Genomic DNA, 72,089 nt, shown 5'->3' on the forward strand with positions numbered 1-72,089 from the left:
AGAGATTACTAAAAATAAATAAATAAACTTGAAAAAAAAAAAGAACCTAGGAACACAAGGGCTTTGGTATGTGCAGAGAAAGAGAAGCCAGTGAAATTAAGAAGAAGGAATAATCACAATGGTCAGGAGAATATTTGGCATCGTTCAGATGAGAAGGGGAGGTGACCAAGAGGGTGAAGCTGCAGCAAAGTCCATTAAGATAAAGATCGTTAGGGGCACCTGACCGGCTCAGTCTGTGGAGCGGGGCCTCTTAATCTTTGGGTTGCGAATTTAAGCCTCACGTCGGGTGAAGAGATTACTTAAAAATAAAAACTGAAATCTTTAAAACCGAAAAGATCAAGATGGAGTACCGTTTGCACGTTCATGCACTCACTCAAGCCTTCGTCCAGAGATTACTTTATGCCAGACAGTGGGAGAGGTGTGGGCTGTGGACAAGACAGGCATTATCCCTGCTCCCAGGGAAGTCACGATCCAGGTGGGGAGATGGACAGTAGAGACAGTGACAAGTGCTCCAAGAGAACGAACAGGGCGCCATGAGTGAAACCATAGGGAACAAAATATACAAGCGGAATCTTCCTAAAAAGCAGAGCAGAGTATAGCCTCAGAGGTCCCATTGAAGAAATCACTTTTTTTAAAAAAGGTTTTTTTTTTAATGCTTATTTATTTTTGAGAGTGCGTGCACAAGAGAGACAGAGAGAGAGAGAGAGAGAGCATGAGTGGGGGAGGAGCAGAGAGAAACAGAGACACAGATCGGAATTAGGCTGCAGGCTCTGAGCTCTCAGCACAGAGCCCCGACCTGGGGCTCGAACTCACGAGCCGTGAGATATGACCTGAGCCGAAGTCAGACGCTTCACCGACTGAGCCACCCAGGGGCCCCTAGAAATCTCTCGACCATACTAGGCAGGAAGGCTGGTGCACAGAGCCCAGCAGCAGTCCTGAGTGGCTTTTGCACACCAGCTTGCTGTTTCTCTCCACGGGACAGGAGGGGATATATCAGTTTCCGAGGGCTGTCTTACGAAGCGCCACAAATTGGGTGGCTTAAAACAACAGAGACTCATTCTCTCACAGTTCTGGACGCCAGAAATCTGAAATGAAGTTGTCAGCAAGGCCACCCTCCCGCTGAAACCTGTAGAGGAGAATCCTTCCTTGCCTTTTCTCACCTGGCAATCCTTGCTTTCCGTGGTTTCTAGAAGCATGCGTTACTCGATCTCTGTCTCTACGATGACATAGCCTCCTCCTTGTGTGCCGAGGTCTTCACCATGGTCTTTTCCTCTTCGTGTAAGAACACCGTTCAGGGGCGCCTGGGTGGCTCAGTTGGTGAGGCGTCCGACTTTGACTCAGGTCATGATCTCGTGGTTCTTGGGTTCGTGCTCCCTCTCTCTCTGCTCCTCCCTACTCTTACTCTGTCTCAAAAATAAATAAACATTAAAAAAAAAAAGAATACTGGTCATATTGGGTGCGGGCCCATCCTAACGACCTCATCCTATCTTGATCACGTCTATAAAGACCCTATTTCCAAAACAGGTTGCAATCATACTGGGAGTTAGGACTTCACCATAGCCGCAGGACACAATTCAACCCACAGCAAGAGGTATGAAGGATAATTGGTAAACTTCAAGGAGGCGGTTTGAATGGACTTATGGATTGCAGTGTTATCACGTGATCGGCCCGAGATGGGATCCATAAAGACTTTTGATGAGATACACAGCAGCCATTGCCTTTCTCATCATTTGTGGTGTCTTGCTAGGTTCCATCAGAGAAAACTGTTTGGGAGGAGAACTCACCACTAGGAGAGAAGGAAGAATACGGACCATCCCCTGCTCGTGAGCTCTCCCTCTCTCTCTCAATGATAAATAGCACTGAGAAAAAAAAAAAAAGAAGGTTATTTTTTTCTGCGGAGGGCATCCATTGTTTTGTCAAGAGAGCCTATGACTCAGTAATATTTATGAACCATTGGACTGCTTTGGTGGTGGTTCTAACATTTAGCTGCAGGGAGACTTCCTGCGGAGATTTAAAATGCCTGGTCCCCTCCCCGCCTCCCGGGGTGGGGGACAGAGACTCTGATTCAATTGGCCAGAGGTGGGACCTGAGCATCTGTAGTTTCCAAGGTCCTCAGAGGATTGCAGGGTGCAGCTGGGCTGGGAACCACTGAACCAGAAGGCCCCCACGCCCCCCACCTCCTTTTGTACTTACATTCAGATTCTGACCCCCTCTGCTCTTTAAATAAGCAAGAGGGCATATCGGTCAACGCCATCCGTGCTATGGGGGAGGGCGTGTTGGGGCCCATGAGGAACATGATTTAAGGTACTTCTGGTGTACGTTTCAAGAACTTCCTTGAAGCTCTGGGTGGATGCCGCAGCTGCAGGGAGTGGGTGCAGGCAGCTGGCTTCTGAGGCCTCTGGCCCACTTCCTATACTATTAGCTTCCAGGAAGAATCAGGGCCACAGACAGGGATGCCGCATAGCTTCTAAGGGGGGGTGTGGTGAGAGGGGCAGGCCGGCTCGGGGTGCCTGCGTGGCTCAGCCGGCTCAGGTCACGATCTCGCAGTTCGTGGGTTCGAGCCCCGCGTCGGGCACTGTGCTGACCTGAAGCCTGCTTCGGATTCGGTGTGTGTGTCTCTCTCTGCCCCTCCCCTGCTTGCACTCTTTTACTCTTTCTCAAAAATAAACACACACACAAAAAAAAAAAAGAAAGAAAAGGAAAGAAAAGAAAAGAAAAGAAAAGAAAAGAAAAAAAGCCCCAGTTACGTGGGGGGCTGCCTACAGAATAGGAGGTGGGTGGGGGGTGATGAGAACAGGGCCTCTAACGGGAGCCTGAAAAGTGAGCTAGCTCACAGACCCGTTGATGCTGAAAAGGGCCACAGTTGCCTTTGTGGGGTGACTCAGCAGCTAATTTTCAGGAAGTGTTTTTTCTTGCTTGCTTGCTTTAACGAGCCGGTGAAGGAGAACCAGCGAACAGGTAAGTTCATAGGACTGAAAAAGAGTTCGGCCTCTTATGTCAGGTAGGGAAATAGCTTTAATTGTTTAATTAGTTACTCACAAAAATAATCCAATGCCTCTCCACTTTTCTCTGCAAACTGGGGCGGTGTGAGCCAGGGGTCTCTGCCTTCCGCCCACAAATCAAGGCTGGGTACTCCCATAAGACACTGGTCCCCCGTTGATTGCCCAGACACCCAGGAGCACATAGAGCCTCCCCCGTGTCATTTATCTCTCTGCAGACAGGAAAGCTGGGCGTGGGGTATTGTGGCTCTGCTCAGGGACATGGCCCCATGGGACTTAAAATTGCCCTGCCAGCAGCTGGGATGACTCAGACCACGTTCTTCAGCCAACACAACGGGGCCCGGCAGGGTGGGGCTCAGTACAGTTGGACACAAGAGACTTTCCCAGTTGTTTTATTTTAAGCTACAGTGTCTTGTAACAGGTTTGGTAGGAAGTTGGCTGGAGAGCAAGGAGGGATTAAATACTGTCTCTAGGTCCTTGTTTTAATACTAGTCTACCCTTCTGATTGAATAATGTGTGCCAGCTCTGGCTTTAAGTGCTTTGTAAGCATAATTTCATTTAATTCTTTTTTTTTTTAATTAAAAAAAATTTAATGTTGGGGCGCCTGAGTGGCTCAGTTGGTTGAGCGTGCAACTTCGGCTCAGGTCACCATCTCACGGTTCGTGGGTTCGAGCCCTACGTCGGGCTCTGGGCTGACAGCTCAGAGCCTGGAGCCTGTTTCAGATTCTGTGTCTCCCTCTCTCTCTCTCTGCCCCTTTCCCACTCGTGCTCTGTCTCTCTCTCTGTCTCTCAAAAATAAATAAAAATGTTAAAAAAAATTTAATGTTTATTTTTTGAGAGAGAGAGAGAGAGAGAGAGAGAGAGCATGAGTGGGGTCGGGGCAGAGAGAGAGAGGGAGACAGAGAATCCAAAGCAGGCTCCAGGCTCTGAGCTGTCAGCACAGAGCCCGACGTAGGGCATGAACTCACGAACTGTGAGATCATGACCTGAGCCAAAGTCAGAGGCTTAACCGACTGAGACACCCAGGCGCCCCTAATTTCATTTAATTCTTACAGCAATGCTCAGGACGAAGTATGGTTATCGCTTTTTTTCTTTTTTTTTTTTTTAACAAGGGGAGAAACTGAAGGTTAGGAGATTTGGAGGCCTGCTCAAAGTCAGAAGACTAAATGCGGAGGTCGAGACAGAACTTAGATCTGTCTGATTCCAGAGGCCGTGTCCTTGGTCTTCGTGATGAAGCTGACTGTCCCTCTCCCTGTGGGAACTAATTCCAGGAGCACTGCTGAGAGCCTGCGATGCGCAAGGCACTTTGGAGAATGTCAGTGCTCAAGCCCACGGCTCTGGCTCTCTAGGCATCGCTAGCTTCTAGGTACACTGGAAAATGTTCATTTTAGTCTCGGGTCTTGCCCCCACCAGTGGTGCGACGCTGGCTGCTGTTTTTAGTCCAGGATTTCTTTTTGTTCTGTTATAAAGTGGGGCTAGCAAGACTTCTGTGCATCCAGACGAGAGAAGGTACTGGGGCCGCGTATTGAAAAGTAAAGTGTTCAGAAAAGTGAAGCTTTGCTCACCTTTCACAGGACAGCTGGGCTTCGTAAGACCATCGGCCGGGCTGGTTCTGAACAATTTCACGGCTTTACTATAACCTTAAGAGTATTTAAGAGTATTTTAATTGCAAAGAATAAGCAGCTCTCTTTTTATCACATTTTGTTCTTTTTTTGTTTTTAAAGTTTCCTGATAATGCGGGTTTATTTATTTATTGGTTTTTAAGCGATCTCCATGGCCAAGGTGGGGCTTGAACTCATGACCCCAAGATTAAGAGTCGCACGCTCTACTGACTGAGCCAGCCAGGCTCCCGTTATCCCCTATGTTCCTCGTTTTGATGTTTGACTTAAAGCGTCAGAACGCTAGAGTGACCCGAATTTGGGGTGTATGCTTGGCGCCATTAATAAGTTTAGCATTATCGGCTAAACTTTAGCCACGTATTTCGAGAATGTTAGACCTAAGAAGCCCACGATACATTTGGGCTGTTCAGCATGTGTATAATGTCTTGACAACGCACCATGCTTTATTTACACAGTTATTCATTAATTCCTTAATAAACAACTTACTCAGCACCCGCCGTGTGCTGTGTGTACGGTTCCTTGTCTCAGTTAGAACCTTGCACCGACGTGGCACCGTCCTTCACGCGAGTTTCCCTCGTGCGGACAGAGTGGAGCCATCGTGCCGAAGTCACAGTCGTGGTAGAAGATGCTCGAAGACGCTTGAAGAAGTCGCGAGGGGAGATGCTTGGTTCACAGCCACCGGGTGGCTTTTCTGACAGCAGGTGATGACCAACGAGGCGATACGTTAAAGTGGAGAAAGCTCTGGACTCGGAGATAGAAGCGAAGTGTGTGTGTGTATGTGTGTGTGTGTGTGTGTGTGTGTGTGTGTGTGTGGAGGGGTGGTAATTCCATAAGTCCCATTGAAGATTCATGATCTTGGCTAATTTTCTTGTGATTTGCTGCCCGTTCTGGAAGTAGGGTGTAAGAATAAACCAGACCAAACCGCCCTCTAACCCAAATGACCAAACCACCAAAAACTCATGGCGGCAACGTTCACCCTCTCCTGCTCAGATTCCTGGAACAGGCCAAGCAGTGGAAAACAGGTCCTAGTGCTGTTTTGTGCGTGTGTATGCCGATCTCTTTGGCCGTTTCTGAGTCCAAAGAAGCCTCCGGTCTTTTTCAGAGCTTCCCATGGCCAGAGAAGGGCAAAAAACATCAAGGCTACAATCCACCCCGAATAATAGTCTGAGCGAGGGGCAACCTACTGACAGTCACCTGTGGCTTCTTGCTACTCTCAAATGCAAAGTGTCTCACAAAGATAACACCATGGTAGAATACTCTGGTCTGGAAGCCTGAGTGGTGACTGCCACTTGTATATCATTTCAAGTTTTTAATGCTGTCAACATACCATGAGGTTGACTTTTATCTGGTTCACTCTGGTGTGAAACAGAGGGAAATCAGCCATCCTGAGTGGCTAATGTAGTATATCTAAACTGTGTTCACTATTGCCTTGTAATCTAAACAGGAGGCTCATTTCCATGGTTGTAGCTCTGACCGGAACACCCCAGATGACATGTGTCTTTGGAATGCCACCAAACAGGGCCAGGATTCATCCGCAAGAGGACACCAGTGCCTGGCAACCCACATGCCTCCTGTCGTCTGGGAGGAGCGTTTCCTCTCACCCCATAGCCAGCAACTTCCCTGTCAAGTCCAGTGTGACCGCATCATCCTATCAGACTCCTTGCCAGGGATTCCCACCAGAGGTCACATGGCCTTTGGCTGTAAATGCTTCCCTAGATAACTTGCAGCTTTCTTTGATTGTTTTCTCCCCCTGCCGGCCAAACATAAGGCAAGGGTGACATTTTCCCGGCTCTTTATTTCTATAGCACGGCAGGAAGATGCTTTGATATATTCACCGAGTTTTAGGTGGGTGACTCCACGAACCTCCTGCTGCCGGGCAGACGGAAACCGAGCCCCGTTTTCTTAGCGAAGAATTGTCACAGCAGAATCAGAACCAAACTCCTGGCTTCTAGTTTCCAGGTAGAGGATGAAAAAAGATTTGGAGGAAGAGAGTGTCAAGCAGAGGCAGTTCTCCCACGAGTGAAGTCTAGGTAACGTTGTCTAAGACAGAAAGGACCAAAAGGACTGGAAGAGCAGGAGAGTCCAGTGAGGCTCGGGACAACGGGACCACAGGTGGACAGCAGCGGGGTCCGCTGGAGCAGTCTCCAGCACCAGGAAGTTGTGAGGAAGCACCCTTCACCTCCTTCGGTGTCCTGTCCTTCAGGGAAGACCGCCCTCCAAGCAACACTCGCCTGGATCCCGGATCTGTGCATAGGTATCTCCTTACTGCTCATGGCAGGGGCGGGTGGGGGATGCCCAGCTCAGCAACCCAGGATGTGGGAACTGTCAGGAAGGTTCCTGTCTAGGTCTTTTTGTTTTTCTCTTAACACTCTGATGTGCTGCCTCTGAACAGAAGGTTACTGGGTGTGGGCAGACCCTCTACTTCCCATCTTCGCACTTCGACACATCGAGCGGAGACTGAAAAGCTGTCAGAATGTGCGGATTGATCAATTTACCCAACAATTGCAAATCAACCGATTCCGGATGTGTTGATTCTGTAATCCTGTTAGGCACGCTTACGAACGAGAACTCTTCACCGCACCTACAAAAGTTTAGTTCAAATTATTCACACGCTTGAGCGTCAGCTGAAGCACTGATTCTCTCAGGAGCCGATGTACGTGGTCCATGTCACCAAATCAGTTTGGGAGGCTACGACCTGACAATCGTTCCCCTTTACCTGTGCCGTTTTCTCGTCACTTGAAGCTAGTATGTTAATGCCTGATTTAATTAGCCAAACTCAGTAGGGGATGGTTGAGTTTTCCTTCACTGGAGTGTTGTTCAGTGTATGCTCACTGCTATGAACAATCCTCAAATATAAGCGAGTTAGCAAAACAGAAATTTCATTTGTGGTCACATAAAGTCTCCTGCTAATGCTCCTGGTTGAGAGGTGCTCTAGGCTTCTCTCTTCCCAGGAGTGATTTGAGGACCCAGGATCCTTCCGTCTTGTGGCTTTACCATCTTTGGCCCCAAGGCCACTGGTATAAGTTGAATTGTGTCAACCCCCTTCCCCCAAATTCATATGTTAAAACCTTAAGCTTCAGTACCTCAGATTGGGGTTCTCTTCGGAGGTGGGGACTTTAAAGAGGTGATTAAGTTAAAATGAGGCAGTGAGGGTGGGCCCGAATCCCATCTGACTGGTGCTCATATGAGGAGAGGAAATCTGGGCAGAGAGAATACCAAGTGAGGACACAACGGGAAGCCAAGAAAGCCAAGGAGAGAGGCCTCAGGAGAAACCAACCCTGCTGACAACTTGATCTTGGACTTCTAGTCTGCAGAATTGCAAGAAAACACATTTCTGCTGTGTAAGCCATCTGGTCTGTGGTATTTGTTATGGCGGCCCTCAGAAACCAGCACACCTTGTCGTCATCCTGAGGACAGAAGAGGGGAGAGAGATGAAAGTCCCCTCTGGGGGCTCTCTTGGGCTGTGTTTGCGGTGAGGAGGATGGCACGTACGTCTTCCATCTGTATCCCCGGCCCCGGATTTAGTCAGAGTGGTGGTGGCTTCATACATGTCCCCTGACGGTTCTTCTTCAAGCTGTGCGTTATGTTTTCAACACTCTGGAATACATGTGGGGTGTACCACAGTGCAAATATTAAAAAGCAAAAAACCCAAAACTAAAAACCCTATCCTGCCACCTCAAAAGCAGTGCCCGTTTGCTGGGAAGTTGAGCTATCTCCTTTTCCGTGGATGGGAAGGATCCTGGATTAGACAGCAGTGAGGGAAAAACCAATCTTCCGATCTTCGTGTAGATAAATCTCGTGGTTTGAAATTTGTGTAGTTTTGTTTGTTTGCTTGCTTGCTTTTTGTTGTTGTTCTATGTTTGCATGTGAAATCAAACAATGAGAATCATTTTCGGGGCCCCTGGGTGGCTCAGTCGGTTGAACATTCGACTCTTGATTTTGGCTCAGGTCATGATCCCAGGGTCGTGGAATCCTGCGGTGAGCATGGAACCTGTTTTAGATTGCCTCTCTCTCTCTCTCTCCCTCTGTTTTTCTCCCCTGCTCACACACTGTCTCTCAAATAAAAGAAAGAGAGAGAGAGAAAGAATCACTTTCATAAAAATGAGATTATTATTTTCTGTTATTAGAGGAATTAGATATTTTTAGAAGAAATTTAAGTTGTTTTGATTCTCTATAAGGCTGTTCTGAAAATAGCCAAATGTGTTTCTTTAACAAAATAACATTCCGGGGACGCCTGGCTGGCTCAGTCAGTGGAGTGTGTGACTCTTGATCTCGGGGTTGTGAGTTCGAACCCCACGTTGGGTATAGAGATTACTCACCAAAAAAAAAAAAATACGCTTTTCCCAATTGTGTTTCAAAATTCGTGTTTTACTGCACACATGCATGCTCATTTCCTTCATCCAGCAGGAAGGATGCTCAGAAATGAGTAGTTGACTCACAGCCTTTCTCCTATTTTTGTGTTTGTATTTGGGGCCTGTCATATCTGTTGGAGAATGCATGCCTCCTGAGGTCCCAATTAGGGTTTCCATTGATTGAGATTGTCGCTCTTACTGAGTCCCATTCAGAAATATATCATATGTGAAGCGGAATTGAGCGGTAGCCAAGGGCATTGAGTCTGGTGTTGAACCCATCACTCTACAGTTGTGAGACAGTGGGCAAGTCACTTAGCCACTCTGTGGCTCGGTTTTCCCACCTGTAATCTAGGGATAATACCAGAACCCACCGCATAGGGTTGCTGTGTCGATAAAATGAGTTATTATACAGAAAGAACTTAACACGGTGTTGGGCATAAGTAAGCGCTACGTAACTATTGTTATTTTAGACCTAGAAAAGTATTGTCATTCCTGGCCATAAAGCTGCCACTGTTGTTTATGTCTTCCAGGAAGAACAGGAACCATCAACGTGAAGAAAGTGAATATGTTAATTTACAGAATGAGGGACAATTGCACAAGGGGCTGACGAGAGAACGTGGGCCCTTCTGTTGGAGATCCACAAGTCTCAGCCTGCTTCCTCACGGACGCCATACAAGTCCACTGCTTCGGGAAAGACAGCTCTTCAAACCACAGTCACAACCCCAACCCAGGTCTCCAGACCGGCCCAACGGGAAAAACTGGGCTTGGTGGCCAAATTCCATTCTGAGTGAGAGTGTTGTTATTTTAACCAGAGGAAGGACCTGAACTGGATAACTGGTGAGAAAGACCACTCTTAATCGCCAAGCAGTTAGGCAAGTCTGGTGGTCTGAAAGGATAGAGGATCTAGGCCAAGGCTTGCCAAGTATGTGTGGGAGTGTCCGTGACTCAAATTCTGGGGCTGAGTCAGAATAAAACTTATTTCTGGAAGTAGGTAAATGTGATCGGGGGCAGGAGGAGAATACAACTATTTACCGTGTGACTTTCTCTTTGACTTTTCACAAAGAGTTCTCAGAGTCCGATAAGACACATTCAGAAGACTGAAGGTTTAAGGATGCTCTGCATTTTAGTTCTCATTTTGTGCTCAGAAGTAGGTTCTTTCCCATCTGGCCTGTTCTTTCTTTCTTTCTTTCTTTCTTTCTTTCTTTCTTTCTTGAAGTGTATTTATTTATTTTGAGAGACAGAGAGCAGGGGAGGGGCAGAGAGAGAGGGAGAGAGAGAATCCCAAGCAGGCTCCGTGCTGTCAGCACAGAGCCCCATGCGGGGCTCAAACTCACAAACTGTGAGATCATGACCTGAGCCAAAATCAAGAGTTGGCTGCTTAACTGACTGAGCCACCCAGGCACCCCACCCAGGTTCCTTTTCTTTCTTTCTTTTTTTTTTTTTTGAGACAGGGAGAGACAGAGCATGAACAGGGAAGGGTCAGAGAGAGGGAGACACAGAATCTGAAACAGGCTCCAGGCTCTGAGCCATCAGCCCAGAGCCTGACGCCGGGCTTGAACTCACGGACTGCGAGATCGTGACCTGGCTGAAGTCGGACGCCCAACCGACTGAGCCACCCAGGCGCCCCCCAGGTTCCTTTTCAAGTGAGAGGGCCTTGATGTGGAGAAGCCAGCTGCATGGGGTAGGAGTAAGACAAAATGAGCTTGAACGCAACCTTCAGTCTTCCCTAGAGCAGGAGGGAAGAAGACAGGGAGAAGGGGGTTCACGTTTTCCCCGCTTCAGACGGGATTGCACAAGTACCCCCAGGGGAGTGGAGGGTGCTGTCTCAGCGGCTTACTGGGAAATGGGAGAAACGGGAACTGGCTTCTCAACTGTGTAACTCACAACATTTCTAACGCCAAACGTGGGGGAGTTCTTCTGCCCACTGAGCAAGTCTCCCATTCTCTAGGTTTTTAAAAGAGTTAAAAAAAAAAAAAAATCTCTACCCCCAAGGCGGGACTTGAACTCACGACCCCGAGATCAAGAGTTGCATGTTCTTCTGACTGAGCCAGCCGGGCGCCCCTAAGTCTCTGATTCAGTACAATTCTGGATCATCAATTGTGTCAATAACGTCCCTGGAGGTTAGCATGGTCCCCGAGATCGCCCTCACACCTATACATCTGCCTGATTGGCTATAAGTCGGGGATTCCCTCGACCTCCTCCTCACATTCCATGATTGCCAGAATGGCTCACAGAACCCAGGAAACACTTACACGTATCAGTTTATCATAAAAAAACACAACTCAGGAAAGGTCAAATGGCAGAGGTGCATAGGGCAAAGCGGGGGGGGGGAGGGGAGTGGGGTTTCCTGGCCCTCTCTGGGTACAGCATCCCCCCCCCCCCCCCCCCCCCCCACAGCTCCGCGTGCTCACCAACCCAGGAGCTCCAGAAGCTAGTCGTTTAGAGACTTTTATGGAGGTTCCTCTAGGAAGGCTTGATTGATTCAATGTGATTGAACTCAGTCTCCAGTCCCTCCCTTTGCCCTCAGGGGGGTGGAGCTGAAAGCATCCTGGTGGCCTCTCTGGAGACCAGCCTCTGGCCTGAAGTGGCCTAGGGGTTCCCCCGGCCCGCAACTATTGCATGATCAGACAAAAAGACACTCCTCCCTCTGGAGACGTGGAGGGTTTAGATGCTCTGTGTCAGGGACCAGGGACTAAGACCAAATAAGTATTTCTTGTTGCATCACACTGGCTCTGTTCTTCCAACCAGGAAAGGAACAGCACGTACGCCAAAGATTGTCAGCAACAGCCATGGCTAGGGGAAGGTGCAAACTACATGTCCTAATGCATGCAGGTGTCCTGAGGGATGAGCGTACGTTCCTTTCTAGTAGCCGATAGGGTCCTGGCTCATTGCAGCGGTCGGGCATCGGGGCCCGGGTTCCTATCACAGGAACAAAAGAATCAGATGGAGTCATATTTCTATCCTGGCAACGTCAGACTTCTGCATTAGTTTCCAGTTGCATCGGTCTGTTTATGCTTAAGGCCTGTGGTTTCCACTAATAGATAAATAGGCCATTTCTTTCGAGTTCTCATTGGCCAGGGGTATAATGCAGAGTTTGCCTGTGACCTCTCAGGAGCCCCTGGAAATTTCATGCAAAATTATGTTTAGGTAAGGGAAACCTGGGTGGCGCAGTCGGTTAAGTGTCTGACTCTTGGTCTTGGCTCAGGTCATGATCTCATGGTTTGTGAGTTCGAGCCTCGTGTTGGGCTCTGTGCTGACGGGGCGGAGCCTGCTTGGGATTCTGTTTCTCTTTCTCTCTGCCCCTCCCCTGCTTGTGATCTTTCTCTCTCTCAAAAATAAATAAACATTAAAAAACAAACAAACAAACTCAAAACCAAGTTTAAGTAAGCACATTCTGTTTTCTGGAGCTAAAGTCTAATGGTTTCATTAAATTCTTCAAAGTATATGGCTCAAAATAGTGTAAGAACAGTTCTCCAGAAGTAGATGAAAGGTACCTCAAATTATTTTATGAAATACAGTATTCTGAGTTTCCCAGTACCTTTCATGAACCTGGCATTGCATTTTATAAGAGCCAATAAATACACTTCCAAAGTAAAATTATAGACTAATTCGCTTATGGATATAGATGTAAACATTCTAATAAAATATTCATATATTCAATGCAGTATTGTATCAGAAGAATAACATACAGAAATTAAGTAGTTTTATTCTGGAATGCAAGAATTGTTTGACATGCAAGAATGTGTAAATAATAATTTGTTACAGTAACAAATGGAAAGAAAAATTCATAATACAAAGAGGTTCTCCAAAGGCTTGTGTTAATTCAGTGAGTATCTACTTTAGAAAAAAGCTACTCGAATATAATAAGATGTACCAAAACACAAAAGCGAACATCAGACCGAGCATTATAGTGCAAAAGAAGTCGTTGGAGACAAAATTGGGAATATGACAGAAATTACTATTATCTCAACTTATTGATTAGTTCTACACTGCTTTCGAGGAGGATCCAGCCAATGCAATAGTGGATTAAATAATCCGTGTAAATATTAGGGGAAAAAAAAGATAATAATCGAATCAAGTAAGTCATTTGGACTTGTCCGTTGTTTGCCCTTTGCTTGATATATTTATCAAATAATGTTACATTTCAATGTAAGTTTTATATTTTTATGGCAACAGATTTAATAACCTTTTCCTTTAACATTTATGATTTTGTATCCTTATTCAAAAATGTCTTCCCTACTCAAGAACGTGTACAAATCCCCCCCTCTATTTCATCTAGAAGTTTTAGGGTTGTTATGTTTAAACTTTTGGTTCCTCTGGAATCTCTTTGGGCTTAAAGAGAAAAGTTGAGATGCAGATTTATTCATCTTCCAAATGGTCATCCCACCACCATTGATGAAACGATGCTCTTTAGGCCATTGATTTGAAATGCCTACCTGACAACAAATTACAGTCTAGAATGTCGTTTGATCTGTTTCTGGAATCTATACTTTCGTTTACGTCTTTTGCAGGTTCAAGGTATTTTAGTCATTGTATCTGCATTTTATGTTTGTCTGCAAGGAGTTGCTAGAGAGAATCTTCGGTGTTTTCAAGTTGTGAAGGAAAGGTGTGAGCTGGAAGATTCCTGAAGCAGGACATAGTTTCCTGAGCCAGTTGAGGAGTTAGGCGTGGCCAGGAACAGGGAGCTTGGGAGGGGACGGCGGAGGTTAAGGACGGTGACAGCGGTCTCAAAGTGACAGTGACCTTTCATTTTGTTCCTGAGGCAATGGCAGTCTTCGGCAGCTGCATTTTGTGCCTGTGGTTCTGTGTCCAGCCCAACCTGTCCCTCACTGAATCAAGAAGAGTGGAGGAGCAGGGCTCCATTCCAGAAGTTAACTAGCAGCCTGCCAAGTGGTGTGGTGTAAAGAGCTCTGTCCACACTTGGGATGCTAATTCGGTCAGAGTCTAGCGGGTTGATTTGCTTAACAGTCACTCTCTGGTTCTGGGGTCCTTCTTCATGTAAAACATAGACTGACAGTGTGAATAAAAAAGGAAATTTTAATGCTACCTCTTCTCTTCCCTAGACCCAGAGGGAGTAAAGGAGAGTAGTGTCCCTGGCCAAAAGCAAGTCAAGGATTAGAATTTCCACGGATCACTGTAGTCAGGGTCCAGCTGTCACTTGCTGCAGCGAAAGGGACAGGGGTGTTTCCTTCCAGACTCGGGTCCTAGAGGACACTGGCCGTTGCCTCTTCTAATTAGGGACAAGCACCAAATATAGCAGGCTGCCTCAGCCACGCCAATAGCCTCAGGGGGTGAGTGAAAGTCCTGTTACTCCAGGCTGCCCCAGGACAGATGGCCACAGAGCCCCTCCCGTGATGGCGCTAGCTGATTGGCTTGGCGTGAGTAATACACCTGTCTTTAAAGAGAAAACAGATGAACATAAGGGAAGGGAAAGAAAATAATATAAAAACAGGGAGGGGGACAAAACAGGAGAGACTCATAAATATGGAGAACAAACTGAGGGTTGCTGGAGGGGTGGTGGGAGGGGGGATGGGCTAAATGGGGAAGGGGCACTAAGGAATCTACTCCTGAAATCATGGGTGCGCTATATGCTAACTAACTTGGATGTACATTTTAAAAAATAAAAAATAAATAAATAAATTTAAAAAAAACAGACAAAGGGGTGCCTGGGTGGCTCAGTCAGTTAAGTGTCTGACTTTGGCTCACGTCAGTATCTCATAGTTGATCAGTTCGAGCCCCGCATTGGGCTCTGCTCAGAGCCTGGAGGCTGCCTCCGATTCTGTGTCTCATGCTCTCTCTGTCCCTCCCTCTCAAAAATAAATAACCATTAAAAAAAAAAAAAAAACAACCAGCCCAGAGTCAACCAAACATACCATGTGCAGCTAAAATTCCCACTGCTGATCCACTCTCAAATGTCATCAGCCTGTTTTATACTTAAAAGTTTTTTTAATGTTTATTTATTTTTGAAAGAGAGAGCATGAGTGGGATGGGCGAAATAGGTGATGGGCATTCAGGAGGGCACTTGTTGGGACGAGCGCTGGGTGCTGTACGTAAGCGATGAATCACTAAAGTCTACTCCCAAAACCAATACGACACTATGTGTTAACTAACTTGAATTTAAATAAATAAAAAAAAAAATTCAAGCAAGGAATTAAAAAAAAAAAGTTTTAATGAATTTAAGAGACCAGAACAGTCTCTCCCCTTAAGGGAAGAGAGTCTCTTCACAAAATGGCGTCTGTTTTTTTTTTTTTTTAAATATGAAATTTATTGGCATTTGCTTTTCGGCATCCACCAAAATCCAGGCGATTCCACCTGGGGACTCTACCAATTCATTACGTTAATGGTTTTCAATAGGTGGCCTTCATGTATTTGGAGGGCATGCAAAGGCTTTGCAAGGGGAACACACACGTGGGTAGGTTTAAGGAATGAATTTCCTGATATTCAACGGGCATATGTATATATTCCTAAAACGTATCTGCCTGAGAGTTTGCTATCCTGTCCTCTTTTATCCATTTATTATGAATCTTGCCGTGGCTACCAGCCCTGGGGATGAACACCGTGCCTATGAAAGCCAAGGGCAGCTGGAAGTGTAGGTGAGGAGTTGAGAAAAGCGAATGACTAATGATGGACTGGTAAGTTCTTCTGCAGATCAAGGACTTTTCAAGAGGAAGAGGACATAAGCCTGTGGCGAGCTTTTAATCCGATGACTATTCAAGTGATGTTTTTGATGACAGACAACCAAAAAAGTAGCTTATTTTTCACGGTAAATGGTCAAAATAATTTTGCCAGGAATTCTGAGGAAGCGTTCGAGTAATTGAGGTACATTTTTGTAGACAAATGCCTTCCCTTTCTACCTATTTGTTTATTTCACAATTGTTTCCAAAAAATGGAAAGAAGAATAACAGTCTATCACCCACAGATTTAGTAAATAATTGAGGGAAAAAAAGCCCCAAACTCAAAACCAGCAAACGAAATAGTCCCATTCATCTATTAAATGCTTTATTTTCAATACATTTTGGTTTTTATTTTACATTTTTTGTTTTATATTTTACTTTATGTTTATTTTATATTTAATGACTTAGCAGATGTGATATTCAGGTACTTTGATCCCTTGTTTCCTGATAACAATTGTAAAGATGATTCAATGCAGGGGGCGCCTGGGTGGCTCAGTCAGTTAAGCATCGACTTCAGGTCATGATCTCACAGTTGGTAAATTTGAGCCTTGCACTGGGCTCTCTGCTGCCTTCACAGAGCAAGCTTTAGATCCTCTGCCCCCCACGCCCCCACCCCCCGGCCTCTCCGCCACTCGTGTGTGCATGCTCTCTCTCTTAAGAATAAACATTAAGGGGCGCCTGGGTGGCTCAGTCGGTTGAGCGTCCGACTTCGCTCAGGTCATGATCTCGCAGTCTGTGAGTTTGAGCCCCGCGTCGGGCTCTGTGCTGATGGCTCAGAGCCTGGAGCCTGCTTCCGATTCTGTGTCTCCCTCTCTCTCTGCCCCTTCCCTGCTCATGCTCTGTCTCTCTCTGTCTCAAAACTAAATAAAAACATTAAGAAAAAAAATTAAAAAAACATTAAAAAAAGATAATTCAATCCAGAAAAATAATATTTTTTTAAATCTTTATTTATTTTGAGAGAGAGACAGGGTGTGAACAGGGGAGGAGCAGAGAGAGAGGGAGACACAGAATCCGAAGCAGGCTCCGGGCTCCGAGCTGTCAGCACAGAGCCCGACGCGGGGCTCGAACTCACGGACCGTGAGCTCATGACCTGAGCCGAAGTCGGGCGCTCAACCGACTGAGCCACCCAGGCGCCCCCAGCAAAAAATATTTTTATTTATGGTCAAAAGAAACCATTCTCAATTTCAATTTATATACCTATTTTTGGTATAGACACATAGGGAAGAAGAACAAAAGACTTTCGGGCCTAAAAATGTTACATTAGGGATATAATTCTGGGGGAGACATGGGAAGGCACAGAACCCGGGTCAGCCCTCATTTCTCCCTCTCCGCACTGAGTTTTAGGTGCTGGAGGCCATGTGATGATTGCTGTTCTCAGTTTCTGTGAGGTCATCCCTCCAGTGACAGTAGGTATCATGAAACCCTAACTGTTCAGCCTACAGTAAGTTGGTCTCCAGCATTTAAAAGAGAACAAAATACGATTTCATTTTTCTTCTTCGGGAGAACAGGAACAAGGCCACACTACAAGGAGGGTGAGCTGGGTGTGAGGAGGGAGACGAGCTGATGTTCTCTTCCCATCTGCTTCTGTGATCTGACCGTTGTTTATTTCTCATTCAGGTAAAATCCATTTGGCACAGAAAGCGCAGGGGTTGGGTGTGTGTGTGTGTGTGTGTGTGTGTGATTTGTTTCACAGAGTCATTCAGGGCCACATCAGATAGAGGTTCCGAGTCACGAGAAAGAGATACAGAGCCTTTTCCGGGTAATTATGTTTAGGAGTCCTTTTCTGTGTATATACGTTGTATTCTATGTACACAGCAAAGTAAAGGATACTATCACAAAGCAGCAAAGTGTAAAATATGACTCTGTCTTAGGGGTGGATAGAAATGAGCCCCAGCCAACTTCAACCTCATGTGGTGACACTGTACCTGTTATAACCTGCATGACTTAACGGGTGACCTCCAAGTTCCGCCCCAGGTGTTAGCATCCACTGTGAAGACGGGGCAAGAGACAGAGAGGGGAGGTTTGGATAGGCCACTCCTGGGAGAAGGGGAACATCACTCTGCTCAAATTCTACGACTAGATCTCAGAATGACCACACCCTATGTTAAGGGGGGGCTGTGAAACGTGGTTTTCCCGGGGTCCTGGAAGAAGACGACTCCGGTTGTCTCCACAGCATGCTGTATCTGCCGTCCTGGGGTAGAAGGTTTGGAGAAAGCTGAGAAGGTTGAAAATAGCCACTGGAGCACGAGAGGAACAGCTGGCCAGGAAAACATCGATGTCAAGTTCCAATCTGGGGGGTGGTGAGCTTTCCTCCAGCAGCTCACAACAACAGGCAGATAGTTGGTTAGATCCAGCTTGGGGTCTGGGGCAGTGGACAGAAGGGCAAGGGAACCAGGGAGGTGAAGGTCTCGGTAGGACCACCGCACGCTTCCTGGATGGGGAACAGAGCGGACGTGCCTGGTTGACAGTAAAGGAAGGGCTCAAGTTCCTGGAGGTCTAAAAAAAAATTTTTTTTTGGTGTATTTATCCATTTTGAGAGAGAGAGAGAGCACAAATAGGGGAAGGGCAGAGAGGAAGAGAGAATCCCAAGCAGGCTCTGTCCTGTCAGAGTGGGGCTTGAATCTACGAACTGTGAGATCATGACTTCAGCCAAAACCAAGAGTTGGAGGCTTAACCTGACTGAGCCACCAGGCGCTCCATCAAGTACCTGGAGGTCTTGATGGAATTGGAGAGAGATGTAGTGGGTGAAAGGGATTGAAAGCAGGGAGGGAGAGCTTGCCATCCAATAAAGGGTATGCTGGGGTGCCTGGGTGGCTCAGTTGGTTGGCTGTTCAACTCTTGGCTTCACTCAGGTCATGATCTCGAGGTTCATGGATTTGAGCCCCACATTGGGCTCTGCGCTGGTGGTGTGGGGCCTGCTTGGGATTCTCTCTCTTCCTCTCTCTCTCTCTGCCCCTCCCCCACTGATGCCCTCTCTCTCTCTCTCTGTCTCTCAAAATAAATAAGCTTTAAAAAAAAACCCCAAAAGGATGTGTTATGGACTGACTGTGTGTCCCACCCCCAATTCATATGTTGAAACCCTACCCCACAATGTGACGCCATTAGGATGTGGGGCCTTTGGGACAGGGTCAGGCCAAGAAGGTGGAGCCCTCATGCATGGGATTCATGCCCTCCTTAGAGTCCCAAGACAGTTTGCTTCTCTCCCCATCTCTCCCTCCCCCTCTCCCTCCTTCTCTCTCTCTCTCCCCTTCCCCCCTCCCTTTCTCCCTCCCTCTCCCTCTTCCTTCCTCTCTCTCTCTTTCTCTTTTTCTCCACCATGACCATATGAAAGAAAACAGCCTCTCTAAAGAGGACCCTCACCGGAATCCAACCATGCCAGGAGTCTGATCTCGGACTTCCAGCCTCAGAACGGTGAGAAATAAGTCTGTTATTTGTAAGGCACCCAGTCTATGCCATTTTGTGGAACAGCCAGGATGAACTAGGCAGCATATTTGAATGTATGGTTTTGGAGGGGGGACAACCTTGGGTAGACCTGAGATGCACTATGTGGCCAAGGGAGTTTGGGGTGGGAGTGGGAGGGTTGTGTCTTTCTCTCCTCCGTTTCCCCAGAGACCACCCATTGGGGTGCTGGGTCCCAAGACACATCTGTCATCTTGGCCATCAGGAGGTTGAATGCTTTGATTCAAAAGCAGTTAAAAATAATTAGCAAGTTGATTTTGTGGGTAAAATATTTTTAAAAAATCGACTTTCAGTGATGTGGATTTGTATGGCATGAAAAAGATATTAAAAAGCATAGCCTCTTTAAGGCAATTATGTTTACTGGCCCTTTTCTGTATACGTGCCTTGCATTCTGTAGAAATAACAAAGTGAAGATCGCTGTGATACCACTATGATATCCATTTAGCAAAAGGTAAAATTAAGCTCTGTCTTGGGGGTGGTTGGAAATGAAACTCAGCCAACTTCAGCCTCGTGTGGTTACACTGTACCTATTATAACCCACAAAGCTGAAAGCCAACGGCAGATGAAGAATAAAAACAGCAGGTTTTAATGTACGACACCTGTTATGATATTAGATGGTGTTATTAGCATCCTGTTACAGAAGTGAGGGTTTTAGGGGGCCCGCTTGGAAACAGGTAATCATTTATACTTTAAAGATTAAGAAACATTTTTATATTTTAGCTAAAGGTAGTCAATTCTTCTTCTTCTTCTTCTTCTTCTTCTTCTTCTTCTTCTTCTCCTTCTCTTCCTCCTCCTCCTCTTCCTCCTCTTCCTCCTCTTCCTCCTCCTCCTCCTCCTCCTCCTCCTCCTCCTTCTTCTTTTTTTTCTATAAAGCCTTCCAGGTGTCATATAGGGAGACTTTCCAGGTGGGAGGATCCTAGCCAGGTGGGATCCCTTCCAGGTACAAACAACTGATGTAATTCTCTTGGCTGACACAGGCAAGAAAGCCACCTATTAGGTGGCCATCCATAGAGGGCTTTGCTCTAGAAGCCTCTCTACACACTTTGCTGTGCTCTCTCACTGTATGAAAGAACAGCTTTAAAATCAAACGCAAAAAAAAAAAATTCTGTGTTGGCTTCAAATAATCTTTCATCATTTAGGCCACAGATAGAATCTAAGAAGTTGGCCACTGACAGTTGGATGCAAGCACCATGGGGTCAGTGGCCTTCCCTTCTGCTTCCTTCTCTACATGTAATTAATTGCTGGTCCTCAGGGAGACGTTGGAGCTGACCTCATCAGGGCTTCTATGCACACCTGCTGGCCCGCTCCTCCTTGCATGAACTTGAGTCCACGAGGAATCAGAGGTTTGGGTGTGGCCTAGAATATTCTCTCCTATTTTATTTATTATTATTGTTTTTTAATTTTTTAATGTTTTATTTGTTTATTTTTTGAGACAGAGAACATGCCCACACAAGCAGGGGAGGGGCAGAAAGAGAGAGGGAGACAGAGAATCTGAAGCAGGCTCAGCACAGAGCCCCACGCGGGGCTCAAACTCGTGAACTGTGAGATCATGACCTGAGCAGAAATCGAATGCTTAACCGACTGAGCCACCCAGGCGCACCCCCTTCTTTTGTTTTAATATACTGTATTGTTTTATGAAATGTCTTCTGTGTGTTAACGTAAAAAGGAAGGTGTTATGATCCTTTTTACACAGAGGCCTCGTGGAATGAAGGACTTGCTCAACATCGTGTGTGGGTCTTCCAGTGTGGGATGACTGCCAGCTCTTCCTCCTGGTCTCAGCCCAAATCTCATCCTTTGGTGCTCTCAGTTTCCTTCCTTATCAGGAACGATAAGTATGTTCATACGTATGTGTCCTGAAACGGCCAGCCACCTTGTCCTTGGAAATGGGTCCCCTTAATGTCAGCTTAGGGAAATCAGGCAGAGTGGCAAGGCGAGGCCCTGTGCCTGTACCGATTTGCAGCCAAGATGGCAGACAACTGAAGACCATTGGCTAAGTCTGGCCATTAACCTACATAATCATACAAGCCTAGATATTTGTCTTCTGGTGACATTTACCCTGAAGCGCCATGAAGTTTAGTCTGGCATCTGGCTTAATGTTTTGACTTTTCTACCCTGTGGTCTGATCTTCTTGTAAGCATGGAGCTGGTGCTTATTTACCCAGATAATCCCAAGTTTTGGGAAAGATTTTGAAAGGTGAGGGAATTACATAAGCTATGATGCCCAGTTAGGTCAACTGAAACTTTGCTCTGCCTCTGAAGCGAATGCTTATGTTTGCCATGTTCTTGGAAATACAGACAGCTTTCATGGAGATAAACTAAACATGAAAGTTTAAACTTAACGACCAGCTAACCCAGGAAATATATTAGATGTACATGGTCAAGATTTTAGAATTCGAGAGACTTGGGGTCTCATGTACCTACTTTCTTTAACGGAAGTTCCAACTAGTAGCTGCCACATATTGTCAATCTAGAGAAAATAACAAGAAAGCCATCTGAGTTCTTGGAGCCAATATCTGGGATAGTAATGTTTAAACATTGGGGAACTTACTAGTGATTGTCTTAGAGGCAGATGGCCTCGGAGGTCACAAATTCTGTGGACTCCATGCAAGAGAATAGAGGTGAGTGGTCAACATAAAGGCGCAAAGAAAGAGTAAAACAAATAGCAGGAGCTACAGACCTCTGGGTTATAAAACACCACCCAACATTTCACTGGATTTCACAGTTTTTTCCTACAAAGTATCAGGTTCCATCTCTTGCGGAATTTTTCTTTCCTAACTTCTATAGCAAGCAAATTTTCTTACAGTCGCGAGGGTGGCGTTTATGTTTTTAAGATGGTTCTTAGACTTTTAAAAAAGATTTTATTTTATTTTACTTATTTTTGTATATAAAAGAATATTTTAATCTTGTCCTTAGGAACTATAAAGACTGTACGTGATTTGGAAATGAGACCCTACCAAACAATGGCCAAAGAAGAATCATTCACTCTATGCCTTTTCTTTGGTCGGGTCACCCAGATATAGACTATTACCAGCTCTGATTGTTGTCGCTTGTGGCCCCACATTGTGTTTACCTGTGTATTCACCGTAGTTGAGTTTCCCTTCCACGTAGATGCGGGACCCCTTTTTCACATACTGATACGCCATGTCTCTGAGGGCTGGTCCGAATACTGATACTCTGTGCTCTGTCGTCTGACTGACATCACCCATTTGGTGCACTCCACTCTCCCCTGACCGCCACACCTCATTCGTTGCTAGAGAAATATCGTGACCGGGTTCTTCCCTTCCACCTATCTCATGACGGGGTCCTGACCCACTGTTCCAAGGAGCTGCACACAGTTCAGAGATCTTTCAGGATCAAAGCTGCTGGCAATTTCAGGCTCACTTCTTACAAACTGATGAAATACCCCTAACACGGGTCTTTGAAACACGGCTTCTATTTGCTTTTCCTACGGTCTGTCTTTGGTCTTCCCCGAGCAAAGGACTCGTAGCTCCCTCCCTCCTTCACCGGATGCTCTAGCTTGAACCAAAAGATTTTATTTTTAAGCAATCTCTACACCTAACACGGGGCTTGAATTCACAACCTTAGATCAAGAATTGCAGGGGCACCTGGGTGGCTCAGCCACCTCTTGGTTTTGGCTCAGGTCAGGAGCTCACGGTTTGTGGGTTCAAGCCCTGCGTGGGGCTCTGCCCTCACTGTGGAGTCTGCTTGGGATTCTCTCTCCATATCCCTCTCTCTCTGCCCCTCCCCTGCTCACTCATGGTATCCCCCCCCCCTCAAAATAAGTACATAAACATTTTTTTTTAAACAGTTGCGTGCTTCACTGACTGAGCCAGCCAGGAGCCCCTGATTTTTAGACTTTTTATCCCTCTTTATATCAGGTTAGATTTTAATTTGCAAACTGAAAAAACCAAAAAAAACCAAAAAACCAAAAAGATCTAAAGATCTAAAAAAAAAAAAAATCCAGAAAAATGTTACAGGTAGAAACCAGAAATGTACATTTTGCCTCCCAACCTGTCAACAAAGTACGAGGATGGTCCCACGAACGAAATGTCCCATGGCAGCTGATGTTGAACTTCCTTGCTGCCCAGCTTACAATTCATCTGACTAAAAACAATACTTAACCTCAGTGTTTTTCTGTCATTTCAGGATCTCACTGTACTGAAACATGCCACTGTGGTATACAATTAAGAAGGGAATTGAAACAAGGGAGATTTTTACTGTTAAGAAATGTAAGAAACAGTGCTTGCTTTATCGTATGATTTCTATGCTTTCTAATTACGTGAACTCCAAACTAGATAGCAGGAACTTCGTCTTGCTTTCTTGGGCCCAGCTTTTTGGGCAGCGCCCCCCCAACTGCCACCATGAGTATACATTAAGTGTTTAATAAGGAGACAGATGCCCAGATACTGGCTTCCAGAACTGAAGGAGTCTCCCAGTGCCTGTGGACACTTTGGGAAAGTCAGTTTTCACCACGGAGCAGCGTGGTTAGTCTCTCTCTCTCTCCCTCTCTCTCTTTTATAGGTTCGAGCTTCTTACTGTTGTATGTTGAATTTCGGTTATTATTAAAGTCTGTAGCAATTAACATCAAAATATAAATACTTGAAATTTAAGCGTAGAAAATTTGGTGAGTAAAATAGTGTCCCGGAGGAGATGTAAAAACCCAAGGCTGCCCACAAAGGTAGGTTTTCATATAGCTTGTGTTAGGTAGCATAGTATTATGTGTGTGTGTGTGTGTGTGTGTGTGTGTGTGTGTGTCTTTAGGGATGCCATAACAAAGCACTACAGAAGAGGTGTCTTCAACAGCAGAAATTAATTTTCTCACGGCTCTGGAGGCAGAAGTTTGAAATCGAGGTGTTGGCGGGGTTGATTTCTTCTGAGGCCAGTTTCCCTGGCTGGTAGACGGCTGTCTTCTCTCCGTCTTCACGTGGTCCTCCTTCTCCGTGTGTCTGTGTCCAAATCTTCTCTTCCAACAAGGATACCAGTCATATTGGGTTGGGGTCCACTTTAATGACCTCACTGTGACTTAATTACCCCCCGAAAGACCCTATCCCGGTAGATCCCCGTCATACTCTGAACTGCTGTAGTTAGTGTTTCAACATATGAATTTCGGGGGACACAGTTAGGTCCCCAGCAATGGGTATGTGGCCTTAACAGCTTTACTGAGGTATAATTTATGCGCCACAAATTGTACCCACCTTAGAACTGCTTGGTATTGCTCTAAGTCTCAAAGAGTACGATGATTTAGTGGGAGTGTTGGATGGCAACCTAACTGTTGCATTCTCAAATTACTTACTAAAATTTGTATTTTCATAAAGGATTAAAACTACTGTTTTTATGCATGTGTGGAGTCAGGAAGTATGCGGGAAATCTTCGTACTTGCCCCCCAATTTTGCCATGAACCTCAAACGTCTCTAAAAAAGGTGCCTTTAAAAAAATTTTTTTTAATGTTTATTTATTTTTCAGAGAGAGAGAGAGAGAGAGAGACTGAGTGTGTGTGAGCCGGTGAGGGGCAGGCAGAGAGGGAGACACGGAATCTGAAGCAGGCTCCAGGCTCCGAGCTGTCAGCACAGAGCCCGATGCGGGGCTCGAACTCACCACCCATGAGGTCATGACCAGAGCTGAAGTCAGACGCTCAACCTACTGAGCCACCCAGACACTCCAAAAAATTAAGACTTAATAAAAACAAAACAGTTGCTTATGGGCCTAAAATTTTCCCTGATCAATTATATTGGTATTAATACATTTTGCACTTGGCATTCTACCTGTTTTTGCTCCTGTTCTGCCATGGGCTTTCAGAGAAGGATGAAAACACAGGCCCCAAACAATGGAGGGTTTCATTTAACTTGTTAACTACAGTTTGATAGAGTGGAAAGAGCAGTGGGCCTAACGGGGAGCTCTCAGTTTGGTCTGATCTCCATGCTTTCCTCTCTGAGCCCTGGTCCCCTCACCAAAATAAAACCCTCCTCACTGTGTGGGATGCTTATAAGCATCAAATGAGATCACACAGGTCAAAAATCCTTGAAAATTATAAATTGCAATGTAAATGTAAGGTGGTGTTACTTTTTGTTTGTTTTTTACATTTTATTTATTTTTGATAGAGACAGAGCACAAGTGGGGGAGGGGCAGAGAGAGGGACACAGAGGGACACAGAGACACGGAGTCCCAAGCAGGCTCCAGGCTCTGAGCTGTCAGCACAGAGCCTGACGCAGGGCTCGAACCCACAAACTGTGAGATCATGACCTGAGTCGGACGCTTTACTGACTGAGCCACCCAGGCGGTATTACTTTTTGAAGAGAAATAAAATGGGGCCCCTAATTAAAAAGAATTAAAATAAACTCTTGTGAATTGTTAACACTTTATTCAGTTACTCTGAAGCATAATTATCTTGCCAGAGCCTCAAATTTTAAATTGGTTTATGATCTAATTTTGAAGGCACCGAACTGCCTAAAGAAATTGGCTCAAAATTACAAAGAGAGATTAGGGCGTGCGTTAACTATTGCAAAATCAGGTTTTCAAGTTCACGAACGGAAGTCATATTGATAACACCTTTCTGTACACCTCTTACTAGATTGCATTTAATACACTGGGAAAGCTGTTTTCAGCTTGAGGCTTCCTTTGCTTTTGCTCACAAAGGCCTCTTCCCCAAAAGTTATGTATTACGTGATCATAGGGCTTGGAAAAGGAAAAGTCATTCCCAACATTCCACTCTGCCATATACCTGAGTTCGGATCACCCCCACCGCAGCCAAAATGCTCTGATGCTAAAGTCAAACTTGGGTCTCAGTTGAAATATACATAGTGAGGCAGCTTTATAGCAAATTGATTTATCATTAAATAAGGCTGCCTCAGAACCCATACTTTTTTTTTTTAAGAAGTAGTTTTTTAAAAGTGTTTATTTATTTATTTTGAGAGAGAAAGAGGGAGAGAGAGAGAGCGTGCATGCTAGTGAGCATAGTGAGGGGCAGGGAGAGAGGGAGAGAGAGAATCCCAAGCAGGCTCTGCACAGTCAGTGTAGAACCTGATGCAGGGCTCGATCCCATGAACTGTGAGCTCATGACCTGAGCCAAAGTCAGGAATCAGATGCTCAACCGACTAAGGCACCCAGGTGCCCCACAGAACCCATATTTTTAAAGTTTGTTTATTTTTGAGGGAGAGAAAGACAGAGTGTGAGCAGGGGAGGGGCAGAGAGGGAGAGGGAGACACAGAATCCGAAGCAGGCTCCAGGCTCCGAGCTGTCAACACAGAGCCTGACGGCAGGGCTCGAACCCACGGACTGGGTGATCATGACCTGATCCAAAGTTGGACGTTTAACCAACTGAGCCACCCAGGTGCCTCACAGAACCCATATTTTTTAAAGAGGTCTTTAGTCCTTGAAGCAACGCACCTGAATGGAAGACAGGCTCCTTCTTTGTAACGTAGGAGGTTTACTGCGGCAGGGAAGGTAGACATGGGGGAACCCGCGTGAATATGCAGGATGGTTCTTATGCAGGTATTTTAGGACAGGATGTTATTCCCACAAAATTATCGGTATTTACTTATCCTTTTAACTGTTGTAAGAGTTCACTGAGCAGTACGTGTGGGAACCCCCATTTGTGGACCAATGAACGATGAAGCTTGTAACTTCAAGTAAAATATAGTTAATTGTATTTAGAGCTTATGACTGGCAATTCTTAGATTGAATCACCCAACTTCCAAAGAACTAGTGCATTCTTAAGAACATTAAGTCTTCTTATATATTATTACAAAACATCTTTCTTTCTAAATGAAGTTGCTTTTTCAAATGGAAACCATTAGTGGTGCATTGAACCATACGTGGAAAGAAATCAGATAACAGAAAGTTCTGTTGGTTTCCTCAGGATGTTAATTTTAAACACGCTTTTACAAACAGATCTGTCTTAGTGTACTTGCTTTTTCTTCATTGGAACTGAAGTCTAAGCCGGCCGTAGAGTTCAGTGTCTCAACCCACATAATATTTTTTAGGGAAGCCATTGAAAACAGCTGGGGCTAACAGAGTCTCCAGACCTCAAGGCCATGGGTAAGTTATGAAAGCCATGTGGTGGATATCCAGCTGTAGCTTCCGCATTAGGTAGATGTTTCAAGGGAAAGGCAAAATGTCTTTCCTACTGACCGCCCCCCCCCACCCCCGCCAAGAATATTTTGCTCTTTAGACAAAAGTGGGAGAGAGGAGACTCTAGAATTGTCTGAGGTGTAGTCTGTACTCATTCAACACAAACTGAGCTGCAACCTCAGAAACAGAGAAGGTACCAAGATAGCATATGACCTTTTCAGCATCTCAGGTAACTACCACATCTGTCTCTGGAACTCCTAGCAAGCCACGAGGTTGTCGACATGGACACAGGCACAGACCTATGTTTTATTTTTAATTTTTTATTTATTTTTTATTAAAATTTTTTTAATGTTTATTTAGTTTTGAGACATAGACACACACACAGAGTGTGAGTGTGTGTGTGTTTGGGCAGGGGGGAGGCACAGAGAGAGAGACAGACACAGAATCCGAAGCAGGCTCCAGGCTCTGAGCTGTCAGCACAGAGCCTGACGTGGGGCTCGAATCCACAAGCTGTGAGATCACGACCTGATCCGAAGTCAGATGCTTAACCGACTGAGTTTAACCCAGGCGCCCCAGACTTATGTTTTTAATCATAAACTCTCTTCCCTTTATTCCTGTTTTTTTTTTTTTTAAACAGGAGTGGACAAAATCCTGACATTTTCCCAAGCCTACGTTTTTCACATTACCGCTTCTTTTCATCAAAATGCTTCTAGAATAGTCATCTCTGGATTATTCCCTGATTAGCGGGATGTGGTAAATCGTAAAGGCCCCTCCTTCTAAAGAGATTTGGAGAAGTGTTGAGCAGTCAGTTTTCATCCCAAATCCTATGCTATGAATTGCTGGGTTTGTTACTGATTATTCTGAGCAGCGTCTCTGTGTCATGGCAATGAACTTTAGAACTTACATTCATCTTCTCTGACTGCAGGGATCGCATGTCCTTGCCCTACAGGGAGTTGGTGCGTTTCTCCAGTTTCCAGATGCTTTTCCATGAGTCCAGTTTCCTTCTTGGGGCATCAGTCTTTCTCGTGGCAGGTGGAAGATAGCTCTCGTTTAGCAGAAGACTGGGCCATCTTTCCCTTACTCAGTAACAGGTTTTGTGCAGTTGCTGCTTGTAGAAGACTTTCAGGACGTCTCTGTCGGTGGAATGAGCCAATATAGACAGAAGGACATCTCCTCGGAGGTCGTCCCTGAGGAAGACCTGTGGAGAATGAGTGGGGAGCTAAGAAAACCCAAATCCTTGGGGCGCCTGGGTGGCGCAGTCGGTTAAGCGTCCGACTTCAGCCAGGTCACGATCTCGTGGTCCGTGAGTTGGAGCCCCGCGTCAGGCTCTGGGCTGACGGCTCGGAGCCTGGAGCCTGTTTCCGATTCTGTGTCTCCCTCTCTCTCTGCCCCTCGCCCGCTCATGCTCTGTCTCTCTCTGTCCCCCCCAAAAATAAATAAACGTTGAAAAAAAAATTTTAAAGAAAACCCAAATCCACTGATGACCTTCAGTAGAAGCAAGGAAATAAGTTATAAATCAATTTTTTAAATTGTTTATTTTTGAGAGAGAGAGAAAGAGACAGAGTACAAGTGGGTCAGGGGCAGAGAGAGAGGGAGACACAGAGTCCCAAGCAGGCTCCAGGCTCTGAGTGATCAGCATAGAGCCTGAGGCGGGGCTCGAGCTGATGAAACGTGAGATCTTGACCTGAGCCGAAGTCAGACGCTTAACCGACTGAGCCACCCAGGCGGCCCAGCTATAAATCCGTCTTAAAGGAAACACATTAAAGGCCAAGTTTTCCGAATCAAATTGCTCAGTTGTGCATATCGAAAACTTGTGTACTAAGAGGGAGCAGATTTCTAAAAGTGATATACCCGTGTCAATGTGGGCCTACATTTTCACTCCGCAAGTATTTTCATTGTCAAATGTATCCCCGGGATTCTGTTGACTTTTAGAAATATAAAAATGGATATGACATGATTTCTGCCGAGTTGGAACACAAATGAATAAAGGTCTTAACAATTTCAAAAGGACATTTGAGTGATTCAAAAATCCCATTTTGAGGGAAATGTCATTGTACAGCAAACACAAAGTATATATATGAAACAGTTCTAAGACTTTTAGTGCCCTCGTAATGAAACACTGACAAATCATAGATAGCAGTTAATATTCATTTGATAATCTATAATACTCTGATATTAGCTGCATATAAAAATGAGCTCATCTGTATCAATGAAAACATGGTATATTTTTCCACTTGAACAGTACTTGACAAAAACAATGTTTTTAAAAAAAATGCAACTAGGGGTGCCTGGGTGGCTCAGTCGGTTAAGCGTCCGACTTCAGCTCGGGTCACGATCTCGCGGTCCGTGAGTTCGAGCCCCGCGTCGGGCTCTGGGCTGATGGCTCAGAGCCTGGAGCCTGCTTCCGATTCTGTGTCTCCCTCTCTCTCTGCCCCTCCCCCATTCATGCTCTGTCTCTCTCTGTCCCCAAAATAAATAAACATTAAAAAAAATTAAAAAAAAAACAAACAAAAAACAAAACAAACAAAACGCAACTAACCTTTGAGAGGCTTATTGTGAATCATTGGATCAAGTTGGGTTTGTATAAATGAGCACTTGATGAAATGTTAAGGCAGGAAAAGAAATTTGCTGACTTTTAACATCCTTTACGGTGATTGGTTTTCACCCTGTACGTCTACTTTATGCTGTAACGAATACCATACTTGGATCTCCTTTGGAAATATTTACTTGCTCCAATAAAAGAGAAATAGAAAAAAGTTACTCATTCTTGTGCTCAGAACAAGGAAGTTTACGAACACAAATCATTTGGTGGCACTGACAACAGTGGCAGACTGAAATCTGTGACCACACCAACCCTCAATGTCCACGTTGGGCTGGGCTGCCGCAGAAACTGTAGAGGGGTCCCAAATCCACCACCTAGAAGATGGAAATGGAGAAATGGAGCCAAAGAGAAGTGAAAGCAATCATCGATGCTTTAGGTTGAGGACAAGCCCAGAGAAACTATTAGAATTCTTGAGCCTTAACGAGCCATTCTGATCCCTGGGTCTGGTTTTACCCCTAAATTAGGTCATGGAACGTAATTTTGCCCAGAAGATAAATCCTGTTCTTTAACTTCAAAGCTTAACCCCGCTCCCCAAATGCACATGGCTGCTCGTATATCAAAGTACCGTGTGCCAGAGGGAAAGGGTCTTTAAAATCCTCCCCCCAATAGTGTTGATTACAGGTAAGATGCAAAGAGCAGAGGAGCTGTTGAGCTAAAACATAGAGAATTTACAAGTAAAATCTCACTTTTCTTAGCTCACATTCACGCTACAAAAGCTCTTCGCAGTAATTTAGAATATTATCCTAAAAGGCTCTCCCAAGCCTCGAATGTGAATCCAGTCGCTTATCGGGGTGGAAAAGTTTAAAATAAAAATGTGTCTATGTATTTCTGCTGAATGAGAACCCTCCCTCAGGAGGAGACGCACTTACGCATTTTTTTTTTTTTTCCCTGTCCCTGTCGGGGCCAACATGGCCAAGTTTTCAAAGTGTTTGGCAGCTCATCATTTCAGAGTGTTCTCAAGTAGGTCAGAAGAAAACAATTCTTTAATGATGACCTTCATGCTCTCCTTTGATGACAGGAAGTATAGAGGCCCTGCACAGATCACCGGCTTCTGCGCTACAAGCCTACATTTTGTTTGGTGTTTTGAGAAACGCAGCGTCCAGAATTCCGACTACAGGTGGTTAGTTTTGTAATTAGTCACAGGGAATTTACCTTGGCAATTTTTGCTGTCTAGAAAAGTGCGTGCAGCTCTTAACCCATTGTACTCTGAGAGCTCCGATTCTGTCTGTATTTTAATGACTTTCCCATTTTTTGAGGTTTCGTGAGTGATCTCCTGATTCCTTGGTGTCCGGAGGTCCAGAGACACTGTGCCGCAGAAAGAGAGACAGACTTATTTCCAAAATAATATTGGGAAGATATGGGTGACAAAATATTCTGTGTGTGACTTCCGGGGGAGGTGGCTTGGGTGTTGAAATCTTATCACTTTGGAAACATTTCATTGGTTTATGGGAATAGCAGGGAAGACGCGTTTGTTTCAAATATTTCATGCGATCAAGTTATGTTTTTCTATTCCAATACTTCATTTTTTAAGATACTGGTATTTTTCAAACAGATAGAAAAGGAAGGTATTCATCTGTGTATTGAGAGTTTACTATTTGCCAGCAACTGACCTCCACGCGTAGGCTGCGTCCGAGAATTATGTAGGCAAAAATCCCTGCTTTCACGAAGAATAGGTTCTAGCCGAGGAGACAGGCAATAAATACTGCAGAGATCACCTTGAATAAACAACACAGTGGAACCTAGTGACAAACAGAGACATAGATTTAGATAGTCCCTCTATGTCAATCGGCAAAAAAGCAGAATATGTGGGTCTAGATGCTGGTGGGTGGGAGGATGTGGTTGGGGAGGCCTGGGCAGTCGTGATTGTGTCAGTGCTTTCTGGAAAGTGGGAGGCAGGAACATCAGCAGAAAGTGAGGATGGGGAAGAGGTGTTGGGGGGTTTGAAGATAGACGCTGAAGGGTACGACACTGACGCATTTCGTACAGAAAATGATGTCACGGACACTTGTAAATGACCACTGGGATCGAACAGATGACAGTGTCCCATGCCTCGTTCAGAATTTGGGAGAAAGAGTTGCAGGCAGGGATGGTCAAAATAACTCTCCACCAACAGGTATGCCCTTTCTGTCCTCCTAAAGATCACCACTCCCTTAAAGCTGGTGTACGTGGTACAGGTGCTTCCAATTTTTGGTGTTTAAGTTGGGTTCGAAGCTGCTTGCTTCTCTGAGACACTGAATTTGACAAGTTTTCCCTTCCCCTGCTGCTCTTGTTGCTTTGTTTTTTTTTCCGATTGTGGTAAAAGAGACCTAACATCACATTTATCACCTTAGCCATTGGTTAAGTATGCATTTGTGACATTATCTCCATGCACAGGGTTGTGTAACTGTCGCCAATACCTATCTCTAGAACTTTTTCATCATTCCCAACATAAACTCTGTACTTTCTAGACGATTACTCCCCCTTGGCCCCTCCCTTCAGCCTGTGGTAACCCATATTCTACTTTCTGTCTTCATGAATTTGCCTGTTCCGGGCACGTCACATAAATGGAATCGTACGGTATTTGTCCTTCTGTGCCTGGCCTGTGGCAATTCGCACAATGTTTTTAAGGTCCATCCATGTCGTAGCATATGTCACAATTTCATTCCTTTGGGCTTTTAGTATGGTAAAAGCTTACCGCCACAGCCATCACATGGGTGCAGGGGCACACGGGCGAAAAACCCTGGCGATGCCCTCTGCCTTTCTCTTCTCTTGGGGTCTCCCGCAGACCCCAGCACGAAATTGTTCTCCGTGAGCAACACTTGAGCTGTCCCGTTCCCATGGCCTACAAACCATACCGGGTTTACACGGGAAGGCAGAATCTTGTTCCTAGCAATGCATCGAGACCCTGGAAGGCTGCCAGGCTGCTAGCTAGCCCTTGAGGCCTTGCTCGCTGCAAATTACCAGTGCTGGGCGGAGCCGGGCAGGTGCAGAGGGAAAATGGCCACTGCCTATCGAAAGCAGATGCCGCCTGCTGACCCAAATAGGGCCAGCACAGGCAGGGGGTGGAGAAGAAACATTTTGGTCGTTGTTTCCATCATTTTCCTCCTCGGAAGGAAATCCTCTTTCAAACGGCAGAGCCCCCACAAGGAACGGACGCGAATCACAGGCATTTGTATGTGGCCTTTTCTAACTGTGCATTCTGCTGCTTAATGGACGACTTTGGAAGCTTAAAAGACTTGGAGTCCTCCGGTTTTAAATCCCTTGGGCCTTTGAGCTCAAGAGTTGTTGCATTTGAAGAAGTTCTGGCCCGCTTTCCAGATCTCTTTTCTCAGAAGAACTAACGCTGAAAAAGTATTTTCTAAAATTCCTACCGTCAGTGATATTATTTTTGAAATGAAAACACATTTTATTTTTTTTTTTAACGTTTATTTATTTTTGAGACAGAGGGAGACAGAGCATGAACGGGGGAGGGTCAGAGAGAGGGAGACACAGAATCCGAAACAGGCTCCAGGCTCTGAGCTGTCAGCCCAGAGCCCGACGCGGGGCTCGAACTCACGCACCGCGAGATCATGACCTGAGCCGAAGTCGGACGCTTAACCGACTGAGCCACCCAGGCGCCCCTGAAAACACATTTTAATGAAAAGACTCACTTTTGTTCTTGTTGTTGAATATCAAGTGACTTGTGCTTTCAGTATGAGACCTGTCTATCTCTTCCGTAGGCTGTTATTAACACCGGTAGCAATAAAGACTTTTTTTAAAGGCTTAGTGTATGCCATGCTTGGGTAGACATTTGATATACACCCTTACTTGGGGCGCCTGGGTGGCTTAGTCGGTAGAGCATCTGACTCTTGATCTGAGGGTTGTGAGTTTGAGCTCCACGCTGAGTGTGGAGCCTCCTTGGAAAAAAAAAAAAAAGATGGAAGGGTGACCTGAAACCCCTGGCCAAACGCCTTGCTTTATGAATCAGGAGACTAAGGCTAGGAGTAGTTTCAGCTCTGCTTGCTGAGTGAGCTGGTTAATTGCAGGGCCAGAACTGGGGTCACCCAAGCCCAGATAACTCACGTGCTCGCATATAAGGTTTTCTTGTAAAATGCTTTATATCCAGTGGCTTAAAAATCAAAACTCTGGGGGCGCCTGGCTGGCTTGCTTGGTCAATGGAGCTTGGGGTTTTGGGTTCCAGCCCCATTCTGGGTGTAGAGATGACTTAAAAATAAAATCATTAAAAAAACAAAAACAAACCAAAACTCTGGTAAATATTGAAACACAAAACAGTAAGTTGGAGGAAGGAGAGCTGGGAGGTGAGGTATCAGGGTTTTTCTAGAAAGTGATAAAATGGGTTATTTCAAGGTATTGCAGCTGCATTCAGTTAGACAGACCCCTTTGCTCTCATCCTGTTTGCCTTCTCTCTCCTCTCTTCCTCCCACCTCTCATCTTGTTCCTTGAGCTGCCCTTTAACAGCAAGACATCCCATCCCAAAGGTGATGCCTGTGTTTGGATAATGGTGTTGCCTGATTAAAAAAAAAAAAAATGTTTCTTGGACCTGCTGGAGCTCGCATCTCAAAGCAAACAAGAAAAATCCACACTAGCAATAATAATCCTTAGGTATGTGGTGAAGTGTGCGAAATCAAAGCAGTTATTTGTGTTTGAACGTGAAAAGGAGTGCCCAGTTGCCCTCTGTTATTTTTTTCCACGTTTAGTATTGCTGTCCAATGTATCTTATTTTATTATTGGTTTTTAGAGCTTATGTATTTATGTATTATTTATTTATTTATTTATTTAGAGTAACCTCTACACCCAACATGGGGCTCGAACTCATGACCCCAAGGTCGAGTCACATGCATCGCATGCTCTACGGTTGGAGCCATCCAGGTGCCCCATTCAATGGATTTTAAATTTATTTTTAGTTGCCAACTGGCTTCATTGTCTTCTCCTTACAGCCATCAGTTGAGCTGCTGCTGTCTTTTAGAGCACTGAGGACGGGTGGGATGGCAGAGGACCAGACACCGGGCGCATCCTTAGGTCTGATCGCAGTTTATGCTCAGGGTCTGGTCGTCAAGGCACCTAATTCACTGGCATGTTCCCTGTTCTGCTGAGAAGACACAACAAAGCCCCAGGTCAAGGGCTGGGGTGGCTACACACTGCTGCTCGAGATGAACGTCCGGTGTCCCCAGCCTCATCCCTTCCTTCTCAGGACAGGGTGGCTGGAACCAGCTGAGAGCATCAATGCGCAGTCCCCTCAGCACAGCTGGGCTCCCCCAGACCCGGTGGAACAGGGGCTCTGTGCAGAGCCCACGCACCTGGACACGAACAGCAGTGGTGGTTTCATCTGCAAAACAGGAAAGCCTTATATAGCAAAACCTCAGCTAACAGGAAGCCAACGAATCCAGACTTCTCATTCACCAGTGACTCTTGTAACCAGCTCTTCTCAAATAGGCTTCTCAAATAATTGTACTTCGTGTTCCTGCTGCTAAAAAAAAAAAACAAAAAACAAAAAAAACCACCCAAAAACCCAGAGCTCACTTTGCACACACTTTCAGAACGAACAAGGGATTTTCTGATACATAATTCTGTATAGTACTTACCCAACCAGCTTCACTTGACTTATTATTCATTATTCACTTCACTTATTATTTATTAAAAAAAATTTTTTTTAATGTTTATTTATTTTTGAGAGAGCGAGAGCGGGGGAGGGGCAGTGGGAGGAGCCACAGAATCTGTAGCAGGCTCCAGACTCTGAGCTGTCAGCACAGAGCCCGACTCGGGGCTCGAACTCGTGAGCTGCGAGATCATGACCTGAGCCAAAGTCAGCTGCCCAACCGACTGAGCCACCCGGACGCCCCTTGACCATTTTTATTATTAATATGCCTATGCCTTAATCACATTCTCGACTTTTATCCTACGTTTGTATATGATGCATTTTTATAAATGGCTTCAAATTTCCTTTGAAACAAACCTACAAAGAAGGTGATTATTGAAAATATATTTCTGCTAAATACAGCCTTCTCAAAAGGTCCACAAAACACTGTTCGTTGCTTCCTGACTGCTAATGAACCCCATCTCCACACGACCTTATAGAGGTCACTTCTACTGCCCTCCCACTGCACCTGAAACCCAGCTCTTTATTTGCAAGAATGTTTCCTCTTTACCTCAGGCTCAGGCTCACTCAGCTATTGCCTCTGGTTGGAAGGCTTGAGGAAAGCTCTATTTTTCTTTTACTGCCGTATCTTCTGTTTTGTTTTATTTTATTTTATTTTATTTTATTTTATTTTATTTTATTCTATTTTATTTTTGAGAAGGAGAGAGACAGAGCGTGAGCGGGAGAAGGGCAGAGAGAAAGAGGGAGACACAGAATCCCAAGCAGGCTCCAGGCTCCCAGCTGTTAGCACAGAGCCTGACGCGGGGCTCAAACTCGGGAGGCGTGAGATCATGACCTGAGCTGAAGTTGGACGCTCAACCGACTAAATCACGCAGGTGTCCCCTAAGTATTTTGAAACTCATCCTGTTTCTCTATTTTCTCTGGTGCTAATTCTGGTCAGTTCTTTTTTATTTCTCTAGCAGACAAAGGCAATAGATTCTTTTTTAAATTTAAGTTGTATTATTTTAAGTTTTCCAATCCAGTGGTTTTTAGTATATTCAGAGTTGTAGACCATCACCACTATCTTATCGAATTCCAGAACATTTTCATCATGCCCCCCCAAAAATACCCCCCTATACCCATTAGCAGTCACGCCCCAACCCTTCCTCCCCTCGGCCCCTGGCCATCAGTGATCTACTTTCTGTCTCTAGAGATATGCCTAGTGTGGGCATTCCATATCAACATCATCATACGATGTATGGTCTTTGGTCACTAGCTTCTTATGCTTAGCATAATGCTCCCAGGGTTCATCCATATTGTAGCCTGTATCAGCCTTTCATTCCTTTTTATGGCTGAATAATATTCTCCAGTATGGATAAAACACCTTTGTTTATACATTCAGTTGATGGACACTTGGGAATAGTTTCTTTATTAATAAGTTTTCCTGCCTCCTGGGTTTCCTCATGCCAATGCATAATCTATACTATGTCCAAGATTCTCTTCTTAAACAACTCTGATCACAGCACCCTGTAATCAGAAACCTGTGGGGGCGGCTGGGTGGCTCAGTTGGTTAAGCATCTGACTCTTGATGTCTGTTCAGACCGTGATCTCAGGATTTGTGAGATCGACCCATACACTGGGCTCTGCGTTGACGGGGTGGAGGCTGCTTGGGATTCTCTCTCTCTGCAACTCCCCCCCCCCCCTAAACAAATAAATAAATGTAAACAAAAAAAAAAAAGAAAGAAAGAAACCTGTGTGAGTTCCCCAATGGTTCGCATGCAGAATAAATCCTCACCTCATCCTCCTGTTTTAGTCATTGTCTCTTACTTTCTTTCCACAAATGCCCCATGTGGATGGACCCCTCTGACTCTCCAAATGGTGAACTCCTATGAGCCTTCCCTTTGAAGCCTTTCTCACCAGCCTCTGGGAGAACAGATGATGCCTCGGCACTTTCTACATTTTCCTTCATTAAAATACTTATGATTCCGTATGGTAACTATTTCTCCCTGAATTGTCACCCCTACCTATCGTGGCAGCCCTCGGAGGAGAATGCGTGTTTCTTATTCCACGCGTCGGTGCCTTCTTTGTGACTAACTCAGAGAGGATGCCTCGTCAGTGATTATTTCATACGTGTGTACCTTGTTTAACCTTTACTTTAAAACTTTTATGGAGTAGCTGAATGTGCCGGGCACGCGATGTTTCCGTTGGGAAAATGAAGTCAGCCACTTTGTGACTATCACCCTAGGAACGAAAGCAGAAGGGAATGATTTCATGCTGTGGCTCCTACCCCTCCTCCCCCTTCCTGAAGATGACATGCTTTTACGTGAATTATCTTCTTCTGATCTCACATCGTTCCTGTATCAGGCAACTGTTGTTCTTCTCATTTGAAAACAATTTGGAAGCGAGACCAGGGAAGCTTGAATGACTCGCCTGTCAGAGATCACATATCTAGAATTAAGGACCCTGCTCCTGCCTTATCCTGTAACCTTCTAAGACACTTCCCAAGGAAGAAAGAGATCCTCAAGGAAGAACAGAAATGCCGGACTTGATAATTTCACAACTGGGGGGAATGGTCCTGAATAAAGCATAGTTTTGTACGAGTCGTGTTTGCAAAAGCTTGTGTATTTATAGATGTGCTCCCTTTGCATGTCTGACGCAGGGAAAAGAGAGCAAAGCGAGTCTTTTGCGTCCCAGCATCAGGCTGAGGGTGCTGTGGAGGAAGGCAGAGCAACGTGTCTGCCAGAGCCTTCAATTTCTTCCAGAACAATTGGCCCCAAACCCGTGATGGAGAGGCCATGACGTCCAGGCTTAAAACAACCGAGAACAGAAGACGGTGTTTAGGTAGAATCAGGACCATCATTAAGTATTTCAAGACAGGGGCGCCTGGGTGGCTCGGTGGGTTAAGCGTCCGACCTCGGCTCAGGTCATGATCTCACGTTTCGTGGGTTCGAGCCCCGCACTGGGCTCTGTGCTGACAGCTCAGAGCCTGGAGCCTGCTTCAGATGCTGTGTCTCCCTCTCTCTCTCTGCCCGTCTCCTGCTTGCACTCTGTCTCTCTGTCTCTCTCAAAAGTAAACAATGAACATTAAAAAAATAAAACACAAAAGAATGTCAAGACAGTGGCAGCAAGACCATTAAGCGGATCAAAGGCATGGGGGGCCCTGAACAGGTCACAGTCCCGTGAAACTGGCCCTGGGCAGACTTGCATATCCAGATACACATTTGTTCTCACAATCACGGAGAAAGCAACAAGGGCATACACACCGCGAAAGAATACGGACCCCAAATATGTTACCTTAAAATTTCTTTACTGTAAAGTAGCTTATATCATAAAACTTGTCCTTTCTAGGTGCCAGACATGGTTCCAAGAGCTTTGCAAATACTGACTCATATTCTTCTTCTTGAAAACTCTACGTGGTTGGTACTATTTTTATAATAGCCACTTCATAGATGAGGAAATGGCTCATAATGAATGGGGAGGATTCATGTAAATTGCCCCATATTCTACAGAACTCAGCCAGCCTGAGTCTGTGCTTCTGACCACCGTAGTTGTGGCCTCGTAAATAAAAACAAGACTTGTTCTCTTCACTACACGACTCTGCACCAACATGTCTCAGAAAATGTCAGTTTTGAAGGGTATCTTATGTGTTTCATCTTAAAAGAGAGAAAACTAAATTCATTGCGGGATCTTGTACAGAACTGCACGGATCCTTCCCATTGTCACAATCCAGCCTGCCCACGGATATTCCTTTCCTGAATGTTCTGCACATCTGAGAAACAGACTAATATACAAAATAGCAGCCCTAAATGAACGACAAATCAAGAATGAACTCTCCTGCCTCTGTTCTAATAACAAGATAGCTTTCAAGAAAAGCAGCTAAGTTCCTAAACAAACAAACAAACAGAGAGCATTTACTGTAGCTCCCAGGAATGCCTCTCTACTCATTGTCAGGGAAAACAACGAGCATTTTGAACGTGAAAAAAAGATTAAGTTGGATTTTGTGCTATAAGAAAGAGTCAGGTATAAACTAAAATTTACAAAGCATTTCGTTTGAAGCGTTCAAAGTAAATACAAAGTGATGGTATACGTGTAATAAACTTTCATTATCTGGAAGCTTCATAGATTCAGCCCTGTTAACCTTCTGTGAGATGCTGGATACCTCTATTGTTTCTGTATTTTATTTACCTCTGTGTGTGCTTTATCTTCCTGATTGGGAATTAGGATTGTGGATTTGAGCCTCCCTGACAATAAGACAGCAATCTTCCTTCCTTCCTTCCTTCCTTCCTTCCTTCCTTTTTCTTCTTTCTTCCTTTCTTTCTTTTTTCTTCTTTCTTCCTTTCTTTATTTTTTCTTCTTTCTTTCTTTCTTTCTTTCTTTCTTTCTTTCTTCTTTCTTTTTCTCTTTCTTTCTCTCTTTCTTAAGATTTTATTTTCAAGTAATCTTTACACCCATCGTGGGGCTTGAACTCACAACCCTGAGGTCAAGAATCTTCACTGATTGAACCAGTCAGGGGCCCTAAGACAGGATTTTTTCACTGAGTTTGAATTGATCTAAACTAAATTACATAAAAATATTGAAGAATATTAAAGAAAATAATCTCACTGTATAAAGATACATTTAAAATATGTTTTCCTGGGGCTCCTGGTTGGCTCAGTCCCTACAGCATGAGACTCTTGATCTTGGGGTCGTGAGTTTGAGCCCCATGTTGGGTGTAGAGTTTACTTAAAAAATGATTTCCCTAAAAAGTAGCTACTCCAAAGCTGTCAAAAGTCTCCTGAAGGATACTGAAACCAGGGAAGAACCCCCTGGAGTTCCTCGTGCATTGTTCCTCAGGCAACCTTGGGTTTGTCTCCTGCATTATGTTGCATTTGTGAAAGACAAAACCCTTACCACAAGGAGAACATTTTATTTTATTTTATTTCATTTTATTAATTTTTTAAAATGTTTATTTACTTTTGAGAGAGAGACAGAGAGTGAGCAGGGGAGAGGCAGAGAGAGAGAGGGAGACACAATATTTGAAGCAGGCTCCAGGCTCTGAGCTGTCAGCACAGAGCCTGACACAGGACCTTGAACTCACAAACCATGAATTCATGACCTGAACTGAAGTCGGACGCTTAACCGACTGAGCCACCCGGCACCCCGAGAACATTTTAAACATGCCAGAGATTCCGTTAGTCTGTCATCTTACACTGGTTTATGGTAAATGATTTCTAGTTACATCGACCCGTTTTCCAACCCTCCCATCTCTTTCCCCTTCTCTGCTCGCCCTCCTCTGTCTCTCTAGTGTGCGGGGCCATTGTCTATATAATGTTCTCATCAGAACTGCATTTTGCAGAACGTTCTTTTCCAATAACAACTTTAAAAAGAAGTAAAGCCACTCATCCGCAGACCCACTAAAATCTCCAGTCCAACAATCCATCCTGGGTTCATAGGGCTTCATGAAGGAGTCAGAGAAGTAGGCCAAGTGGGTGAAGTAGGATGCTTCATCTTGGACACATTCTGTTTCATTCCTTGACTTGACAGACTTGTTGCAGGAAAGTCGACTGATCCCTAGGGACAATACCACTTTCCTCCTTTCTTCTTCTTTTTGTAGTTGGAAAAGTTAAAAAGAAAGAAGACAACAGAATGTAGTATAACAAACATTGCCATACACAAGAAAGTAGCACAATTTGTCAAAAATGAACACACGTTAGTGATAAAGTTGAAGTTCTGTTGAACTTCTGGGTCCTCTTTCCCTTGATTTCTCCCCAGAGGGCACCACCATGATGATTTGGGCAAGGTATCACATCAGCCCGTGCTTTTATTTCATCTACAAACATGTATTCTTTATAAATAGGATGTAGATATTGCTTATATAGATTTATAAATTTACAAACACTGTGTTACAATCTCGCTGAGTTCAAAATGAGCGACCTTGATCTCTCAGGATAGGACAGGATGAAATTTCCCTAAATTGTGCCCTCTATTCTAGAAACTATTCCCTGGAGCAAATGTTAACTTCTGGAGTAATCCGAGCAATAAATCTTGACTACAAACAAGAATTCTTGAGGTGAAAACTCTTTGGACTTGGTGACTATGAGCCACTGGTAGAAAATGAAACTCAGTTGGTATTATCTCTTACCTAAAATCTATAAACTTGAGGAAAGCTTTCTCTTGGTACATTTCTGACATTAGATTTTTCTGGAAAACTGATTTTTTTTTCTGCAGCTATCAAAATCTTTAGGTTGTCACATAAATACTTGCTATATTTGCAGTCAAATGCTCTACCACTGAGCTCTACCCCCTACACTTGCTATATTTTAAATCCCTGGATAAAAGATGGGACGGTAATCACAATTTTATCCATCCAAATGTATATTTTTCATTTTAGTATGACAGAAGTTTCAGAAATAACATTTGAAATGCAAATCGGTCCTAGTATTTATAAATTTCTCTTTTTTCTACGTGGAAAAATTCAATGGTTGTCAGGAACATACACAGGAATGAAAAATACTTCAGAGGTGTATACTTCTATACTTCAGTCTTAGAGAAGACTCTAACAGTTCTATGAAAAACAGCTGACTGTCCTCACATTTTGGAATGTAATGCTACCTCACCACGACTAGACCTCAATGAAAGTTGGCATGTTAATAAATCTAGTAGTCTAGTGCCACCTTGCGACTGATCTGCTCAACTACACCCATCATGTACGATTTTAGAGAGGAAGGACTTCATTTCTTTAAAAGGTCCGTTCATCCCCTCAGTTTCCAGTGTGTCGGTTATTGGATTGACAATGTCTGCTAGTAGGGTGATGAGACATTCCAGCTTTCCTGGGACCCACAGGCCTTCCAGGACACAAGACTCTAAGGTTTAAAACCAGGACAGTCCTGGGTAAACCGGCATAGTCTGTGCTCTACTTACTACTAAGTACAAAGCGCTGTCTGGGCACTTGGGAGATAGCAGTAAGATAGGCAAGGTCACTGTTTTCATGGGGTGCACGTTACTCGGAGGGACGCGGACGATATGTAATCACGTAAAAGCTAGCTGGCTGTCAGTTACGCAAATTACTAAAATAGGTTGGTGTAAGAGTGACGGGGTGGCTCTCTTAGGTTGAGTGCTCGGTGACAGCGGAGGTGACGTTTAAGAGCTGAATGACACACAGGAACGGGTCATATAAAGACAGGAAGAAGAACATTCTGGGCAAAGAAAAATGTTAGAACAGAACCCGTAGGTCTGAGATAAGCTTGGTGTGTTTAGGGAACCCAAAGACATCAATGTGACTTGAATTTAGTGGGTGTGTTCATTTTCTAGGGTTCTTGTCACAAATTGCCAGAAACTGGGGGGGCTTAAAACAACAGGAGTTTATTGTCTGTCGGTTCTGGAGGCCAGAGGTCTAAAGTCAAGCTATCAGCAGGGCGATACTCCCTCTGAGGGCTCTAGGGGAGGATCCTTCCTTTCTAGCTTCTGGTGGTCACCAGAAATCACCAGTGATCCTTGGCTGGTAGATATAGCACTCCCATCTCTGGCCTGTCTTCATGTGGTCCTCTCCCCGTGTCTCTGTCTTCAGGTGATCTTTCCGTTTCCTTGTAAGAACATCAGTCATTGGATTAGGGCCTTCTGTAATGACATCATATGTTGATGACATCTGCAAAGGTCCCATTTCCAAATAAGTTTACATTTACAGGAAGCGGGGGCGGGGGGAGGGATTAGGGATTTAACATATGTTTTTGGAGGACACAGGTCAAGCCACTACAGTGGACAAGACTGGAGGTGGTGCAAGAAGAGAACCCAGAGGTAGGCAGGGCCCAGATCATGCAAGAATTTGTAAGGGAAGAAATAAAACTCTGAGTTTTAAGGAGCAGAGAGTTGTGATATCCCAGCCATTTCGAAGGAAGATTACCATTGTGGAGAGACAGGCCAGAAAAGGATATGAATGCAGAGAAAGGAATTAGGAGATGGTTGACATGGCTTGGGTTATAGAGGCAATGGTGACGATGGAGAAGAATCGGATGGGGTTGGGTTACATTTTTGAGACAAAACTGATAGGTTTCCTGATGGACTGGTATGATACAAGATCAAGGATAGCTGCTAGAGTTTTGACGAGAACAATCTGGTGGATATTTCTGCTATTGCCTGGGCTGAGGAAACCTGGGGGACACACAGGTATAGGGAGGAATATGAAGAGTTTTATCTTTGCAGTGGGAAGACAGAAGAATACCATTTCCAGACTCCAAGTTACGGGGGTGTGTGAGGAAAGAGAGCCCCAGCTGTCACCAGAGGGAGGTGGGGAAAGACCAGGTTTCAAATGGGACATGAAAGAAAAAAAGAGAAGGCTCAGAGAAGAATGTGAGAGGAGAAAGGGAGTTTCTGATGATACACCGTGAGTCCCACAGAACGCACTGGCAGGTTTGGGAGGGTGCAGAGGAAGGAAAATTGGGTCACAGCAGGGCCTGTGCCTAGTAGTTTGGGGATGATGGCTGACGTACAAGGCACGGGCTGCTGTTGGTGACTGAGGTGAAGCGTTCGTGAATCCTGAAGGGATCTGTACAATGATCTCTAAGGGGAAGGCTGATTTAATTTATCCAGTTAGGGAGCCACCAGGCCGTTGTTCTATCTTGCAGTTTACAGAGAGCATGGCAGACGAGGCGAGAACCAGCCACTTCTCGGGAGACAAGGAACACGAGGCTCCTTGACAGCTGGTGGAGGGCTGGCTGTAGCTGAGGCAGGAAGCTGGGCACCTTGGGTTTTCTTGATGGCCCAAGTGAAGCGTGGGGGAGCTCTGCTCATGAGCCCAGTAGTCATGGTACAGGGTTAATGAGTTGCTCTGTTGATAGCTACAATTTGGAATCCATGTGCTGAATCTGGAACCTTCCATTTGCTGGCATACTTGCACACTCTCCCTGTCTTCCACCTCCACCAACTGGTTCGAAAGCCTATGGGTTGATTTCATTTTTTATCGTTAGTTCTTACCTGATGAAAGGCAATATAAGACAGAGATGGGAATGAGAATGACGTCACACTGAAAACGTAGATTAAACAAGAAAGGAAACAGAAACCTGGGCTCATAGGAATGCATATTTATTTTCCTTTCCTAGGCACATCAGTGGTCTTATGTTTAGGCTTCCGGGCGGGGCTACGACCCTAGAAACTCAATGATAAATAACCTCTCTGGTTAAAGGAGAAGAAACAAGAGGAGCAAGGGTGAAGGTACATTTCTTTCTGTTTGTTTTTATTTTCCAGTTTCGACGGGTCAGGTCAGAGGCTGAGGGCCCGACAGGGCTGGTGCACCCTGTCATCTAGCACGTTCTAGGCCCCGTGTAGGTCCATCGGTCCCCAAGAAGGGGAAGCGAAACTGGCTTCTCTTCTCAGCCCCTCATTTCTGGAAAGACCTACATAGACCTTTTCTTTCTTAATACCTCCAGAACGTGTTATCAACCACCACAAGGGTATCGGGAAGGTGAACTGCCTGGGCTAGAGTTAGTTTCCCTCTTGTGTTCTGGAATCGGTATGTAGGGTGGTATGACTAGGAAGCTCTCTTCGGGCAAAACAAGCTTTGTTGCATTTTAAACTTAACATATTTTGCTTAGCTGTTTACGTTATCGTTTATAAACACTAGACTTCATTCTGTTTGGTGTGTAGATTTATGGATTTTGACAAATGTATAGAGTCGTGTAACCACGACCACAATCAAGATATGGAGCAATTCCATGACCCACTGCCCGCCCCCCCCCCCCCCCCCCCCCGCCCCTGCCAATTCTGTCATGCTGCCCCTTTGTACATTTAATCTTTTAAAGTAAATTATGCTTACTGGGAGCCTGGGTGGCTCCGCCGGTTAAGCGTCCGACTTCGGCTCAGGTCATGATCTCGCGGTTTGTGAGTTCGAGCCCTGCGTCCGGGCTCCGTGCTGCCGGCCGCTCGGAGCCTGGCGGCTGCTTCGGATTGTATGTCTCTCCATCTCTCGGCCCCTCTCCTGCTCATGCTCGGTGTCCCTCTGTCTCTCAGTAATAAATAAATGTTAAAAAATTTTTTTAAGTAAATTACATTTTTATTTATTCTCAGGCACTTGAACTGTGTCATTTGGGTGAATCTTATTTATTTATTTATTTATTTATTTATTTACATTTTGGAAAGATGAACCAGTTTCCCTTTATAATACCAGCACCATGAATCAAATATTCCCGTAATGGGACGACAGATGTTGTCTGTGCCCATCAGGCTCCAGATCGCCCTTTGATTTCACTCCTTGCTGATATCCATAGGAGCTCAGGTCTCTTTACGATTCCTCCACTCTTCCTCATAACATAGTTATTGGCTTCCTCACCATTTTTACTGTTTTTTTTATATGTGTTCAAGCAACTCTTAAAACATGGCGTCCAGAATTAAAACGCAATGCCCCAGATGTAGTTATTACTCCCCAGGGACTTGGCCAGCACACACTTTCTTCCTTCCAGTTTCTGTCTGAAACTGCAGTGGCATTTTTGTTCCCTCAGCCATAATTAATTGTTTACTGACAATGAGTATCTGGTCAATTAAATTAAAAAAAAAAATTAACACTTGGTTGCTAGTTCGTTTAGTCCTCAGCCCGTAAATGTGGCGCTGGGATTTTTGCCTTCAAGTAAAGACTTTTACATTCATCTTTATTAACATTTGTAAAAGTATTTATTTATTTATTTATTTGCGTAATCTGTATAGCCAACATGGGGCTCGAACTCACCACCCTATGATCAAGACTGGCATGTTCCTCCGACTGAGCCAGCCAGGTGCCCCATACCCTTATTCATATTTTCAGTGTGAAATTGGTCCAGCTTCCAGCCTGTGAAGATGGGTCGAGATCTTTCTGTGACGTCCCGCATATGCTCTCCTTGCTCAATATTCCATTACGGATGGAATACCCCCAGGCATTTCTCACGCACTGCCTTGTCAGCCCCCCATCCCCATCCTTCTTTAATCCTAATGACCTCTTAGCCCATTTTCTCCTTTGCTCACATCTCTTCAAAGGCGGAAGATTCCACAGCTGGAGTCACCTAAACAATGTGATGAGAGAGGGGACAAACCCATTGGGTACGGGAGAACCTGCAGCTCCATTGGTGAGCTGCTGTTTAGGGCGTTCTCAGGAGACTGATAGCTTGGCTCTCGGCCAGAAAAGTGAATTGAGGGGCTAGTAAAAAAAAAAAAAATTGGCTCATAACTGGGACTACTACCTTATTATGGCATGTGAGGCAAGTCATAGAAGGAATATGGTCTGGTTTGCAAGGATAAAAGGAATGATCGATCAATAATATTTCAGCAGTGCATAATTAGTGAGTTCTATATAAAACGGGGACAAATAGGTTGGATTAAATTACAAAGGTCCTGTGTGTCACCCTTACATGTGTGTTTTATTAAGAATGCAAACAGTTTTTTCATTTTATAGGACCTATTTCTAGGGCACTCTGTATTCTTTGCTACTATTCTTATCTATCTCTCTATCTCTCTGTACTTTTATTGTAAGAACACTGAACATGGGATTCACTTTCTTAACAAATTTTAAGTACATGTTTTTTTAATGTTTATTTATTTTGAAGGAGAGAAGGACAGAGTGTGAGTGGGGGAGGGGCAAAGGGAGGGAGACAGAGAGAGACAGAATCTGAAGCAGGCTCCAGGCTCAGAGCTGTCAGCACAGACCCTGACTCGGGGTTCCATCTCACAAACCATGAGATCATGACCTGAGCCTAAGTCGGAGGCTTAACCGAATCAGCCACCCAGGCGCCCCCTATAGGCACGCTTTTGTTCAACAGATTTCTAGAACTTTTTCATCCTGTGTAACTGAAACTATTTACCACTATTTCTTTAATTTAAGAGTTTTTGATAATAAAGTATACAGATAGATCTGATGCTTTCATACCACAGGTATTATTTAGCATAATTTCAGAACCAAGTTTTATAACACCTAAGACATTTTATTTCCTGTTAAATTATTCCAAACAGCACAACATGAAAATAAGATAATAAACATACATGTAACGCTACCCAGATCTGAAAAACAACATTTCTGTTATGTTTATCTCGGATTTTGGAAACATGAGATAGAGTTGAAGCTGTTTGTGTCCCTCCGGACCTCTTTCAGATTCATTTTCCCTTTAGCCCTCTCCAGAGGTAACCACCTGTTACCTCCATGATGATTCATGCAGCTTTGTTTATTCACCTTGATCGCTATATAGCATTTCATTAATGAATATTTTAAATGTAAACATTTCCCTATTGGTGATCATTTAGATGATCATGAAATTTTTCGGTATTCAAACAATGCTGCTGTGAACATGTGCTTGCTTTGTAGGTCACTTGTGCTCAAGCCTCTAGCGCGGATACATGTGGGAATGAACTTTCTGGGTAACAGAGTCCCAACATCGTCACGTTTATTGGAAATGGACAGATCTCTTTTCAAGGGGGTTGTAACAATTTATACCCCGCTATTGGCAGTCTTTAAAATTTTTGTCACCCGAATGGGCGTGAAGCGTAGGTCTTTGTGGTTTTAAGTCTTTTCACTTTTCAAAAATCAGCTTTTTTCAGAAGTCATTTGCATGCCCAACAAATAGCCCTATAAAAGGTGTAAAACTGGGGTGCCTGGGGGGCTCAGTTGGTTAAGCCTCTGATACTTGGTTCCTGCTCAGGTCGTGATCTCACAGTTTCATAAGTTTGGGCTCCAAGTCGGGCTCTGAGTTGGGCAGCAGATTCTGTCTCTTCCTCGCTCCCTGCCCCTCCCCCACTCCCACTAGCTTTCTCTCTCTAAAGACAAATAAATAAACTTAAAACAATGTACAATTTAGTGGTTTTAGTTGCCGATGTCCTTTTCCGTACAGAGGTTTTAAGGATCGATGCAGTTAAACGAATTGATTTTTCCCTTTGATTGTTTATGCTTTTTGTATCTTCTGCAGGACTTCCTTATCACAATTCAAAAAAAAGTTATTCTCCTATGTTTTTTCTGAAATTCAAGAAGTTTGTTTTTCACGTTGAGGGTTTTCATACTCCTAAAATGGGCTTTTATGCATGGTGTGAGCTTATGAGGATCTACTTATCTTTCTTTATATGGTTAACCAATTGACCTCAAGTAATTTATCAAATAATTAATTCTTTCCCACTGATTTATTTTTTTATTTTTATTTTTTTTCATGTTTATTTATTCTTGAGAGACAGAGAGAGACAGAGCATGAGTGGGGAAGGAGCAGAGAGAGATACAGAATCCGAAGCAGACACGGAATCTGTGCTGAGAGCTCAGAGCGGGACGCAGGGCTTGAACCCACGAACTGCAACATCATGACCTGACCCGAAGTCGGATACTTAACCGATGGAGCCACCCAGGCGCCCCATCTTCCCCACTGATTTATAATGTTAGCTCAGTGACATATCAAGTTTCCTATTTACTTTCTAGTATGTTTTAACTATCCTTTTGTCTTTACCATGTCAAAATCTCAATGTCTTACTTATTATATGTTATAGTGATATTTCTTTTTTTAATTTAGTTTTTATTTTATTTTCTTGCTTTTTAAAGTTTATTTATTTATTTTGAGTGAGAGAGGGAGAGACAGAGTGAGTGGGGGAGTGGCAGAGAGAGAGAGAGAGAGAGAGAGAATCTCAAGCAGGTTCCATGCTCTCAGTGCAAAGCCAGATGTGGGGCTCTATCTCATGAACCGTGAGATCATGACCTGAGCTGAAATCAAGAGTCGGACGCAACCCACTGAGCCACCCGGGTGCCCCACATTAAGTTTTTATTTTAGTTCCAATGTAGTTAACAGGCAGTGTTATATCGGTTTCCTGTATGATAGTTCTTAGAGCAAGGACATCCCCTATCTTTTTCATCAGAAAATGTTGGATTTCTTGGACCTTTGCTCCTTCAAATGAAATTCAATATTGGCCTGTCAGGTGCCACATGAAACCTTAATGAGATCTGAAATTAATTTTATTGAACGTACAGATTGACTTGGAGAGGATTGACATCTTTATTATAGCGGCTATTCTCAACTATGAGCATGGTCCATCTAACTGGCAGCTTCCCTAATTTTTGTCCCTGCTTCCAACTTGAGAAGAATTTGCAAATAAGGCCATTTGTCTCTTTGTTCTTTTTCCTTTCTGAATCAATCATTCATCATTCATTCATTCAGAGATATTGCTCTGTCTTTCTCTCTCTCTCAAAAAACAAACATTAAAAAAAACCCAAAAAACTGAACTGGATGTTGACCTAAAGTGCGAATGACTAATAATAGGATTAAACCCTCCTAAGGTGTGTTTGCAGTTTTTAAAAATTTATTTGAGAGAGAGAGAGAGAGAGAGAGAGAGCATGTGAGTGGGGGAGAGAAGCAGAAGGAGAGAGAGAATTTTTTAAAAGTTTATTTTGTTTATTTTGAGAGGGAGAGAGAGCAAGCGTGAGCAGGGTAGGAGCAGAGGGAGAGAGAGAGAGAGAGAGAGAGAGTCCTAAACAGGCTCTGCTCTGTCAGCACAGAGCCCGACGAAAGACTCGATCTCATGAACTGAACCTTGAGATCACAACCTGAGCTGAAATCAAAGGTCAGATGCTTAACGTCCTGGCCACCCAGGCACAGAGAGAGAGAGATAGAGATAGAGATAGAGATAGAGATAGAGAGAGAGAGAGAGAGAAACTTAAGCAGAATCTTAGAATCTTAAACCCCTACACATGTCAACATAAATCAGTCTCTGACTGGTGGCTTTTTCCTAGGGAATATTTTGAGTGAAATAGATGTTTTTTTACCTCTTGCCTCTACCACATCTGCTGGAGTGTGAAAGTATGGAATCAGCCACCTTTACTCAATCCCCATTGATTCAGAAACTCCGCACTGAATGGACTCCATTCAGGAACAACCTGGGAGAGAACCTCCGTTGGCAAGATTAATATTGAATGTCCCAAACAAGAGATGAGTTCAGAGGGCTGGTGTGCTGTGTGACAGAGTGGAGGGGAGACTTAGTAGGGGACTCAGATGAAGAAAAGCCTGAGGGAAAATGCTAAAAGTCGAAACTCAGGATACAACCATCAAAACAGGGAAGCTAAGGTGTCATTTAAAAGCACTAGGAGAGAAACTTAAAGTGCTGGTTTTAGTTCACTGAGATGGTGAAAAAGGTCGGGAAGCTAGTACCCTTAAGGCAATAGTTTCTCCTTCCTTCCTTCCCTCCTTCCTTCCTTCCTTCTTCCTTCCTTCCTTCTTTTCCTTTTTCTCTCCTTCCTTTCTTCTCTCTCTTTCTCTCTTTCTTCTTCCTTCCTTCCTTTCCTTCTTTCTTTCCTTCTCTTTCTCTCTTTTTTCTTTCTTTCTTTCTTTCTTTCTTTCCTTCTCTTCTTTCTCCTTCCTTCTTTCCTTCCTTCCTTCCCTCCTCCTATCCTTTTCCTTTCTTTTTTTGAGATTAGTGGCATTTTTTCCCAGAGAAAGAATCAAATTCTTTCTTTCTTTTTTTTTAAGGAGATAGAAGTTTATTGAATATACCACAAGGTAGCAGCAGGCAGGACAGCAGAAGAAAAGCTGTCTGCCTAGAAGCAAGTTCTCGTATTGTGCTTAGAACAATACCTCATACATATGCTCAATAAATGTTGATTTAATCAATCTATCAACGTTCAAAAAGATTCTCACACCCATTAAATAACAGATAAGTTAAAACTGTCACTGTCTCAGACTTGGCTCATGGCTTATTGTTTCTGGAAGGACAATAGGCAATAAGCAGGTAACATTGCTTGTGTTTCAAATTAAGCCACAGTGAAGATGTCCTATGACTTTTAATATTTCGAAAACACTGTCTCTTCCTTCCGTCATAATGTGCAAAAGGCATTTTGATCTTCTGCTGGTAAAAATGAAATTTATGAAAACGATTCCTTACCTTTAAAAGGACTAGGGGCGCCTGGGTGGCTCAGTCGGTTGAGCAGCCGACTTTGGCTCAGGTCATGATCTTGTGGTTCGTGAGTTCAAACCCCACGACAGGGTCTGTGCTGACACTCAGAGCCTGGAGCCTGCTTCAGATTCTGTCTCCATCTCCCTCTCTGCCCCTCCCCTGCTCACACGTGCACTCTCTCTGTCTCTTTCATTCTCTCAAACATAAATAAACATAAAAAAAAAACTTTAAAAGGACTAACTTTAACTTTCAAAAACAGTCTTTAATCTTTTACCTGCAAAAGTCACAAAATAGTTGGGCACTTTGTCTTTCCTTTTAACCATCTGAGAGCACGTTTTCAACTTTCTTGGGAATGCCAATCCATCATACAAAGACTTTTCAAGTATAACGTATCATTTTCTATAGCAATGATTTTAACTACTTTTTTTTTTTAAGGAGGGTGGAAAAGACTCTCTTTATTCATAATGAAACCACTCTGGCACAGAGTTTGATATAGCAGGTGGATATGACCCACTTGAACATGATGCATATGTTGCACTCAGACATAGCAAATTCACATTTTACAAAACAACTGTTTCCTGGGCTTCCATTTTGCTTGTGTCACGATGGCCCATTTTGGCCTCTGTTCTGAGTCTTAATGAACCTCTGAGCAACGAGGAAGTGAATGCTACATGCCTTGTAGGATCCAGAACACTGAAAGAGCCTTTTATAGCAAATATTCCTTGTAGATTCATAGGTGTGAAATACAAATGCAGTGGCTTTTCTTTTGCCAATGATAACAAGTTGCTCTAGCTGCCGGAGCAGGAATAAACTATGTAATGTTCTGTGGGTGTTGACTTGTTATTCTCTTGTCATCTCTTCTCACTGTCGACTTCCACCCTCCCCCTTTTGGTGCAGAGTGATACAGAATAGAAACATTAAAAGGTGGCTATGACCTTATTAAGCGTACTGCCTGAGGTGGTCATGATATCATACAAATGAGCAACCTCTTGGTCAATGGTGGCATTAAAATGTAGTATTAAAACTTTAGGGCGCCTGGGTAGCTCAGTCAGTAAAGCGTCCAACTCTTGATTTTGGCTCAGGTCATGTTCTCACAGTTGTGAGATCAAGCCACGCATTGGGCTGAGTGTGAAACCTGCTTGGGATTCTTTCTCTCTCTCTTTCTCTCTCTCTCTCTGTTCCTCCCTGCTCATGCTTTCTCTTAAAATAAAATAAATAAACATTGACATTTTTTTTTAAACTTTAAAATAGATGGTCTTTCTACCTGGCCATTATGAGTGACCACTGGTGATGATTAGTTTAAAGCCCTTTTGGACTAATTATTTTGTGTCACCTATCATGCCGAGAGATTGATCACTCCTGTTCTTGGTACAGTTTTTCCATTTCCTAGGACTGTTTGACCTGCTCAGGTTTTTAGTTTTTAGTCAACAATTCCTCACTAAGTCAGAATTCAGAATTCTTCAAAGTTAGCCCAGAGAGAGATTAGGTGAAAAATATCCTACAGTTAATAGGGGAAAAGCTGGACTCATTCAAGCCTTAGTTTTAACATACGTCGGCTCTATTGTGGTATAGTTTACACAATAAAATGTGTTCATTAAAAAGGTTCACTTCAGGGTGCCTGGGTGACTCAGTCGGTTAAGCATCTGACTCTTGATTTTGGCTCGGGACATAATCTTATAGTTTGTGGGATTGAGCTCTGCGTGGACAGCACGGAACCTGTTTGGGATTCTCTCTCTCCCTCTCTCTGCCCCTCCCTGGATCTCACGTGTGTGCACTCTCTCACTCTTTCTCTCTCTCGAAATAAAGAAACACTTAGAAAGTTGCATTTTGAAGCATTTACACATCCTTGCTGCTACCACCAAGATCAAAACACAGAACATTTCCATTGTGTCAAAATGTCCTGTGCCCTATCCTAGCACCCCGGCCCTGACACCTCACCCAGGCAGCAACTGGTCATGCTTTCTGTCAGTGGAGATTAGATTTCTTTTCTAGGGTTTCATAGAAATGGAATCACACAGTGTGTACTCTTTTTATTTGTCTTCTTTTCCTCAGTATAATGTTTTTGAGATTCGGCTACGTTGTGTCTATCAGCGCTCGTCCCAGCTTAGCTAAGCTGACTCAGTACAAATTCACTACAACGAGTTTGATTTTTTTTTGATCCTTAAGATTACATCTTTATTATTCAGGATCTATAAATGGGGATGGGGAAGATCTCACATAGCTTCTCTGCCATCTCTCCATGGAGTCAGAGCACGTGTCACCATCCGGACACATCAGCCGTCAGTCAACCAGCCGAATGTGTTCACCAATCAGGAAGCACCGCGGAGCTTCGTGACCGGAGTATCATTATGCAGACACGATTGATTAAAACACTGGCTGAATGACTGAACTCAATTTCCAGTCCCCCTCTCTTCCCTAGATTTCTGGCAGCTGAAACCGTTCAGTCTTGTCCTCCATCTTTCTGTAGACCACCTCCATCCTTGCCCTGCCCTGGGGCCCACCATAAGCTACCTTATTAGCATAACAAAGGCACTTAAAAAAAAAAAAACTCAGGAAATTCTAAGAGTTTCTGAAGCCCAGTGCCAGGAACCAAGGATAAAACCTATATATATTCTTCATTGTACCACATCTTCCCACACTCATGCTCCCTTGTCTTTCTCTGTCTGACTTATTTCACTTAGCATAATGCTTTCCAGTCCTACCTACCTCGTCATGAATGGCAGGGTTTCCTTCTTTCTCATGGATGAATAGTATTTCAATTTATATTTATGCCACGCTTTCTTTATCCATTCATCTGTTGATGGACCCTTAGGTTGTTTCTGTATCTTAGCTACTGTGAATCATATTGTGATTTTCGTGGGAGTGCAGACAGCTCTTCAAAATCCTGCTTTCGTTTCCTTTGGATATATCCCCAGAAGTGGAATTGCTGGATCATATAGTGCTTCTATTTTTTAAGTTTTTGAGGGACCTCCAAACTGCTTTCTATAGTGGCTGCACCAGTGTGCATTCCTACCAATGGCATATAAGGGTTCCAATTTCTCACCAGCACTTGTCTCTTGTTGTTGGTTTTTTGGATAATATCCACTCTAACATCTCCCATCCCATAAGTTGCCTTTTCCCCCTCTGTGTTTTATTCTGTTTTGGCTGCACGTGACTCTACTGAATGCTCCAAGGGGATATCAGGAATCTCATACTGGCAGATGAAACACACTAAATACTTTGCCTTGAATGGAGCCTGATTCCTCCATTGGACACTAGTCATTCTCTTCGGCCTGATTTGAATTTGACAAAGCCAAGCATATGCAAGCGCTGAAATCATATTTATAGTTAAAGCCAATGACATCTGCAAGAGGAGAAGCCTACTTACATTAATCTCAGTGTAAAGTGACAAGAATGAACACATGACGAATTTGAAATAATCGTAATAGCTAACAAATAACAATAGCTAACATGTGCCAGAATCCTATTAAATGCATTACATGGCTAAAGGAGATTGGAATGTTAGAGTGAATTTGTCACTTCACACCTGTTACCCACAGTGGGTGGGTCCAGAAGACCCTTTGTACTGGGGGTAACAAATTGGCAAAAGAAGCTCTGGCATCCTTGAGGAACTTTGTCATTGCTGTTCTCTGTAGGCCAGAACTTCCAGTGGGAACGGCAGTCACTGAACTGAGAAACCTAAACGCAACAAGGGTAATTGGATCCAAGATGACAGGAGCCAATTCCAGGATCGAAAAGAGGAGACATCACTACAGGTCCACTTACGTTAACAGGATAACATGGAATGTTGTGAACAACATTAAGCCGGTACATTCAACTAGTTAGATGAAATAGACCTACTCCTTGAAAGAAAACAAATATAGAGCTCAGACAAGAAAAAAATAAATAAACTTGGCCTTTATATCTATGAAGAAGATTTGATTTTATAGTTGAAAACCTTTCCACAAAGACAACTGATAGGTGTTTATCAAATATTTCCATAATTTCCTTCTCTGCTGAGTTTCCTAGGGTTATTATCATCCATGGGGGCATTTACATATGAGACTTGGAAGGGAGAAGCAAAGCAGCAGTAGACTGTTTTCACGCTCCGAGGGCAGGTGCAGGGCCCCAGCTGTTGTGTCCATGCACAGTGTTGCCCCGCTGCTGGCTCCCCTGGTTTAGGGGCCCGCATCTCCTCCAGCTCCCCTGCTAGGGTTGAGCATTTAGCTTTATGACAAGAGTGCCAGCTTCACCTGCAGGTGACTCTCCTCACTGAAGTTGGGGGCAGTGTCTGCAAATACCTCGAGCAATTTCTGCTTCTAGTATGAGGGTCAATACACAGACCGCTTGAATTTTCTTTCTTTCATTCCATTGTCCTCTCTTCGGTTTCCTTTGTTTTGTCCCTCCTCCACTCCCTCCCCTTTGGCCCCAGGTCTACATTTTAGTTACTTTGTTAACATGTTTATTGGGTGCTTACTGTACGAGTACATGAGCCAGTGTGTCAGGCATGTGGGGGCAATGAAGCACAGAATGAGGAACAGAATAGAGATAGCCTAATGTTGGTCTTCTTGGAGACAGGTGTGCCACAAAGAAATAAACACAAGGATATAAATTTACAGCTTCCGTAAGATCTATGGGAGAAAACATACCTGCAGACGTATCTAAGGCATGTTCTTGAGACTCAGTATACAAATTGTGGGGAAGAAGCGTTCATAAGAACGGCTACCAAGTAGTAGTAAATTTCAGTACCTAGCCTCCCATAAGGTTGGAGTTTACATAGTGCAGGCAAAGCCCTGGAACCTCAGTCTCCCCAGCACAGTCGATCCTAGGAACTTCGAGTCAACGTAAACCGTATGCATCATATATTTACTTATTTATTATTATTTTTTTAAGTTTATTTATTTTATTTTGAGAGAGAGAGAGAGAGAGAGAGGCAGAGAGAGGGAGAGAGAGAATCCCAAGCAGGCTCCATGCTGTCAGTGCAGAGCCCAGAAGCACGGCTTGATCTCAAGAACCATGAGATCACAACCTAAGCAGCAACCAAGAGCTGGTCTCTCAACTGAGCCACCCAGGCACCCCGCATATATTTATTTTTCTTCGATAACTCAAAGAATGCCTTCAGAGTTTTTTTCCTGTTACCACCAAGTGGTAAATCTATTATAATACATTTCCCATAATGCGAATTCATAGGAGCTCTTGATTTATATTATGCTAGACAACCAGCTTTAATTGTAAAACAGGAGAAAAAGCAGGTCGTTAATTTTGACTGCTCAGATGACTTTGGGCCTCCAGCACCAGATCTGTGGCAATCCACAATGCCTGCCTCCCTGGGGTAAGTGACGTTAGAGATTCATTCCCAAACCTGGTGCTGTTTATTTTCCCATTTTGCCCAATCTTCCAAGTTTCTGTATTTCTGTATTTTGTAAATATATAAATCAACATATTTTCTTAGAAAGAGAAATGGCCGTTGGAAAACAACAAAGTGCCACTCTAAACACAGCTATTATATTTAGGTTTGCAGATTGCTTTCCAGTTGTTTTCACGAGCCCTCATTTCTTATGTAAATTAAATAATCGACACACTAGCTGAGGGAACATTTAGGAGCAAGTTGTTGTTGCTGTTCGGTAGGTGGCGCCAGACACCGGTTTACGAATCAGCCCATTTTTAAACTTTTTTTTTTTTAAAGCTAAATGGATTTCCTAACTGTCGTAACATCCTATTCATTTTTAAAAGGAATATCAAACTTATTTGTTTTTTTTGTTCAACTGCCATATAAAAGCTTTACATTTTAAAATTCCACACTCGGAAAAACGTTGTTTATTTTGAGGGCATTTTTAAATGTTTCTTTTTTCTTTTCTTAACTTTACTTATTTATTCTTGAGAGAGAGAAAGCGTGAGTGCGGGTGGGGAGGGGCAGAGAGAGAGGGTGAGAGAAAATTTCAGGCTTCACACTGTCGGTGCAGAGCCCGATGTGGGGCTGGAACTCATGAACCATGAGATCATGACCTGAGCCGAAGTCAGATGCTTAACCCACTGAGCCACCCCGGCGCCCCTTTAAATGGTTTTTGAGCATGCTTATGAAAATTATATAAATAAAAGGACTCTTAGAGGTACTTATTCTATGTGCTAAAGGAACAGCATGTGCACTTACGGAGTTTTTAGTGTTTATTCATTTTTGAGAGACAGAGAGAGACAGCATGAACGGGAGAGGGCAGAGAGAGAGAGAGGGAGACCCAGAACTTGAAGCAGGCTCCAGGCTCTGAGCTGTCAGCCCAGAGCCGGACACGGGGCTCGAACTCACAGACCGCGAGATCATGACCTGAGCCGAAGTCGGCCGCTCAACCGACTGAGCCACCCAAGCGCCTCAATGGAGGTTGAATTACTGTTTAAAGTGTGACAGCGAAAAAATTGCCTGTGATCTATGCGGATGAGGCTGATTTTATCAGATTTTAAGAAAGCTTTCATCTTGTAATACTATTCCCACGAGCTGAATTCAGTGATCACGTGTGTAATGTTGTATGCGTCTTATGCAAATGGGGTGACAAAACCATAACCTACTTCATAGATAATAGTTTCTTTTTCGTAGCAGCAACTCAGAACGGGAGCTCCGAAGTCAATGGGAGGCTTTGGGAATTGAACAGAACCAGTCAAGGAGTTACTTCAACATTTCAGCATGTCAGTGTGGATGATGCTACATCATCAATGTTTTCCAGTTTTTTACATAATTGAGCAGGGTTCGGGCTACCTGCGAATATCTCTGGAAAACGGTATTCTGAGCATCTTTAAAATGTATGACTTTATGTGTGAACATGATTCTTAGCTACACATATCAAGTACACATTTACATCTTGAGGAACATTAAAATAACGAAAATAATTCATTATCTGCCTGTATATGTGGGCCTTTAAGTGACATTTGACTCTCTCACTTCTGTTAAACTATTTGCTTTACAAGTAGCTGTTCTTTACCTTTAGATAAGTCCTCATGTTGTTTCAGCATTTATTTAGTCCCAAAGAAGACAGAGTCAGGTGAGAAAGCACCAGGAGGGATTTACAGTTAGTCATTTGTTTCTTGGAACATATGCTCATTTATATCCTGTGGGAATTCACTTTGGCATATAACTGAATTTTCCAGCATACTGAAGATTATTTCTTAGCCAAATTACATAAATATTTTAAAAAGTGATTTCACTTGAAAATTCCTTGCGTATTTTCCTACTTTCAAAGTACACTAAATATTTAATAACGTATTTCTTCGATGAGATGTTCAGTTTATAATGAATCCGTCGCGATCCCATTGTTCGCCCAAATGAAACGTTCTTATAGAGCGGCTGTGATTTATGCCTTTCTGTGTTTTATCATTTAGGTGATTTAAACACAAAAAATATTATGGACATAGGTATCTGAACGCATGCAGGCTGACAACGCCTGGCCAACCATACCAAGGTCTACTGGCTAAATATCAGCACCTCATCTGCTTCTTCTGGTCTGATTCTCTGCTCAACAAATTGCATTTTGATGACTAATTTGGGTCCCGGGCATTTTGATTGCTGGAAGACTGCTCTGGAGGTTGAGTGTAAGTGTTCTAGCTACCACTGTAGGGACGTATCCTCCTTGGCTGTCAACGAATGAGTTGGCATTTGATCCATCAGTGACGTGAGAGTGTAGTCGCTGATAAGGAGGGCTGAGGGCCGCTCTCTGGTGGCGAGCCCTCCAAACTGTGAGGCCCTTCCGCAGGAACCAGCTTACCCTCCCCTGTCCTTGTTGTGCTGTGTCTCTCACCTCTCTCTCAATACTGTCAACGGCAGAGAGTGAGAGCATCTAAAAGATGCTTCAGGAGAAATTCTCTGTGTTGACCCACAGAAAGAGGTCACGTGGGTCCTTTTTGGATGACCCTCTTTTCAAAATAAAGAAGTTTAATGATTTAAATTCAGATTCGCGGGGTTACTGTTACCATAAGCACTGCAGTGAAACTTTGTGAGTGCAGGGGCACCTGGGGTGGCTCAGTCAGATGAGCGGCCTGTTCTTGATTTCGGCGAAGGGCATGATCTCCTGGTTCATGGGATCGAGCCCCACATCCGGTTCTGTGCTGACAGCATGGAGCCTGCTTGCGATTCTCTCTCTCTCCCTCTCTCTTTGCCCCTCTCCTGCTTGTGCATGCCCTACAGTGGCTATTTTAAATCTTTTACGCTCTCTCCTGTTCTATTCCCTTTTGCTGGTAACCGTGCCTTTTCCTCCACAGGTGCAATTTTAGCCGTACTCTTTCTCCGCATCCTATCACCTTTAAATTTGTCTTCCATGTCCTGTTTTTTTTTTTTTAAAGTAAACTTCACACCCGATGTGGGGCTTGAACTCGTAACCCTGAGGTCAAGAGTCACATGCTCTACTGACGGAGCCAGCCAGGTGCCTCTCTTCCATACTTTTCAATGAAAGCTTGTTTCTCAAAGTATGGTCGTCACGCCAGCAGCAGCATCATCACCTGGGGGTTTGTTAAAAAATGTAAATTCTGGGGCCTCACCACAGACCTACCGAATCGGATTCTTTGTGGGAGGGCTCAGTAAATTATGATTTACTAGGCTCGCCCACGGAATGCAAAAGTTTGAGAATCACTGCTCTAGGTCTCACGGTTTTGATATGCCAAGTCCTCCTGACTAGTGCGTTCTCTCCCTGGAGCCCGATCTGCTGGAGAAATGCGATCGTTTCTTCAGGACGTCTGGTTTGAACCAGAGGGGACTTAGAGGAATCAAATTATTGATGGCTGACATAACTTGATTCATCTTTGTACAGCAGAAACAGAACATCAGTGGAAATGGACTGTGCAAAATCCATTGGAAAGATTTTCCATGGTGAGTACTTTGGGGCACGCTGTCAATATTTGCCTCTGTATCTCTTCTTTTATTAATGCTTCCATGGCTTTAAACAAATGAGGTGCAATTGACAAATAAGGTTGTAAGGTATTTAAAGCATACAGTGTGATGATTTGATATATATATATATATATATATATATACACACACACACATTATTGATTTATTTATGGACTGTAAAGAGTGAACATTTTTTAAAAATGTATTTATTTATTTCGAGAGAGACAGAGAGAACATTTGCTGGGGAGGGGCAGAGAGAGAGAGGGAGAGACAGAATCCCAAGCAGGCTCCATGCTGTCAGCATAGAGCCTGATGTGGGGTTTGAACCCATGAAGCCGTGAGATCATGACCTTCGCCGAAATCAAGAGTCGGACGCTTAACCAACTGAGCCACCCAGGTGCCTGAGACTGAGCACTTTCGATAGGGATCTTCAGAATGAATCAAAGTGGAAGAAAGCAATTCTGGATAAGTGCCCATAAATGTGCCAGCTAACCTGTGGCTATGTTGTATTTTATGTTACACCAAAAAAATCGATTCTGAGTAAGTCTATGGCTATATCTTTACTATTTCTGCATTTATATCTCAGTATTCCCTGAAGTCCTGCCTGAGACATGCTGTGGTTGACTCTCTCTTTACCCCTTCACCCCGCTTTCCCTTCTTGACTTATCCCAGAGTATAGGAAGCCACAATCGCACCTCACACTCTCCGGCAGCTAGGGTGGCCACGTGACAGAGTCTGGCCCTTGAGGAAGAAGCGAAAGTCTACCGGGGACTTCTGGGAAAGCTCTGCTTCTTAGGCACAGATGCCTTCCCTTTCTGATTTAGTTCCTCATCTTCCTTCGGGGGAAATGGTCTTGATTTCTGGAGTTTCCCCAGTCACATTTGAACATCAGGATGATCCAGATGGCCCCAGCCTCGGGCCTCATATGTTTGAGCTGCTGAAACAAAGCCAGCAACTGTCGACCTCATGACCTCCGTATGAGAGAGGAAAAAAATCATCGCACATTTGAAATTTTCGAGTTGGGGTTTCCATTACTTGCAGCCCAACACAACCCCCGTCTGAGTCACTGTCTCAACAAGACTGGGCTGAAAGGAACTTTTCACCAAGGATTGAGAGTAAAAATAACAATGAGACAAGTAGAGACTCAAGTAGAAAGGACAAGTGGCATTTGGAGAGTGACTTTGGGAAATTAGGGAACAAATTGCTGACAGGCTCCTCTCTAGGATGCCGCCTCATCTACTATTTCCTAGACCAACAGACAATGGTTTTCATACAAGCATGATTTCCGGCGGAGGCTCAGAGAAGGCGACCGCAAGTCGGTGTTAGGAGGTATTCGTGTCATTTGCACTGTTTCTCCGTGAGGTGGCTCTTGACGTTTTGGACGTGATGTGTCTTCACTTGGAGAAACTACCCTGCACATCGTGGGATGTTTATCGGAACAAGCCTCCGCTTACCCCGTGTCTGGAGTGCCCATCTGTTATTTTGACCAAAATACGTCCTCGCGTTTCAAATGCCGCCCGGGAGGGTGGCCATGTGTCTGGTCGAGAAATACCTTCTCAGAGCATCTAATGCAGTGCCCTGCACATGAGCAGTATTTGGATAAATGGCTCAGTCTCAGTGACATGCCGGTAAACCAGTTAAAAAAAATAAAAAGCTTGGTTTGTATCATTTGCCAGTGTCTGTGCTGTAAATATTCCAAACACAGCAGTTTCGCGTTCTCCGTGATTTAACTACTGGCTTGTGAAATGTCTAAATATTGAACCATTGGCTTTTGAGAGGGGTGGTAGCCTAGGGCCTGTACATACCTGTGCACACGGAAGCTCCGAGCTGGAAGGAACTTGGGATTACCTAGTGCCCAATGTTTTAGGGAAGAAATAACACCGCAGAAGGTTTACGATCAATTGCACACATTTCGCCCTGACCGGCCAGTCTTTGCCTAAACAACGCCGCTACCAACTTCCCGGGCAGCCTGGAGTGTTTCGTCCTTCACCACTAAGTGATGAGGGACATGAAAGTGACTCAGGTCGCAGATTCGGTGACAAATTCGTTGGGGGGCACTTGACCTCTGAGTTCGTGAAGGTACATAGAACGTGCACATGTTATCTGGGTTACACACAGAAGCTTACGTTTATCGGGTGCTTTCTGGGACACTAAGGCTCAGGAGTGGGGGGAGAAGAAGTGTCCTGTCCAGAGAGCTTTCTCTCCCACACCCCGTTGTCGGCAGCAGCGAAGTCAAGCCTCTGGCTGGAGTGGGGAGAAGAAGCCCCCTTTGGCAGCCTACATTCCCCTGAGATGTCAGATCGTCTTCCTTGGGTCAGGAGAGAGGCAGCACGTACAGGGTCCAGACGACCGCAGCAGCGACAGCCTCAGAGAGGAAGCGGAGGTCTGCCGTGTTTAGGAGGTGAACTGGTGGCTGCTGTGATTTCCATTAGCTTCAACTGGAGGAGCCCAGCTATTTTACGTTCTCAGATCTCCCTGACGCTCACACTCATGAAGCCCATGCCATCATGGCCACATCCCAAATTAACACTTTCAGATCTGGGGGTAATACATTGATTTAGACAAGTTAGCATGGACACCGTCTATGGAAACCCCCGCTGCCTGGTGCAGCCCACTTCCGTGGGATTATATACGCCTATAATGTTAGAGCCAGGACGAGAACTTAGGCTTCCTGGTTTCCAGGTGGAAATTAACTTGTCAGGGTCGAACAGCCAGTAAATGGCTAGCAGAGAGCAGAGCCAGGATGCATTCGTACCCACTGTCTACAGTTTTCTTTTTAGAGAAAGAGAGGTAGCCAGAGTTGCTTTGATCTTCTCTTAGGGATTTTCCAGAATCCTGAGAGAACGTGCTAGGCAGGATTTGGCCACTAGGTGGAACCCTTCATCGAAGGTGACCGTCTATCCAAACCCATTGTGGCTATAGATCTGAGGTTCAAGTGGGAGGGTCTCTAGTATTTCCAGACTAGCAACGTCTCATGTGTTATAAAGCCACACATAAGCTTTAGCTTGCCAATTCAATATATTCTAAACCTTCAGATCTCAGCATAAGCTGCCTCCTGTTCAGGAAGCAAAGGCAGAGGTAAAGAATTATTTTTCTTGGTGTCCTTGGTGATAAAGGATAGACCCTCTGTCATATGGAAGGGCAAGGGAAGATTTAAAAAATAGATGACAGTTTAATAGAATTCAAACTATCCAATGATTTTTTTTTTTTTGAGAGAGGGCACACATATGTGGGGACGGAGAGGGGCAGAGAATCTCAAGCAGCTTCCATGCTCAGTGCGGAGCCTGACTTGGGTCTTGATCTCATTACCCTAGGATCATGACCTGAGCTGAAATCAAGAGTCGGATGCTTAACATACTGAGCTGCCCAGGAGCCCTCAAACTATCCAATGATTTAAACAAACTTGAAATGAAACACATTCTGATGAGGGTATCTGATTTTTTTATCATCTTGCAACTGTGGAAGTATTGTTCTGTGTTACAACACATTCATTTCCCGGATTACTGTTTTGTAATCTAATTTGGTTCCATTGTGATATTTGAGAGAAGTTTATTTCTGAAAAGTTGCTTCCATAAATTATAAAGCTGAAAACGAAAGTGTCAAAAACGCAGGAAAATAAAAACCACCCCCCCCCAGAAGTAAAAACATTGAATCGCTGAATACAAGTATATTGTGAACACCCCCAAAAGGACAGTTTACAAACCAGGGGCACCCACACCCAAACGTGGAATGAGGCTCAGAGGTATATTGTTCCAAAGTGGCTTATACAGTGGAGAGGAAGTAACTTCATTCTTGACAGTGATTGGTTCCAACAGGAGAATTTTCTTAAATAAAAGGGAATTGGTTACCGGCCAAGTCCTACCAATTTTAGGGAACAATTTAAGTTTTGCTTATCATTTCCAGAGGCGTAAGCAAGAAGGGACCCGGGTCAAGTGAGTCTCACTTGTCTTGCAAGATAAGCTTTGATAGAATGACTAAGCTTGTTTTGTCTGCTCAGGGAATTGTCTAGTCTGGTCTCCATTTGTGTTTGAGTTGAACCGAAGGAAAAGAAGAGACAAAAAACAATACCCGGAGATGAAAGAAAGGACAAATAACAGGAAATCCAAAACTCAGCTAAAAACTGATGAGGTTGAAGAGCTCAGAGAATGTTCAAAGTGTGTCACAGCACACATGACTTTGGTTGTGGTGAGGAGGAAGGGAGCATTTTCTTCTCGTGTTGGCCAGTTTTAATTTGAGCAAATTTTTTTTTTTTTTGGATTTGGAATTACCCTTTTTTAAAAAAAAATCAATTCAACTTAGTTAGCATACAGTGTGGTCCTGGCTTCAGGAGTAGAACTCAGTGATTCATCTCTTACATATGGCACCCAGTGCTCATCACAAGTGCCCTCCTTAATGTCGATCACCCATTTAGCCCATCCCCCACCCACCTCCCTTCCAGCAACTCTCAATTTGTTCTCTATAGTGAAGAGTCTCTTATGGTTTGCCTCCCTCTCTGTTTTTATCTTATTTTTCCTTCCACGTAGTTGCAAATGCAAGATTTCATTCTTTTTGATTGCCGAGTAATACTCCATTGTATATATATATATACACCACATCTTCTTCATCCATTCATCTGTCAGTGGACATTTGGGGTCTTTCCATAATCTGGCTATTGTTGATAGCGCTGCTATAAACATTGGGGCGCATGTGCCCCTTCAAACCAGCATTTTGGTATCCTTTGGATAAATACCTAGTACTGCCATTCCTGGGCCATAGGGTAGTGCTATTTTGAATTCTTTTGAGGAACCTCCATGTTGTTTTCCAGAGTGGCTGCACCAGTGTCGATGCTACCTACACATTCTACACATTCAGTGCAATCCCTATGAAAATAACATCAGAATTATCCTTTTATATGAGAACATGCTCAACATTTATATGCCAAAACATGAAGTCCACACCTGCTTATAGAGGCTAACTACAAAGTTGCCTTGTTTTACTATTTATTGAATGAAGGCAATAGCCTCAGGGATGTGCGTTTCCTCTGGGGTGATAATTTTAAACCCTTAAGACACTTATTTTAGAAAGATCTTCTTTATTTAGCATACTGAGGAACACAAAAGGAGTATATGTTTTTTAAAAACTATATACTTGTCCTCCAGGAGCTTAAGTGTGGAATTATTGACATTCAAATTTAAAACAATGCAAAGGAGACGTGAATTATCACACAAAGAAAACAACCTTTGGATTCAGCCTTTCCAGGTTGCCCAGCTTCTCTTTGACCTTGGGGAAGTAACTTAACCTCTGAGCTTCACTTTGTTATGTACAAAACGGAGATTTTTGGCTATACCAAGTGGAAGTAATGAGGGGCAATGGATAACGTGCGAATCATCTATTCAAAGGAAAGCAAATATTACTAATTAGGAGCTAGAATGGGGGATGCAGACCCGGGATGCTCTAGGATTGCACAGGCGCGGTCACTTAGGCTGCAGTGGTTTGAGAGTTTTCGATATTAGTAGAATTTTGAAAGGTATGGCATAATGAGGGAGCCATTCCAGGTATGCGGAACAGGGTGAGGAAAATTTTGGAGCATTTTTTATCTAGTGACAAAAAGAACGTAACGTTGACCACAGAGGGTTTGTTTAGGAAGTCAGGAAATAGAGCTGGACGGTATGAAGAGAGTTTGAAGCCTGGATGGTTGTACCTTTAGAGAGAAAGAATCAAAGTGACCATCTAGGCTGTGTTTTGCAGGAGGGCTGGGACAGCATTCACACTCAGTCCCACACACATTTTCTGCGTCTACAGTTTTGTCTTTTCCAGAACGATAGATAAGTGAAATCATAGAGTGTTAGCCTTTTGAATTAGGCTTCTTTCAGTTGTAGTGATCATTTGAGATTTATTTATAATGTGCGTATCTGTAGTTCGTTCCTTTCTATTGTTGAGGAGTATTTCCTTGTATGGATGTGTCCCAATGTGTTTATTCACCAGCTGAGGAAAAACGTGGATTGCTTCCAATTTTTGGCAATCATGAGTAAAGTTTCTGTAAAGATTTTAGCATGAATGTTGTCTTCTTTTTGTTTTTGTTTTTTTTTGAAGATTTTTTTTAAAGCTTATTTATTTCTTGAGAGAGAAAGAGGGCAAGGGGAGAAGGGGCAGAGAGAGGGAGAGACAGAACCCCATGGTGGCCCTGCGCTGTCAGCCTAGAGCCCAATTTGGGGCTCGAACTCACAAACCATGAGGTCATGACCCGAGCCGAGATCAAGAGTGGGATGCTCAGCAAACTGAGCCACCCAGGTGCTGCAAAGTCGTCTCTACTCTAGGGTAAATACCTAGCAATGAAGTTGCTAGTTCATATGGTATGTTTAATGTTATAAAAAAAAGACCAAATGGTTTTCCAACGTGGCTGTTAACATTTTGCATTCCCATTAGCTATGTGTGAGAATTCACTCCCATGTCATTTTGTTTATTTTTCTTTTTATTTTTTTTACTTTTGGGACAGAGAGAGACAGAGCATGAACGGGGGAGGGGCAGAGAGAGAGGGAGACACAGAATCGGAAACAGGCTCCAGGCTCTGAGCCATCAGCCCAGAGCCTGACGCGGGGCTCGAACTCCCGGACCGCGAGATCGTGACCTGGCTGAAGTCGGACGCTTAACCGACTGTGCCACCCAGGCGCCCCTATTTTTCTTTTTTCTAAAGTTTATTTATTTATTTTGAGAGAGAGAGAGAGAGAGAGAGCGTGTGTGTGTGTTCACACATGTACATGTGCAATTGGGGGAGGGGCAGGAAAGAGGGAGCGAGAGAGAATCCCAAGCTGTCTGCACAGAGCCTGATCTGGGGCTTGAACTGATGAACCGTGAGGTCGTGACCTGAGCTGAAATCGGATGCTTAACCGACTGAGCCACCCAGGCGCCCCTGGAATTTCCTGTTCTTAACGACCTTGACCTTTTTGAGAAGTGATGGCATTTTGTATAACGTCCTTTCACCGGGATTTGTCTGATGTTTGTCTGATGATTAGACTGGCTTATGGGCTTTCAGGAGGAAGACCACAGAGGTAAAGCGCCATTTTTATCACAACATATAAAGGATGTGTCTTAGTTGACATGACTCATCACTGTTGACGTTGCTTTTGATCACCTGACTGAGGTAGTGTGTTCCAGGCTCCTCCACTCCAAAGTCGCTTTTCCACTCCCCTTACCTCCAGCTGCATTTGGGGTCTCATCTTCTCCCTTCTCACCTTCTCATCAACTTCTTTTCATCCGTTATCTTCTCTGTGTCCTGCACCATCAATCCCTCTCTCTACCTTGTCTTACCGTTAGCTGTTTTTTTTTAAAAAAAATTTAATGTTTATTATTTTGAGAGAGAGACAGACAGACAGATGTGAGTCGGGGAGGGGCAGAGAGAGAGAGGGGGACACAGAATCCGAAGCGGGCTCCAGGCTCTGAGCCGTCAGCACAGAGCCCGACGCGGGGCTCGAACTCAGGGATCGAGATCATGACCTGAGCTGACGTCGGATGCTTGACCGACTGAGCCACCCAGGCACCCCTCATTTTTGCTTTTGAAGTAGATGGGTTTGTTCTAGTTTGAGATGCTTTAGCAACAACAGAATCTGGAGCTTCTGTTTTAACTGATCGCTGCGGGGTGCAGGCATCAGTATTCCCAAATGCTCCTCGTATGCTCCCTTCCCACCTGTCAAGCTCTTGTTTATCTTTGAGGACTCACCTGTCACTGCCTTAAGCACATCGTCCTGAAGCCTTTCATCTAGATCACGTGCTGTCATGGCTCCCAGTTTCCTTTACTGCATGTGTCCTCTCTCTGGTTTCTGGTTTCTCACCTTCAGCACCATTGCCGTTTGGGGCTGGATATTACCTTTGTTGTGGGGTGTCCTGTACAGGGCAGGAAGTTTTGCACACTTGTCCTCTGCGCACTAGATGCCAGAAGCACCTTTCCCGGAGGCGTGACAACCTAAAACGTCTCTAGATATTGCCAAATGTCCCCTGGAGGCAACGGCTACCCCCCACCCCCCACCCCATTGAGAGCCAGGGCTCTAACTCATCGGTAATTTTATATATAGTTTCTCTCTCTCCTTGTATTATAAACTCCAGAAGAGCAGGATCTCGTGTTTTTTTCTCACTTCTAGATTCCCAAGAACATAGTGCATAGTACTTCCCAGATGTTGGGCAAATATTTGTTGAACAAACGAATAAACAGATGGCTAAGCAGGGATTTCTGAGCCCCAAGGAGTGTGGAGATAAAAGTGACAGAGAGGAAGGAATACTCCTGAGCCACATTTATAGAGCGAAAACACGGGGGACAGGGTGGAACAATTAACCACTATTGAATGCATACCAAGTGCTAAGTGCTTTTAAATGTTTTATATCATTTTACCTTCCCAACAACCTGCAAGCATTTGATACTATTAGTATTTTATTTTATTTTTTAAATATATATTTTTTAATTTTAGAGAGAGAGAGAGAGAGAGCAAGTGGGGAAGAGGGGTTGGGGGGAGAGAGAGAGAGAGAGACAGAGAGAGAGACAGAGAGAGAGAATCCCAAGGAAGCTCCAGCTTGACATGGGGCTTGACCCCACAACCCTGGGATCATGACCTGAGCTGAAATTGAGTTGAGGGCTCAACTGACTGAGCCACCCACCCACCCCAACACTCATTATTTTAAAGTTGAGCCAATTTAGACCCAGAAAGACCCAGAGAGTTTCAATAAGGTGCCAACAAGAGGGGAGCTGCCTACGTCAGTCTGTCTCCAAAGCTACATACCGTCTGCCAGGGACACTACTGTCTACACTCAGCCAGGAACTATGGCTACCATCATAAACATTGCAACATTACCATGTAAGAAACGGGGAGCTAGGAAATCTGTTCCCACCCCCAGTGAGAAGCTCCCCAAACTTACACGGTACTACTCTCGGTGAGATGGTCCCGGGGGAGAAGGTGGTGGGTTAGCAGCGATTCTCAAACATCATTAGCAGGGTTGCCCTTGCCTGAGCACCCTGTTCAAACGTGATTCGTGGGCTCCATATCCAGGGATTCTGTTTCAGTGAGATGATGGACAGACTGTGAACCTACATGTTTAACAAGCATCTCTGAGTGGTTCTGATGCAAGTGGTCTGCGCTCCACATTTTCAGAAAATCTGGGCTATGGAGGAGAGAATAATGAAGATGAATGCAAAGGGAAGGTGAGAAATGATCGGCAAGAAGGAGGGGATTCGGAGCCAAGGGCTGAACAGGCATTTGTGTTCTGAATTTAATGAGTGTTGCTGCAGAATGTTGTGGAAGGGTCTGGAGTGTCTCTTTTGGATCCCTTAGCAACCTGGAAGCTGAAAATCCAGGCTGTCTGTAAACAGAACATAGAGGAAAGTGAAGGAGGTCCCAGTATAAGTATTAACTTATTTTTTTTTCATTTTATTATTTTTTTTTTTAAATTTTTTTTCAACGTTTTTTATTTATTTTTGGGACAGAGAGAGACAGAGCATGAACGGGGGAGGGGCAGAGAGAGAGGGAGACACAGAATCGGAAACAGGCTCCAGGCTCTGAGCCATCAGCCCAGAGCCTGACGCGGGGCTCGAACTCCCAGACCGCGAGATCGTGACCTGGCTGAAGTCGGACGCTTAACCGACTGCGCCACCCAGGCACCCCTTTTTTTTTTTTTTAATTTTTTTTCAACGTTTTTTATTTATTTTTGGGACAGCATTTTATTTTTTAAAAAATTGTTTATTTTGAGAGAGAGCGAGAGAGCATGAGTGGGGGAGGGGCAGAGAGCGAAAGGAGAGACAGAGGGAACCCCAAGCAGACTCTGTGCTTGTCAGCGTGGAGCCTGATGAGGGTTTGATCCCACTAACCTGGAGATCATGACCTGAGCTGAAATCGCGAGTCGGATACTCAACCGACTGAGCCACCCAGGCGCCCCTAAGTATTAATTTAGATCAGAGGTGGGCAGAGTACAGCCAATGGGCAAATATTTTCTTGTAAGTTAAATTTTGTTGCAACACAGCCTTATCCATTTACTTATGTGTTGTCTACGGTGCTTCTGTGCAACCAAAGATAGAGTCACATTGTTGCCCCAATTGACCACGTGGTTCACAAAGCTTAAATAGTCACTCTTTGGCCCCTTACAAAAAAAGTGTGTCAGCCCCCCCTTTTTTTTTTTTTTTTACAGAACATGTTTAGAATATAGGTCCTAAATAAATCGTTAAGAAAGTATACTTACGGCTTTGATTGTTGGCAAAAACATACTTTTATGTCACTGTTGTCCCCGGCACATGCGTGTGAGCAATTTTTGTGGACAAAACGGCACAAACATCCAGACTGCAGAGTCAGTCTTTCCTGAACCATGTTTTGCCCGGTCATTTTTGCATTGATTTTGAAGGGATTTCCGTACATCCCACTCTCCTTGTCCTAAAAGATCAGAACTTCGTTTCAAAAAAAAAAAAAAAAATTCAACCTTCTGGTTTTCTAAAGATCGGTTACTTGGTTGAGAATAAGGGAAAATTAAGAAAAAGGACACACACAGGTCTGTGTGGTAAACACCATTTTTGTGGCCCCTGCCTTGCTGAAAGCCACGGAATCTGTTCGTTTTGTGGCTGCTGACGGAACATACAAATTTTTGCTTGGCAATTGAGAGCAGCGTTCGCTGTTCGTTCGCCGACTTGTTTCACAAGATTAATGAGAGCCTGTTGAGCACTGGGTCTTGGAGTTGCAGAGATGCATAAAATGCATTACCTGCTTATAGCCCATCAGCAGCGAGAGATGCAAAGTGATTACCTGTGAGACAGTCTCCTGTATACTGAAATAAAGCAACTATGGGAGGGCGGGGAAGGTCCCACCAAGGCTGCGTGATGGAACTGGAAGGAACATAGGCTTTGTGTCTTGAATTATGCTTCTATTTGTTACACAACAAATTATACACGAAGGTGCTCATAGCCATAGGTTAGAAAAAGCTTCACCCCCAAATCTGGAACTCAAAAGTAGCATCATATGTAAGAATCAATTTTAGAGGCACCTGGGTGGCTCGGTCGTTTGCGTGTCTGATTCCTCATTTCAGCTCAGGTCATGATCTCACCGTTTTGTGAGTTCGAGCCCCGCATCGGGCTCTGTGCTGACAGTGCGGAGCCTGCTCAGGATTCTCTCTCTCTCTCTCTCAAAATAAATAAATAAACATTAAAAAAAAAGTGTAATCTCATTATTTCCCACTGACATGCCACCAGTTGCTCTCAGGTGACATCTGTTGGGCTTGAGCTTCAGGTACAACCTGGGACAGCTGGGGGCTCAGGAGAAGCAGATGGGATTATGATGGCCCAGGGAAATCAGGGGGGCCTGGCACCTGCATTTACATACAGCCATGGTCTCTCCAGGAAGGGTACCCGCACTTGGTGTCTTTTAATAAGTGGGTTCAGCCCACCGAGCTGGTGCTTTTTTCCAAACAGACTTCTTTTCACTGGTAAGGCATAAAATAAGGTCTAAAGCTGTGGTTCTCAAATGTTGCTGCAGATTAGAATTACCTGGAGAGCTTTGAAGAGTTCTGACCCAGGTACCTGTGATTTAGACTCTTCAGACGATTCAAACGTGTGTAGCCACGTTTGAAATGACTGCTCTACATCATGGTTCTCATGATGTTTAGCCAGAGGGCTTGTCAAACTCGGATTCCTGGGTCCTATCTCCAGCATTTCTGATTCAGTGGCTCTGGGGCAGCTAACGAATTTACATTTCTAACATGTTCCCAGATGACGCTGGTGTTGGCTGGTCAGAGTCGACACTTTGAGAACCACTGTTCTAAATGAAAGCGACGAAGAGGAGTGATTGATGGGAAGAATAGTGGCCCTTCTTATTTCTGTGTCAAATCTGTCCATTCTGGATTTTGAAGCACGAAAAGGAGGCGATCAGGCTGGCAATGTCACTGCAATATTTGCTGTGTAAGACCAAAGGCTTGGAATGGTATGTACCCATCTTTAGAATGCCCTTGGGCTACCTGGGAAAACTTGGCATTTTGCAGGGTTTCTCTGTTTTCTCTCTTTCTCTTTCTTTTCTTTCTTTCTTTCTTTCTTTCTTTCTTTCTTTCTTTCTTTCTTTCTTCTTTCTCTTTCTTT

The 72,089-nt window shown here is 44.2% G+C and overlaps 1 pseudogene; it reads right to left on the bottom strand.

Annotated features, from left to right (window-relative positions):
- Positions 1 to 22,050: 22,050 nt before the first annotated feature.
- LOC125148681 (single-stranded DNA-binding protein, mitochondrial-like) lies at positions 22,051 to 28,103 on the bottom strand (annotated as a pseudogene).
- Positions 28,104 to 72,089: the final 43,986 nt, after the last annotated feature.

The sequence above is a fragment of the Prionailurus viverrinus genome, chromosome D3 (assembly GCF_022837055.1).
Source record: "Prionailurus viverrinus isolate Anna chromosome D3, UM_Priviv_1.0, whole genome shotgun sequence".
NCBI lineage: Eukaryota > Metazoa > Chordata > Mammalia > Carnivora > Felidae > Prionailurus > Prionailurus viverrinus.